The sequence below is a fragment of the Adiantum capillus-veneris genome, chromosome 18, assembly GCF_014529385.1.
Source record: "Adiantum capillus-veneris isolate H3 chromosome 18, ASM1452938v2, whole genome shotgun sequence".
Lineage (NCBI taxonomy): Eukaryota > Viridiplantae > Streptophyta > Polypodiopsida > Polypodiales > Pteridaceae > Adiantum > Adiantum capillus-veneris.
Genome location: NC_140948.1, coordinates 156,549,546 through 156,621,634, shown reverse-complemented (window position 1 = coordinate 156,621,634; position 72,089 = coordinate 156,549,546). Strand labels below are relative to the sequence as shown.

Below are 72,089 nucleotides of genomic sequence, written 5' to 3'. Positions count from 1 at the left end.
TACAAAGAGCTTGATCAGCACAGGTTTACTTGATGATGCTGGCTACGTCACCACTTTTGGATAGAACATGTAGAAGATATCCAAGGGTTCTATGACAGTAGCACATGGAGTAAAGTATGGAGGACTTTACATAATTTATGTATCAAATGTCTCTAAAAATGTAATCAATGTAACCGAGCAGCCGAACGTTTCTTTGTGGCATAGCCAGTTAGGACATATGTCCAAGAAGGGAATGGAAATCTTGTCTCGTTCTGGTTATTTTCCTGGCTTTTCATTTAATGATTTTGAATTCTGTGAACATTGTCTGTATGGTAAGCAAACACAGCAGCCACATAAGCATGGAAGCAGTAGAAGAGATACACAGTTGGCACTTGTTCATAGTGATTTGTGTGGACCTATGCCTAACCTATCTCTAGGGGGAGCTTCTTACTTTATGACATTTATAGATGATTACTCGAGGAAAGTATGGGTTTACTTTCTCAAGCACAAGGATGAAGCGTTTAGTGTTTTCAAAACGTTTATGACACTTGTGGAGAATCAGAGTGGCATGAAGCTTAAATGCTTACGCACTGACAATGGTGGAGAGTATGTTTCAAAGGCCTTTCAGGACTTTTGTGAGTCAAAAGGTATAAAACGTGAACTTAGTGCTCCTTACATTCCTCCTCAAAATGGTGTTGCTGAGAGGATGAATAGGACCATACAAGAGAAGGTCAGAAGTATGTTGTCTAATGCACAGCTGCCAAATGGGTTTTGGGCTGAAGCTGTATCAATAGCTATTCATCTTATAAATAGATCTCCCAGCAAGGTTTTGCAGAAGGATTCAGTGGGTAGAGATGGTATGGTCAGGCAAAATGCCCTCATACAAGCATCTCAGAGTCTTTGGCTGGGAGGCATATACTCATGTTCCAAAGGAATTTAGGAACAAACTTGAGCCAAAGAGTAGAAAGTGCATCTTTCTAGGCTATGGTAATTCTGGTGAGATGGGGTACAGACTTTGGGATCCCGAATCCAAAAAGGTTATCCGCAGTAATGATGTTCACTTTAATGAATCCAAATATCATTCTAAACCAGAGAGGGTTGCGGAGATTAGAAGAGTTGTCTTCCAAGAAGATGGACCTACACGTGCAAGACAAAATGTCAGGGCTCAAGAGGAGCAAGGACAGGATAGTGTGGAACCACAGGTTGTGGCTGAGCCTCAGCCACCTTTTAGCATAAATCGGGACGTATCTCACGACCTCCTTATCAGTTTGTTCCATCTATGAACTATGTCACGTTGACTGATTGCAATGAGCCTTCATGTTACAAGGAAGCAGTGCAAATGAAGGACTCCGGGAATTGGCAATTGGCCATGCAGTCCGAGATGATAGCTCTGCATAAAAACTAGACATGGAAGCTAGTTAAATTACCACAGGGCAAAAAGGCTCTACCTTGTAAATGGGTTTACAGGTATAAGATCCCCACTCATGATAGTCGGCCAAAGTACAAAGCAAGGCTTGTTGCCAAGGGCTTTAAGCAAGAACAAGGCATTGACTTTGATGAAGTCTTCTCTCCGGTGGTCAAGATGACTACATTGAGATGCTTTCTTGCATGGTTTCCATATTAGATTTGGTGTTGCACCAAATGGATGTCAAGACAGCGTTCTTGCATGGTGATTTAGATGTGGAAATTTACATGCAGCAACCAAAAGGGTTTGTTGAGAAAGGCAAGGAAGATTTGGTATGCCAGTTGTTAAAGAGTCTTTATGGCTTAAAACAATCACCGAGGGCATGGTACCATAAGTTCCACAATTTTATGCTTTCACAAGGCTACAAACTTAGTGAGTTCGATCACTATCTATATACAAAGAAGGCTAAGGATGGCAGTTGGCTGATCCTTATTTTGTATGTGGATGACATGTTGATTGTTGGCAAGCACTTGGAAGAAATTTCAGCTTTGAAGTCAAAGATGGCAAAATCGTTTGACATGAAAGACATGGGTGAGGCAAGTCATATTCTTGGTATGTGCATTGAGAGAGACAGATTAAAGAAGTTGATTTGGTTATCTCAAACAAAGTATATTGACAAGGTTTTGCAACGTTTCAATATGGAGAAGGGAAAGGCATTGAGTGTTCCACTGCCACCATATGTGAAACTTAGCAAACAAGATTGTCCTGTGTCTGAGGAAGAACGGGCTGAAATGGATAAGATTCCATATGCGTCTGCAGTGGGTAGTTTGATGTATGCAATGACTGCTACTCGCCCAGACATTGCATTTGCAGTGGGAGTAGCAAGTCGATACATGTCAAACCCAGGCAAGAAACATTGGGAGGCAGTGAAAGGAATATTGAGATACCTGAAAGCTACAAAGAGTATGTGTATATGCTATGGGAGTCAGGAGCTAAGTGTAAAGGGTTTTATAGACTCATATTATGCAGGTGACTTAGACAACCGAAGGTCTACGTCAGGGTATGTCTTTACATTGGCTGGTGGAGCAGTATCATGGAGTTCTAGATTACAAGATTGTGTTACTCAGTCTACTACAGAGGCTGAATATGTTGTAGCATCAGAGACATGCAAAGAATCAATTTGGCTTAATTGACTAGTAACAGATTTGGGAATCAAAGAAGAGATGCCTGTGTTATATTGTGATAGTCAGAGTGCTATACGATTAGCTCGCAATCCAGTTTATCACTCAAAGACAAAGCATGTGGATGTGAAATATCATTTCATCAGGGAAATGATCGAGGATAAGCAAATTCAGCTTGTCAAAGTTCACACCACAGGAAATCCTGTTGATCTACTTACAAAAGGACTTCCCTCAAAGAGCTTTGCACATTTTCGCAAGCAGTTAGGTGTAGGGTAGTACATCACTTCTCTACATCTCTTGTATATTAGCTTGTATAGTAGCTTCTCTCACACTTAAAGTGCCACATTGGACTTTAAGTGGGAGGTTGTTGGGGTATAAATCCCAATGTGGTCGCCCAGGTAAGTGGGCGGGCCGCCAGGTATGTACACATATTCTTTTGTTAAAACCTAATAAGAACTCACTATGCTCTACACATTACAGTAGAGCGAGTTCACCATATCGTCTTGCTCTTCTTCTCGCACTCTCTCTCGCGTCGCACTTCCGCTCGTACTCCTTCAAAAACTAAGTTTTTTCCTCCAATCGTTGTGGGTGTCCTAATATTCAAATTAAATCTCGTGTGAGTACGTTGCTCGATCGTGTGAGTACGTTTACTGGAACCACAGGTGTACTTTGTGATGTCTCCTCGGTAACTTCAATCAAGTTTAATGGCGTGATCTTCGGTGCATTTGGATTATTTGGACATTGGACTATCAAACGATCTATGCCACATCGATTACACATGAGTATCGACATTGTAGACGTGCTCGCTTGATTGGTTTGCATTAGTGTGACGTTCTTTTGTAGCCTAATAGGACACTCGGCTACACGATGTGGACCTCCACACTCATAGCATTGAAGAGGTGGTATCTTAGAAGTGTAATTGATATTTTGGCCTCTTGCCCCAAAACTTCCTATGCATAAAAATCTCAAACTTAGGGGAATTCTAAAAGAGCACATGGGACACATGTCAGACTCTCACTAAGCTTAACCACATGGTGTGCTTGAATGCTATCGGTTGGGCTAAAGAGGGGTCCAATGAGATTCTACTTCCATCTAGCAAATATCTAGATATTTTTAAGCTCTCTCTCTCTAAGGGGTAAGGAGGACACTTGTCAAAAGACTACCCATATGCTTGACTGCATGCTGGATGTGATTGACTAAGGGGAGAGGGGTCCAATGAGCTTGTAGCAAGTAGAATTTTTGCCCAAAGCAAGAAAGGGGGTGTTAGGGGGATATACACCATCACACACACTCATTTGGGACACCATTCTCACTTTGTGAAAGTTGAGGAACACCACCTCCGTTGATTTTGTTAATTATATTAGGGTAACTGGAACTCGGATCTATTATCGGTTTTGTTGAGCCCACTATGTGGGATATGGTGCACACCTCGGGAGATTTGAACATAATAATGGAGTCTTTTTAGACTTGCCTACGGCTTTACCATTATTGAGCCATAAGAAGTCCGAAAGGAGCTATCCCTCGACAACTTCGCTATGTTAGACTCACTCCACTGCTCTCTATAATTAACCAATTCGAGCCGTGGGTGTAGATACTTAAGTGCCTATTTTCAAAGGCTAAGAGGATTAGCAACTAAGGTTTTGCATTTCCAAAGCATACACTAAGTAAACACATAAGTTCAATTAATATGGCTGACAATAACCAAGAGAGTAGAATGAACATTGATTGCTTTGATTTTGCACATGAAGGTTTTAATGATGATGCCCCCATGTTTGTTAATTATATTGTTACTAGGTTGCAACAAGCTATGGGCAACCCCTCTTTGCAAGCCGAAGTCACTCAAAAACTTCGTGCTTATAGGATTTCCTTTCCTCTCAAAGAGGAGAGAGAGCTTAGGAGGCCTCTTGGTGAGACCCCCAAAAGAAGACTCTCTCCCAAACAAGAGGAGGAATCCAAAGAATGAGAAAGTAATGACTCCCTAGGTTCCTCAAAAGATGTGGTTCCATGAAGATAGTGGTTTAGACGATCGCCAACTCCTCCCAAGAGGAAACGGTTAACCCATAGTCCTTCTCCTCGTCACTCCAAAAAGGGAAGAGAGGAAACAAAGGAAGAAAAGGGCAAGAAAAAGATCACCCTCTTCTCCTTCTTCTTCACCTTCCTCCTCTACCGATGAAAGCTATGGCTATTCTCCTAGAGAATACAATTGGGGAGGACATCGCAAATCTTACCCTGCATGGCGAAGGTCACAAAAGCTCAAGAAGTTCAAAGAGGGAGGAAAGAGTATCTCTTTCCTCACATATGATGGCACCTTTGGTGCTACCGACAAAGTATTGGCCTTCATCCAACAATTTGATGCGGCCTTTGGAGACAAGGGCTTCATGGAGTCCTCCAAGCTACGCCATGTAGCTATGCACTTTCAAAAATCGGCTCGTCAATGGTGGGCTAGCCTTCAAGGCAATGGCGAAGCCCCAAAGACATGGAAAAATCTACGAGTTTCCATCATGAAGCAATTCTTTGCAAGTGATGCAAAGGACAAAATGCTTACCAAATGGTGAAGTTTAAAGCTTCTCTCTCATGAGTCTATCCACAAATATGTGGACAAGTTTTGGGATTTACATCTCAAGGCTATTGTCTTTTAAAAGATAGACTTTGTCGTGCAAATAGAAACAATTATGTGCGAGATTACCCAAAGAGATGGCCGAGTATGTCAACTCTCAACGGCCTAGTTCTATCACCGAAGTAATCCACCACACCATGGTTGCTTCGCGCATCAATTTCCAACAAGGGACTAGACAAAATGTCAAGCCCATGGAAAATAAAGACAAAGTGATACCAAGAGGAAAGCCAATGCCCAAAATTTTTACCAAGGCTATTCCAACAACAACAACAATCGGTCCAAGGAGAAGGGAGTTTACAAAGGTAAATATAAACTCTCTCCTAAAGAGCTAGAAGTTTTTTTTAAAAGGACCACAAATGTTTTAAGTGTGGGGAGAAAGACCATGGTTATCGTCCTTGGCCCAAGAGAATTGACCGCAATGAGACTCCTAGAGCCTCTATGTTTGAAGCTCCAAAAGAGGATGCTCATTGCCAAGGATTTCTCCTTTCCTATGCTTGGGGAAAGATGGAAGAGCATGATGCTTTTATTTTGATCGACCCTGGTTTAACTCACAATTTCATATCCATGGAGTTGACCACTTTGCTAGGCATACAAGCCCATGAGATGGGAGATGCATTGAAAGCCAATGGAGCTATAAAGGGACAAGACGTCTCAATTACTTCCTTAATTGGAAAATTAAGGCTTCATGTCCAAATCTATGTGGACAAAAAGGATTTCTTCATCTCCCCTCTCAAACATGAGAATGTTATCGTTGGGGCACCATGGTTTAACTGCATGGCTTCCAACATGAATTTCCTTGAAAGAAGAATCTACTTCACCTACAAGGAAAAGAGCACATACATACATGTCCATGAGTCAGGGAACACCATATCCCTGCAATAAAGGGAATCAAGAGGAATTAAAGTTGTCTAATTTCCTAGATGGATTCCAAGATGTTTTCATTGATGAAATCCCTCGTGAGCTACCTCTAAAATGAGGGATGATGACCATGCAATTGAGCTCCTACCAAGAAGCTCACCGCCTAACGAGCCTCCTTATCGAGTTTTACAAACTCAACAAGAGGAGATCATGAGGCAAGTGCATGGGATGGTGAGGCCTAGCTCCTCTCCATTTTGTTCACCATTATTTTTAGAGCAAAAGAAAGATGACACATATCACATATGTGTCGACTATAGATCACTAAATAATATCACTATCAAAAATAGATTTTCCGTGCCACGAGAAGAAGATCTATTTGATAAGTTACAAGTTTTGGCCTGACAAATGCTCCAGACGCATTCAAACTCGTGATGGACAAAAACCTTCAGGCCATCTAAATTCTCTTGAAGAGTACAAGCAACACCTCCAGGTAACCTTTCAAATTGTGAGAGAGAATAAGCTTTTCATTAATCAAAAGAAAAGTGAATTTTTCCTACAAGAGATTCAATATTTAGGTCACATTATCTCTAATGATGGCACCCGTATGGATCCAACAAAGTTAGAGATAATAAAAGGATGGCCTAATCCAAGGAATCTACACGAGGTATGAAGCTTCATAGGTATGGTGCATACTATTGATGCTTCATAGAAAAAAAATTCTTGCTAATAGCAGGCCCATTACATGACTTAACAAAAAGAAAGGTTAAGTATTCATGGACTGCAAAAGTGCAAGAAGCTTTTGAGAAGCTTAAGGAGAATCTTATCTCTCAACATGTGCTCACACTATTAGATCTCTCAAAACAATTTGAGGTCCAATGTGATGCTTGTGGTAATTGCCTTGGAGCTATTTTGCTTCAAGAAGGGCATGCCATACCATATGAGAGTCAAAGACTCAACTTTGATAAGTGAGTATTGGGCAAATACAAAAAAGAGCTACTAGCTATTCTATATATGCCCTAAACAAGTGGAAACACTGTCTCTTGGGGACTCCATTCATCCTACAAATGGATCACAAAGCCTCAAGAACTTCATGACGCAAACCAAGCTGTCCGGCAAACAAATGAGGTAGGCAAAATTTCTTTTGCAATTTAAATTTCATATTGCTCACATTGTTGGCAAGCACAATCAAGTGGTCGATGCACTTTCACAATGACCAAGGGTAAATGTGGTGTCTACGGCAACTCACAATGATCTATCTTTTATGATAGATGAGTCTGCATACTGATCGAGACTTTAAGTACGTAATTACAGCCTTTGCAATAGAGAAGTAACAAGAACCATTCACCTAGAAGAATGGATATCTTCCAAATGGCAATAGGCTATGTGTTAATCACCCATACAATAAGAACGTCATGTATGAATCCCATACATCTCCTTATGCGGGGCAAAGAGGAAGTACTAATCTACTCTTCAAGGAGTAGAAATGTATTTCCGCTGGTCTACCATGAAAAGTAAACATACAAGAGTATGTTTCAAAATGCGTGGTATACCAAAAGTTGAAATTTGATCGAGGGAAGCAACTTGGATTGTTTCAGTCGACAAGCTTAACAAGAAAACACACTCTATGCTAGTCAAAAAGACTATTGAGGCACATCAAATGGCAACCCTCTTCATATCTCAAATTTCAAGCATCATGGATTTCCAACACCCATAGTATCGGACAAAGATCCTAGAATGACTAGTAATTTGTAGAAGGGTCTCTTTGAGAATCTAGGAAGTAGATTAAATTTCTCTTTCGGCCTATCATCCACAAACGGATGACCAAAGTGAAATAACTAATCTAACGATTCTTGATCTACTAAAAGCCTATGTCATGGAAGTAGATCAACGTTCTCAATGATAGAAGTACCTACCTCTTATAGAGTATGCGTACAATGACATTGTACATACTTCTATGGGGAAAGCACCTTTTGAGGTTAAAGAGGGAAGATCCAAAAGTCCCTTACTAAAAGTATATGGGAAGATCTTCGCTAATGATGAATATAACCAAGATCTACAAGAAAATGGTTATATGGCATCTCACAGCAAAGGCAAAAAGGGTTGCTGCTAATAAGCACAAACGAGCCTTAGCCTTTAAGTAAAATGATTGGGTCTTGCTAAAGTTTCTCAAGGCTCATCTGAGGCATACTACGGGCAAGAGTCCTATGTACCACCAAGAATATGATGCTAAACTAGCAAAAAGATATTATGGTCCTTTTTAAATTCTTAAGCTAATCAATGAGATAGCTTATCAATTAAGGTTGCCCAACCATTGGCTCATGCACAATGTTTTCCATGAGAACCTACATAAGCCTTACAAAGGAGCGCCACCAAAAGAAACAATAGTTGTAGACCCTCCAAAAATTGAAGATCAAGAAGAAGTACTTCAACCTGAGTCCATCCTATGACATGAAGACAAGGTATTAAGAAACGGTAAGATTATCTAACGATATCTTATTAAGTTTAAGAATTATTCTTTTAAAGATGCTAGATGAATGCAAAGAACTTAGCTTAAGGATAATCCAAACCTTGTCAATGCTTACAATGCTGCACTAGAGTAAGCATATGAAAATGCATTTTAAATGAAAAATGTTTTTGTCTTATAAGACTAGTTCTCTTTTTATTGTGCACAAATTTAAAAGTATGCATGCTTAGAATCATGTTTGTGGTGACGACGTCTCTCAAACACCAATTAGTAGAGCTTGTCACGCTACTTTGGAAGTATGATATGGACTAAAGAGCAGACATGCTTGCAGCAGCTATGTCTCCCGAGCACCAAATGGATTAGTCATCCATCTTGGAATGATGTCGAAGGGTAAAAAGGGATCCTCTACCCGCTAAGTAACATGGACTAATGACTAGGCTTTATCTTCTCTACCTCATAGTCGAGGACGACTATGATTTCAAGAGAGAGGTAATGTCATAAAATACAATATCTAACTTTACCAAATGATTTTCTCATATTAAACTGATCATTTAATGTGGAAGAATAAACTGGAACAAGAGTTAGAATAGAGACATGTGCTTCTAGACCTATCTCAACACGGGACCAAAAAGGAGAGATGGTTACATCTCAATAAGGGTCCAAAAGGAGGTAGTCTATCAAAGAGCAATGTGCAACTAATGAAGCTTAAAATAGCTTAGGGTTAGCTTCATTAAAGACCTCCAATGGTTAGTGTTAAAAGTCCTTTGACCTTAAGAAAGCTAGGGCTGAACTTGAGGTGGGAACTCGACCTAAACTTAAGCAAGCTAGGGCTGTGCTTGAGGTGGGAACCTTAAGCAAGCTAGGGCTGTGCTTGAGGTGGGAACTCGATCTAAACTTAAGCAAGCTAGGGTTGTGCTTGATGTGGGAACTTGATCTAAACTTAAGCGAGCTAAGGCTGTGCTTGAGGTGGGAACCCCACCTAAGGTGCTTGTCATGCTTGATGATTAAGGTACTTGAGGTACTTGTCACATTTAATGAGGAAGTTGCTTGAGAAGCTTCCTATGCATGGGGGGTAAGATGCTTGAGTCAAAAAGAGAACCTACTCACTTAATGAGGAAGTTGCTTGAAAAACTTCCTATGCATAAAACTCTCAAAGTTAGAGGAATTCTAAAAGAGCACATTGGACACATGTCAGACTCTCACTAAGCTTAACCACACGGTGTGCTTGAATGCTATTGGTTGGGCTAAAGAGGGGTCCAATGAGATTCTACTTCTATCTAGAAAATATCTAGATATTTTTAAGCTCTCTCTCTCTAAGGGGTAAGGAGGACACTTGTCAAAAGACTACCCATATGCTTGACTGCATGCTGGTTGTGATTGGCTAAGGGGAGAGGGGTCCAATGAGCTTGTAGCAAGTAGAATTTTTGCCCAAAGCAAGAAAGGGGGGTGCTAGGGGGATATACACCATCATGCACACTCATTTGGGACACCATTCTCACTTGGTGAAAGTTGAGGACCTCCTTCTCCAAGCTTGTGAGAGTGAAAGCCTACACCAACACTCTCGGCTATGGAATGCAAATCCAACCAAGAGTCATGCTTCAATGCTTAAGCTTGCCATCTTCTCCATCTCCATTACTATGCTATTATGTATGCTAGCAAGAAGAGTAATGATAAGTGAGGAACTATTTCTTTCTCCTATGGAATGTTTCTTCTTCCTCTTCCCTATCCTCATTCCCCGCTAGCTCTCTCCACCTTCGAAGGCGTTTGAGGCCTTGGGACTGAGGCTTGGGATAGTTAATGCTTTCTACAAGTTTATGTTATGCTTGTGATGCATGAAGCTTTCCATCTTCATTGCATCACGTAGGTCACAAGGAACACAAAGATTGTATTGTACCAAGTCTCTCCTGATGGGAGAAACTACAATACAAATGCCTATTGGAGGGGGGACCGGCTCCACATGAATCCGGTCCTCAACTATTGTCATGTTCTCTAAACTCTCTCTCTTGAAAAAGTATTGTTCATGCCAAGTTAATTAAGTACCATGTTTATGTTGCTACCATCAATTAAGTTCACCCGCTATGCTCACAAAGTAATCTCTCAGCGCTTCACCTAATTTCCTAATTCCGCTACTCTCAAAGTTCATAGGCCATTTCCATTACACATGAAAAGCTACAAAAATATCGTTTGCAGGTGCAGACGGTTGCAAGAGTAGAAATGCACGCCACACTAGGGGCTTCAACTATCCAACAATGGTGAACGGGGAGGTCCATGGTTGACTGCAATTTTGGGGGGGGGGGGGAGGTTCACTACGGTTGTCATATTGTGCGTTGTAACATCGTGATGACAACAACACACCTACTACCTGTGTACACGCTCCTCTAGACTGAGGATGCCATGCATAGAGAGAGAGAGAGAGAGAGAGAGAGAGAGAGAGAGAGAGAGAGAGAGAGAGAGAGAGAGAGAGAGAGAGAGAGAGAGAGAGAGAGAGAGAGAGAGAAGCATTGGATACACACACAGAGAGAGAGAGAGAGAGAGAGAGAGAGAGAGAGAGAGAGAGAGAGAGAGAGAGAGAGAGAGAGAGAAGCATTGGATACAATCATCCCCCCATGCCTAGAGCGAGTTGGCTTCCTCTAGGCATGTATTTATATTAATTCCAAAAAGGGACATCTCAAAAAATGAGGCTATTTACATTCTACTGGGTATAAAAACTTTATTGAACTAACTAAAAACCCTTATTCTTATTGGCTTATTCCATGTCGTGCTATCTGTTGTCAGCCACCTGCCCATGACTCAACTACCTTGACCTGCTACATTACGCACACATGACCATAAGTGTTAGTGTCCAACTTGTTAGAATCCATTCCATAACACTCTAGGCGGCAAGAAGGAGTAAGGATGCAACCAAAAAATTGGCGGGCTCTATCTTGTTTTTGGCCAATTGGAGGCACAACCGAGGGTGCCCACCCTAAGCTAGTTGCACAACCATTCTCACACTATAAACGGCTTGAGTCTCGACCACATTATTCGCTTTTAGAATTGCATACAAGGGAATAACACTTACAATGATCTAACCACTTTGAAGTTTGTAGTTTTTTAACGTTGAAAAATGCCTCCGGCCCTTCGACCACCTCTTTAGAAATCGTGTGTAAAAAGCTCACATTTTTGCCCATCATTTAGTATACTCCTTCGGCCAGCTAGCTTCATCTCGCATACTAGGATGCTGTTGTGGTGTTCCTTAACCTCGATGCCCCCCCACCCCTCCCCCCCTCGCAACACTATCTAACACAGGGTCTTAATGACCCCAAGGTAGTGGGATCGATGGTTGCAGGGTCTCTGTGGGAATCTCGAGGAGGACAAACAATTGGAAAAAAGTCAACGTGTTGACCCACATCACCCTCTGTTGGAGTCTCGAACCAGGGACCTCATGTTTGGTAGCTCGACGCTCTAACCACATATCCACATGGGATTGCTTGTTCCCAAGGCCAAGCCACTCTTTGATAAAGTGAACTTAGACAGGAGGAAAAATAAACACGGACAAAAAAAGTAAACAAGGACAAATTGTACGGCGTCCGAGATTTATGGGAAACATGCTTCACTTCAGTGCTGTCGATCGCACCACTTGCACTTCATTCAATATCACGTGTCAAATAGTGCGGGGGGGAGGGGTGCCACAAATTCCACTTTGGCAAGCTTATCAAAACTCTCAACGTAGAGATTGAACCTAAGCGCATTATCAAATGCCTGTATATTTGTTGAGCTATCCAACTCGCCCTAAGAGCCTTCGTGTGTTCGATGGGTGTGCGCTACCAATAAGAAAAAAGGCATAGCCTATGCCTTACTCACATTGCTACTTGCTCGCTAGCTACACTCGCCATTTTCCTTCAGCTTTTCTTCCTTTCCCTTATCCACATCTCATCTATTATAGATACTCCCTCATAAACACATTCGAAGAATGACACCCACATACCCTCCGCGGCCACGACACCCCATGATCCGACCAGTGTCGCCTGAGCGAAACAATAACACAGACGCAATGAAGAGAGAGAGAGAGAGAGAGAGAGAGAGAGAGAGAGAGAGAAGGCCGTCGCCCAACTAGTCTACATTAATAGGGTTTTGTTGAATTGACAAAGTGTTTTAATGAGTATTGAGAAGCATAGGCTTCCCCTCGTACCTCTTTCCTTATTCTAATCAAGCCTCGTGATTTAATCACTTGTTGTTACTTAAGTGTGGTAGAATGGTTATCCCAAGTCTTTGTTGAGAGAGAGGTCTTCGTTTTAAGACTCGTTGAATAGATCTTTTGAGGTCTTTGGGGATCGTTCCTACGATGTTTAACATTCTCTTCTCTACTTTATGGCAAGAATGGCACATAACATAGCAATAGGGGCATTCTCAAAAGTTGGGGTACCTTACTAGCCCCCCAACCTCGAAGACAAGACGTCGCTGAACGAACACAGTGCTTTGCACATATGTAGACCTCACGATCAGTGTTGAGGTTTCTAGCATTGACCTGACAAAGTTGCACAACTTGAAAAGCTACGAGAAGATCGTTTGCAGCTGCAAAAGGTTGCAAGATTAGAAATGTAGGCCACGGCAGGGGCTTCAACTAACCCGCCAGGTTGAACGGGGAGGTCCATGGCTGACCGCAATTGGGGCGTTCCACTACGATCAGTTCCACTACGATCACTGGGTGGCAAGAAGGCGATGATACATCCAAGAAATTGGCGGGCCTTGTCTAATTGGAGGCACGACCGAGGGTGCCCAAGTTGCACAACCATTCTCACCCTACCTATAAACCAACATTCTAGAATTGGGTACGTGATCTGACGACTTTTAAGTTTGTAGTTTTTGAACGTTGAAAAATGCCCGGCCCTTCGGCCGCCTCTTTAGAAATTGTGTGCTCACGTTTGTGCCCATCAATTTAGTATTCTGCTTCGGCCAGCTGGCTTCGTTTCGGTACTAGGACGCTGGTTGTGTAGTTCCTTAACCTCGACGCACCCCCCCCCCCCCCCCCCCGGCCCAACCCCTTCGCCCGGCACCTTCTGTCTCTGTCTCTCTCTGTGCGTTTTCTCGAAGGGAGGATGGGGCAGCAATCGTTGATCTACAGCTTTGTTGCGCGGGGGACCGTGGTTGTGGCTGAATACTCTCAGTTCACGGGAAATTTCAGCACCATCGCCGTCCAGTGCCTGCAGAAGCTTCCCACCAACAATACCAAATTCACTTACACCTGCGACCAGCACACCTTCAATTATCTTGTTGATGAGGGATTCAGTAAGTGTTTCCCTTCTTTTGCGATGTTCTTGAGATTTAGTGTTCCGGGATTTGTCTTTTTTCTGCATAGGTCTCTGGGTTGTTGATCTGCGTTAAGGATACATTTATTTCAGTTGCACAGGTACGACCAAGTTGAGCTGTGCACCTGGTGCAAGCTACTGCATATTGCAAAAGTATACTTGATTCTATGCATAGCCTTTGCGTTTCTAGTGCCAACAGACTTTCAAATAATGCCAGGCTTTGAATGAGGAGGTCAAGCTTAGACTTTTTCTTCACGCTTCCAGTGAGGCAATCAAGCACAGCTTTAGACCAGACAGATTTTCAATGAAATTGATGTGATTGTTTAAAGACAAATTTTACACTGCACACATCCTCTTGCATGGTGCTCTTTTGATGATATTCTATTCATAGATACTAAGTGAAGCACACTCATTTCCAACTGGTCAATTATAAAATTGAAGAAATTTTCGTAACAGAATTTATCATACCTAGTCAGATACATGGGCTGTAGTAGTAGAAGTTTTGCTGATGAAGACCGTAGAAGTACAGAAAAGAAGATGCAGATAGTTTGATGCCTCTATGAGAAGGTGTGAATATACTGGTTATGATCAGGTCTTAGTTGATGCTTTTACAGCAATGTTCTCCCTTTCTGCTGGTGGTGTGACCGGTGCTGAAAGTTCTTCGTAAAATTTTACCTCACCTTTGTCTGCCAGGTGTGGAATCCCACACCATTGAACTTATAGAATTGGTTTTGCTTCATAATGTGTGAGGGGGAAGACTTATCTTTGGGCAGCATAAAATTCCTTTTACAACTACAAAATGAGTAGGTCATGACCATTGTGGACAATGATAAGGACATACATAATAATGTACGCACTTTGAGGGATAATGAAAGTGAGTCAAGTCCTTTTTTTAGTTTTGTTTTCAATGTTGTACCTACACAACGATTATTCTACCGTTCACTTCATCTATTCACAAATAGAAGGATTAGCGTGCTCCCTGGGGCCATTGTTAATGGGCATAATTGACTAAATAATAGGATGATTAGTGGGGATGCTTTATGCTTGAACTCATTGTCACGTCGCTCAAATCAATACTGGCTAAACAAGATAAAAATCATTAAAAAATGTCAGAAATGTTTACTAAAAAATGAGGACCTAATCGTTGGGTAGATTTACACAGGTGAGATTTTGTTGTGTGCTTTAGATTTTTTCTAGAAGGTTTTGTGATGTTAAGGAGAGGGCTTGGCCCAAAGCATAGATAGAAAATGGTGGCACTAAGTGCCCACTTGTCTGGTGGGGAAGTTTTTGGTTAATCAAGAAAAGTCAGGTTGTTGAGTTGTTAATTGAGCTAAAGAGCATGAGCGAGGGTGCCCTAGGTTTGTGAACTATTATAATGTCGACGTCTTGGATTGGAAAAGCTTGTCTAGCATGTTGTTGACGGCTTGATTGGAAAAGTGAGAATGCCCTAGGTTTGGGAAAAGTTATATTGTTGACGGTGGTACTACCAAAGTCGGTATTTACTATGAAGGCTTTAGAAGTAGGAGTTTTGGAAGCCTAAATTGACCATTGATATACGGTTGATTTTCCAAGTAATCGGCATTATTTTAGAACATGCACTAGCACATTTCCTAGTCCACTTTGGATTCTGGATAACGTTCGTCATGTTGCACTCGTAGTGCATGCGGGGAGAGTGTGAGAGAGGGGAGTGACACATGGAGATAGCGGGGCAGGTCTTCACATCTGTTATGAGTATAACTAGGCTTCATTGTGTGCTTCTTACTCGTTAGTGTAGAGACTAGAATAATAGAATGGTTAGTGAGGTAAATAATGATAATGTCCGGCTGCACAGTGGCCCTTTAGCCATTAATCTCCCATTAAAGGCCAATGTGCCTTTAAGCAAGCTATGGACATATAAACAAATGCACATAAACACTCGTGAGTATGCAAACTTCTGGGAGGGTAGACCTTTAGATCAACAAGATTATCATCTCTATGATCTTGACAAGGCCGATGTGACTTTAAGCAAGCTATGGACATATGTACAAGGTATGTATAGTCTAAATCTTTACCGAACGCATAGAAGCACTCGAGAGTACGCAAACTTTTCGGAGAGTAGACCTTTGGTTAGTAGATGAGCAGGATTATCATCTCTGCATATCTTGACAAGCTCATGCTCTTTCCTCGAGCACCTCATGAACGAAGTGATACCTCACATGAATGTGCTTTGTCTTCAAATGAAACGCTGTATTTCGTGTTAGTTGGATAGCACTCTGACTATCCCAATGCAAAACTCGAACTTTTGGATTGATGCCTAAGTCTCCTATGAGACGAGTAAGCAATGATATTCCTTTTTGGCATTTGATGCCAGAACTTACTCTTCTTTCGTGGCAGATATAATCTTGCAAACAAGTTCGTCATGAAACCATACCATGTCACAAGACGGGCGCCACGTGCCAATAGAAAAGAAAAGACTGAACAGACTTTTAGCACTTCAATAACAATTGAACCTAGTACAAGCCGGTACTCCAGACTCTGCACCTTTTCCAGGAAGCATGCCAAAGAATGAGCCCTAGCCTCATATTTAAAGGCCCTTGGCCTAAAAAGCAATTACAGCGAAAAGCCTTCAAACTCAAAAGCATCTGGTCCAAAAGCAAAGCCAAAAAGCTGCCAGCGTAAATCACGGAAATCTGTATAGCCTGCGGCGTACATTAGAGAATCAACCGTAGGTGCATAAGGATTTCCATTCTAGCCCTTTTCTTATTAGATTTGGGACAATTCTCTTGGCTCTGTTTCACATTCTGTAAGGTGCAGCGGAATGAATGTTTGAACTTTGCTCAAGATGAGTGCTCCGAACTGTGCTCAAGGTTCCTTTTGTTCTTATGGAAGGGAGAGCCTTCCGTTCTTAATGAGAGAGTGCAATGATTACAAACAAAGTGAATGGACACTGTGCGTGCAAGTGTATGAGACTGAGAGATAGAGAGAGAAGAGAATACGACACTAGAGATGTAAAACCCTCCTCCGAAGGCCCCACTCGTCGGCGAGAGTGGTCTACTATTGATTGCACAAACTGGTACAAAGTGGATGCATGTGACTGATGCAAGTCTAGGCTAGATCGATGACGATGACGGAGATGGCGAGACCGATCTAAGGGCTGAAATCTGCTGCTCCTTATCTGCTGGTCCAAAAACGCTAATGGGCTGAAATCTGCTGCGGCTGAAAACTGATGTTCTTTAGGGCTGAAATTGAGGGTCTTTTAGGGCTGAACCTGCAAGTCTTCATTGCTGAAATTGCAGGTCTTCATTGCTGAAAATCGCCAAGGCTGAAATCTGTCCAAAAACGCTACTGTAGCAAAAACGCTAATGGCTGAAAGTTGATGGTGCTTGTTTTGCTGGAAACACTATGCAAATGGTTGCGACTTGGGGACAACGCCAGGCTGAGGTGGTATGGCGATGAGGATCTTGCATGGAAACGCTAGGGGATCTGAGTGGCTATGGCAATGGGTGCTTGATGCAAAAACGCCAAGGCTGTGGGGGGTCTCGCTTGAGAAGTTGCCTGTTGAGCCAAGCTCCTGTTGCCTCTTCTGCCATTTAGTGCTAGCTTTTGTTTGCTTATATACAAACTTACTCAATTTGTCCTACCTACTTTCCAACAAAAGTCACTTAAAAATAATAAGTGAAAAATGTCAAAAATAGGGAAAATAGGCTAAATGCACTGGAAAATTCCCCTGAAGGATTCTGGCGGATTCTGATAGGAATGCTTATGATCATGCTGTGTGCAACTAGAGGATATGCATCTACACTAAGTGTCTGGGCATGCACGGCCTGTGAACAGACTCACAAAAGTGCCAGATCACTTTCTATTCTAGACTGACTGAACCCTGGTCATGTTGTAGCTTGTCCACGGACACATAGGGTTGGATGTGTCATGTGACATCCCCTCCTTTTCAAAGTGAGGTACTGGTACCAAACTGTATGGCGTCGAGGGAGATCGCCAATAGCATCTGGAATCTTGGAAGGGACTCTTCGCCGGCCCACTCTGATGTGTGGGTCGTGCGGTACTTCAACTTCATAAAGGTCTGCAATGCTTCTTCTTTGGGCCGCGCCGAAAGCGACACAAAGTCTTCTGAGGTTCCTTCGATGCTTCAACTTCGTCTAGAGGCCTGCTTCTTCCTTCTTCAAGAATCTCCATGGTTGAAAATTCCTGAAACCACTTCCAACACAATAACATGAACATACCTATTCCATGTAAGGTGACTGGAAAAAATCTTGTCTTCTCTAAAGACTGTGTATGCAATGTAGATGAACATAGAGACGGAGTGACAAACCGTTCATCAAACACATGCAACCAATGAGATCGAATCTTTTCTTTTTGATCTAAATCAATCAACTGTGGCAATTCACAACGGAAATGCCCATGCTTGGTGCTCATACTCATGTGCTCGTTCTACGAATGTGTCATGCCAAGGAAGAGACATGGAATGTGACTTCCTTGAATGCATACTTTTCAGCTTTTCATGAACAATCCGCATACATTCGTGCTCATTCATGAGTGAAACGTGCTCAACATACAATATGTCACGCTTAGGAAAAGGGATCACATAAAGACGCTGACTAAAATACAAGAAACGATCACGAATGAAATACTCGAAACAATGCGTGTGTATCAATCATGTGAACTCATAATACTTCCTGTGAGGGTTCTTTGGACCTAGGCTTGAGAGCCAAGATCGGTTCGTCCTGAGGGGGTTCTTTGGACCTAGGCTCGAGACCAAGATCGGGTCTTCGTGACTGATTGTCTCTACAATGAGGTTAGCTTCACTAGAGAAAGTATCAACTAACACATCATCCTTGTGAACAATCACATCATCTTCATGCCTATCATCATGCTTGTGAGAAATTACATCTTGATCATGCAAATCATCATGCTTGTCATTGTCATCCAAATCATCATGCTTATCATTATCATTTAATTCATCATGCTTCTGCAAATCTTGTGTGTCATGCTTTGGAGAAGAAGAGACCGAGAGAGTCTCCTTCTCCTGAATCTGTTCAATCTTGTCCTGCACATTAGCAATGAGAGAGGGAGAATGAACAACTTCCTCTCCACGAATGACAATGGGAGAGTCATTTTTGGCATTGAGAGTGAAAGTGTTAGCCTCCCAATCAATGAGAGGGTTATGCTCACGAAACCATCGAATGCCCAAAATCATCACATCCTGAGAGAGGAGAGACTAAAATTTTTCTAGGGAAAGCAGGTTGTTGAGTTGTAAACAACACACCAAGACACTCTTGCGTGATGAGAGAGTCCATACCGGGAACAAAGCTAGAGACCTCGAGAGGAGATTTTTGACTAACCTCTAGGCGGACTCTCTCAACAAGAGAGAGACTGATCACATCATGCATACTACCTGGGTCAAACAATATGACAAAATGTGCCGTGTCATATGACTATAACATTTAATGAGAATCATCAATGGGAGGGTCAGGTGAAAAACTTGGGGCACACTCTTGTTATCATTAATTGCGTTGACAGAGGAAGTGGGTTCTGTGGATTCTTTAGATTCATTAGAGTCAAGCTTAGGACATGTTCTTTTTATGTGACCCTTAATGTGACAATGAAAACAACGACCTTCCTTAAAATAAGTGCTTTGCTCTTCCGACGTGATGTATCCTCCTAAAATACCTTGTGCTACCTTTTCATTTGGAGTGAGCTTAGGTTTAGCAATTGTGTTAGCCTTACCCTTAGGTTCATTTTGAGAGTTCTTTTCTGAGAGACTGTAGGAAGATTGGTTAGAAGAGTTACCGTTGTCAGGAGTTTTTTGGAGCAAGGGATTGCGTATATGTACATACACATGCATGGTGCATCGAATAAAGGATTGCCCATTTTCCAGAGCCAGGTGGTTACGTGGGGCCCACATGTGTACAGGTAGGACAACGTGTACATAGTGCATCGATTTTCATCGTTACCAGTACCAGTGTGTTTTTTCTACAATAATGAGGAGTTGGTAGCGCGTAAAATGTCTCGAGGAAGCTATCCGCGGGCCGACGACATGAGGTAAGCAGGTGCGTCAGATGGCATCTAGTGGCGTCAGGAGGGCGAATGGGGTCAATATTTGCACGCGGATGAGTACGGACACAACGTGGGTTTTTCTTGTGATACTTATGCACAAAGTTCATCATGAGAAACACTTTTTGGGGCCACTCCACGTGGTGGCGGGATGCATTATTGAAAAGAAATGAGTGCCAGGTGTGCGGATGATGCAAAAAGGTGACAACTATGCACTGCGAGGTCAGTTTTTGGCCTGTTCGGGGTCCATTTGAGGTCATCTTAAAGGCCAAGGGTGCCCAACTAATAAAGCTAAGTGTGGGAAGTGAAAAAACAGAGAGAAGACCATATAAAACGTGGAGAAGAGAGGAGGAACAGCTGCAGGTGTGTTTTTGGGATTTTTGGAGCCTGTTTTGGTCATAAACTGCTTATCCGAGGTCAGATTTGAGCACTTTGACATTGTAGACTGGGGTTTTGGGACGTTCCGAACGCGATGGCGCTGTCCATTTTGCCAAATTCCTCACTCTTTTTCTGCTGTTTTTGCTGTGTAAGTTTCTCCTATGAGCGAAGCTTCTGCTCCAGTTTGTGATTGTATCTGGTATATTTTACCCATTTTGTGTGAGCTATTTGCCCATTGGTGTTGGCCCAAGCTCATTTCTATCTAAACATCAGAAGTTCTCCTCTTTTGAGCTGAGTTTTTTGGGTGTGTGTGTGTGTGTCTCTGTGTGGAGTGGGCAAGTGGGTATTCTCTCTCCCCCCATTCCATAGGTGTGTTCCCTGTCTCGGCCAGGCGTGTTGTGTAAGCCGAGTGGTGCCCCATAGTGTGTGTGTATCTTCCCAAGAGTGTGTGTCGGGTCGTTATAGAGGCGTTCTGTGTGTTTCCATTCGGCTCACACCGTTCTTACCATTCTTACCGTTCTTACCGTTCTGAGGGTTTTGAGAAGTCTGCGAGGTACTTGTGGAAGTCTCTTCTCCTTAGGCTTTCCCTTGTTGTGCTTCATCTCCTGTGCGAGAGCAATCGCTACCTCCTTGTTGAGATCGATTTAACAAAGAAATTGCCGAAAAACAGGTCCCAAAACAGGTGTTTTCAGCAAATTTTAGATTTACGCAAGTCTTTGCAAGTGTATTTTCGATGCGTCTACATTGGGGAAAGTGCAAATTGATGCAATCTACGCACATTTGACAAGTTTTGGCCATGTATGACCATTTGTGGCTCAATTTTGTGCAATTTGATGCTACAAATTGGGGCTTTTGCTCATACATGCTTCTAAAGGCTGTGCATTAGCCTTATGTATGTTCTGTGAGGATAAAAACAACTAAAATTGTTGTTTTTGAGCACAAATTCACTCGCTGAAATTTTCTGCGCATAAATTTTAGAAATTGTTTTTTGTGCCTAAATCGATCCATTTTGCCCCAAATTGCTCATGTGACCATTTGGAGCTATAGTGCACACTTCTGTGAGGTTATACTTCAGTTTTTGTGCATTTTGCCCAAAAATTCAGCATATTAGCCCTCTTATTCGTGCAACTATGACCTCATCTTCTTCGGATGTGAAGAATCTCTTCGAGATTAGGAGGTTCGATGGAACAGGTTTCGACCTTTGGAAAGACAGGATCCAGGGAATCCTATTTCTTAAGGATTGTGAAGGGGCACTTTAACAAGTAAAGCCACAGAATATAACGGATGAAGCATGGGTTAGCCTGAACAGGAAGGCAGTTACATACATTAAAATGGCCATGACCGATGAGACAGTCATTGATTTGAAAAGTCTCACAAGTGCTTTTGATGTGTGGGAGAAGTTAAAGGGGATGTATGAGAATACAACGCCTGTCAACCAAGTGCATTTGATGCGAAAACTTGTTGGCATGCAACTAGATGAGTCCAAGAGCGCTGCAGAGCACTTGTCGTTGTTCGCAGGGACTTTGTCGCAGTTACAGGATTCAGGTTTGCCTCTTTTTGATGATAAGCTGAAAGCTATCTTCTTGCTTATGACCTTACCTGATTCATGGGAAACATTGGTGGTTTCATTGTCGAATAACTCCAATTTGACCTTTGATGGTGTTAGGGGTTCTATCTTGAATAAGGAAATCAGGAGGAAAGCAAGTGGAGAGGGAGGCAACTGTGCCAACATGGTTAGAGGCAGGACAGAGAAGAAGAATGTCTATGCACAAAGGAGTAAGAGTAAGAGTAAGGAAAGGGGAAATGCGAGCAAAGGCAAGGTTGATGTGTCACCAGGAGGTGTATTTTTCCTGTTGCCTTTCGTAAATAAGTACTAGATATTTTTATTTGTTTTATTTTTACTTGTTTTCCTCGGAACCCTTGAAAAGGTGCAAGTGGACATTGCATGGCCAGGGTGAAACGGCTGCAGCCAAATGGGTTTCTCACATCGGGGATCTAGGTCGGTCAGACAAGGACTACCCGGGCCAGTTAGCACTGAATTCTGATGAGTATGGAAGCTCGTGTGCGCCAAACTGGAATTTGGGCCACTCGTCAAGTCACTGCAACTTTATAAGTTGAAAGGGGCGAGTAAATTAACCCACATTGTAGATGTTGGTCAAATGGTAGAATTCAATGATGGTCAGGAGACCGATAGGGACGCCATGGAAGCATCTCCTAAAATTTAGGGAACTGCTATTTTTGACGGGAAAATGTGTTCGCGTCATTAGCTCTGGAATGACAAGGAGAACATTTTATTGCTCTGCTGCCAAGTCAACTGACGCACCAGTTGAGATATTTTTAGCAGGGAAAACCCAAACTCGGAAACTGGGCGACGTGTCAGCCTGTGAGCGATTCTACCACTCTGGGAGGCAAAAACGAGCTGCATATCAACAAAGGGGGTGCCATTTTCAGCCTCAGGTGGATTGTAGCAGGTACAGAAGCTATGGAATGCTTACCTTGCCCTCTATGCACAGTATGGTGACGGGAGTAATGCCCCGCACGCTACATACTGCTCTCTTTCTCCCCTACGTACAATATGTTATGCCCCACTAGTGGGCTTCTCATTTGACCTATGTACAGTTCTGGGGGTTTATGCGCGTTTGCCAAGGCAAGAGCCTTCTGAACAGGAACCGGATTAGCTAATTGCTAATCTCCCACAGGTACGCACAGCTCCATCACGTGAAAACTCGTCCAATTCACAAGGGAACTGTCCCATTGCGTGCGGGAGCCCTTGGGACACGCGTAGGCGTGTTCACTCCGCTAAAAACGATCCGAAACAGGGAATTACAGCCTGCTGTGTTTTTCTGCAGGTTTAGGGTTTCGCACCTAAACTGCAAGGGAACATAGGGGGAGCCTCGTGAGAGCCTTGGGATGTTTTGGGCTCCCGGCAGTGAAAAACAGAGAATTACAGCCCGCTGAATTTCTGTGACAGCTCACTAGAAAGCTTCCAGATATCGAGGGAATCCGTCCTAGACGGGTGTTTTTGACCTCCAGGGGTTTTTGCGTCGTTATGCTGTCGAAATCCGGTCGAAAACCTGCGTTTTCAGCCCTCGCCAGGTTTGGACAGCTTTGTGAAAGCTTGTGCTAAGTGGTCGGATCATCTACCTTAATTTGAATAAAGAAATACCGAAAGGGGCGCCAGTCTTTGGGGCCTACAGGGTGTCAGTCTCGTGTGCAGAGTGACATTCTAGTCGCTGGACGCAACTGTGTTCTCTTCCCTTCTTAGTGCTCTGTGTAAAGTTAACAGGTAATTGAAATAGTACCGCCCTCTACGTTGTACGGGCCGGTTATATGATGTGACTTGCTATTAGTGTGGCAAGAAAGGTCACAAGAAACCCGATTGCAGGTACTATAAAGCGAGTTAGAATGGAAAAAGAATGGCGGAGACAAAAAGAAAGAGAAGAAGGAAGTCAAGACAGATGCACATGATAGCTCAAAGGACAAAGAGAAGGCCAATGTGGCTTCTAGTGTTGTGATTGAGGAGCTGTCAGATGTAGAGGACATCTTGTGTGCCACTTTGTCAGATGATGATGCTTATGACCTTGATGCCTCTCTTAATGTTCATTAACAGGACATGCAGATCACCAAGAGTGATCTTATTGATGCTTTGTTGACAGTCAATGATGCATTATCCCAGACTTGGATTAGTGATTCCGGTGCTTCATTTCATGTGACTCCTATCAAGGAGTGTTTCTCTACTTTTGATGCAGGCAAGCATGGCCATGTATACCTTGGAAAGAATCGTGCATGTTCTATTGAGGGTATTGGCACTGTGCATCTCTCCATAGATGGCACAAATAAGCTTGTCTTGCATGATGTTAGATCTGTGCGGGGAATCAAGAAGAGTCTGCTTTCTGCTGGTCAGATGGATATGCATGGTTACAACATCTTGTTTGAGAGAGGATCATGGAAAATGATTAAAGGCTCGAGGCTGATTGTAAAGGGCACAAAGAAAGGAACACTTTATTGTATGCATGGAAAGGCCGTGTTGGGCAAGTTTATTGCATTGGTTGATATTAACTGTGACATGGAGTTGTGGCACAAGAGGCTTGGCCATATGAGCCAAAAGGGCTTCTCTAATTTGTATTTTGAACAAGCTTGATACTAAGGGCACAAAGCTTGACTTTTGTAATGAATGTCAATATGGTAAGCAAGTAACACGTTCTTATTACTCCGATGTCTCTCGTAAATCTTGTGTGCTTGATCTTGTACATTCTGATGTATGTAGCACCCCTACTAAGTCTATGGGAGGTGCATGCTATTTTGTCTTGTTTGTTGATGATCATTCTAGGAAAATTTGGGTTTATTTGCTTAAATCTAAGGATGAAGCCTTTGCTGTGTTTAAGAAATTTCATGCATTTGTTGTCACATGGCGGGCACCATGTGCCAATAGAAAAGAACAAACTCAACAAACTTTTAGCACTTCAATAACAACTGAACTGAAAGAGAGAGAAACGACACGCGACACGGAGTGGCGGAATTCCACCCCAGAGAGTATTGGCCCCAAACCTTGGCGCCCCTTTCGGTATTTCTTTATATTACTTCCGATTCACAAATTACAATAGCCGAGGAGCACCTGCTCTGCAATCTGCGCGCTAAAAAGTGCCAGAGAGGGCCCCCAAGGCTCATATTTAAAGGCCCAAAGCCTAAAAGCATCAAATATGAAAAGCTGACCCCAAAAAAGCACTTTCCGAAAATTTCGGGATTTCCCTAAAAATCCGCCGTGAATTCCGGGACGTCCGTACAGGTGCCACATCATCATATTTTGATGTGCAAAGTCTTTTGAGTGTGTTATGCCTTTATGTCACTTGGGGCCCCATCGGACGGGGTCCCCACAAGTTGGTAGTACTTTTTCTTCTGTTGCTTCTTCCTCTTAGGGTTTCTAGAATTAGGGTTTGCAGGTTTTAGGGTTAGGGTTTCCAGAATTAGGGTTTGCAGGTTTTAGGGTTAGGGTTTTCAAAATTAGGGTTTGCAGGTTTTAGGGTTAGGGTTTCCAGAATTAGGGTTTCAACAGTTAGGGTTTCTGGCAGAAATTAGGGTTAGGGTTTTTGCTCTCGGGCAGCCACATCATCTGTAAGTTGGCTCCATTCTTTAGGCTTTGACACGTCAGCAGTTTGTTACATCTCCCCTTCTTGAAAGAGAGTAATCGTCCGCGATTACAGCATATCTGCAAAACAACTCAAGTTAGCTCAAAAATTTCCGAGGGTCATTCCGAGGGACAATCAGTTTGCTCTTTTTATTAAGGAGTTAGCTTCTCCTTTCTGCTCTTTTGATCAAGGAGTTAGCTGCTCCTATCGGCTGTTTTGATCAAGGAGTTAGCTTCTCCTTTCTGCTCTTTTGATCAAGGAGTTAGCTTCTCCTTTTGGCTGTTTTGATCAAGGAGTTAGCTTCTCCTTTCTGCTCTTTTGATCAAGGAGTTAGCTTCTCCTTTTGTCCAGATCGGAACTCTTGATATTCCGGCGTAGTAAAATTAGCCATCACAGCCAGACCGTACTGATCTTCCACGGGTGTCTTGATGCACTAAAATTACATACCCAGGCAATCTAATCCAATTAGGAATATTCAGTAATTGGCACATCACAATGCAACACAAATGCTTACATATGCATGTTACAAGACACAACAAACAGCGCCGCTGAGCACTCCCCCGAGACAAATGGTCTGCGGTATGAAGCTACTCAACGACTACCTCGTCACTCCCCCCGCAAATAACCTAAAAAGGTGCGGGCCATGAGCTCAGAGGACTGTACAACCAAACGCTCCCCAGACCGCAGTCTGCATCGCTTGGAGGTTCAAGCATACAACCAAACGCTCCCCAGGCATCGGCCTGCGTCGTTCGGAGGTTTTCAAACATACAACGAAACGCTCCCTAGGCATCGGCTTGCGTCGTTCCGAGGTTCAAACAATACCAAAACAGTATTTCTCACTTCTCCACTTGGGAGTAAAATCACCAATCATTGAAACTAGTATCAAACCAGAGTCAAACAATTCAAATCGGCACCAAAACAGGTTCAAAACAGATACCATCCATTTCAAACAAATTCCAAACAGGATCACCAAACAAGATCAAACAAAACTCAAACTTAAAAAGCAATCTCGACATTAGTCGAGCTCGAAAAGTCGACCGACTTTCCATCTTGAAACCTGCACCAAAAATTAGGGTTAGGTTCCTTCCATGAGGTCGTAGCCGAGCACGGCATGGTCCATCAGCTCTTGGACAGACAGTGTTTCTTTGGTGGCGATGGTAGTCCCAAGAGATAGCAATCACACCAAACCTCCAAAGTCTTCTGCTCGTGAAGAGACATCTACTGAGAGATGTCCAGAAACTTCAAGTTATAATCTGCTAGGGTTTCTATGGCAAGCATTTCATGATACCCCACTCTGCCATAAGTTGCACTCCGAAGGAAGTTGTCAGAAACCATATAACTTCGGGCAAAAATTTTCTTGAAAGCTTACCAAGTACTTGGAGTATGTTGCTTGGTAGCTGTAGACATCAACATCTGCATAGCACTGCTTCTGAGAAAAACAGTGACTTGAAACAAATCTGGATCCTTCTCTTGCAAGGGATCTTAATTGGCTTATACCCTGTAAGACATGAGCGGTGAAGACCGGAGCGCGCCCGATGCGCGATGAAGTAAGGGTGGGAGTGGCTGATACCTCAAATATAATTCAATTCCAATAGCTCTGTCTGCTCTTTTGTAGGACTGGTATGCTTTCAGAAAAGCACACACATGATGCTCTGATATCACTGTCACAAGGCGGGCACCACGTGCCAATAGAAAAGAACAAACTGAACAAACTTTTAGCACTTCAATAACAACTGAACTGAAAGAGAGAGAAATGACACGCGGCACGGAGTGGCGGAATTCCACCCCAGAGAGTATTGGCCCCAAACCTTGGCGCCCCTTTCGGTATTTCTTTATATTACTGCCGATTCACAAAGTACAACAGCCGAGGAGCACCTGCTCTGCAATCTGCACGCTAAAAAGTGCCAGAGAGGGTCCCCATGGCTCATATTTAAAGGCCCAAAGCCTAAAAGCATCAAATATGAAAAGCCACTTTCCTAAAATTTCAGGATTTCCCTAAAAATCCGCTGCGAATTCCGGGACGTCCGTACAGGTGCCACATCATGATATTTTGATGTGCAAAGTCTTTTGAGTGTGTTATGCCTTTATGTCACTTGGGGTCCCATCGGACGGGATCCCCAGAAGTTGGTAGTACTTCTTCTTCTGTTGCTTCTTCTTCTTAGGGTTTCTAGAATTAGGGTTTGCAGGTTTTAGGGTTAGGGTTTCCAAAATTGGGGTTTGCAGGTTTTAGGGTTAGGGTTTGCAAGTTTTAGGGTTAGGGTTTCCAGAATTAGGGTTTCAACAGTTAGGGTCTTTGGCAAAAATTAGGGTTAGGGTTTTTGCTCTCGGGCAACCACATCATCTGTTAGTTGGCTCCATTCTTTAGGCTGACACGTCAGTAGTTTGTTACATTTGTGATCACCCAAACAGGTAGGAAGCTAAAATGCTTGCGTACGGACAATTAGGGGTAGTTCACAAGTGCTGAATTTAACAAATTTTGTGAAAATTTGGGCATTAATAGGGAGCTTACTGTGCCATACAACCCTATATAATAAAATAAGCCAAGCGTGCGAAACTTTCTAAGGAAATAGAGCGGAAAAATTAGGGAAGAGGGATAAATGTACAATTTGAGCGAAGAGATTGCATTCGACATGGCCAACGCGTTTCGACCATTATTGGTCTTATCAGGGCATAAAATACAATCTCTTACTGGGTTTATATAGGAAAGGGGGATGGGGGGTTGGCTTTGGAGTTAACCATGGGTAGGTAGAGCACGGATAAATGTGTAAGGACTTTAGTTATTGAGGGTTTCTTTCAAGAAACTGATATGATGGGTTTCTCAAATTCATAAATTGAAAGTGGAAGTTTGTAGTTTTCAGGGTAAAGATAGTGACTACTACAATCTTTAGAGAGTGAGGTACCATAAATTGAATGTTAGTTTGTAGTTTTTCAAGGTCAAGAGGGTGAGTGCTACCAAAAAAAATTATTGCAAAGGGAGGCTCTTTTAAAAATTGAAGGAAGAATTTTGGCTTCAAATATTGGGGCCATTGTAGGGGGAAGAAATCTAGGTCCATAGGTTAATGACTTAATAAAACCAAAATTTAACAAGATTGAAATTATGGGGGTTGGGGTGCTTGGAAACTATGCTTATAAAAAATCTAGGCATGATTTGGATCTCAGAGGCTCAGTGTAATTGGAAGGGGGTTATATCAAGGGTTGTTTTGGATTGATCTGCTTGTTAAAGGTTTGATGATGAAAATTATGGGGGTTGGGGTGCTTGAGAACTATGCTATAAAAAATTCTAGGCATGATTTGGACCTCAGAGGCTCAGTTTAATTGGAAGGAGGTTATATCAAGGGTTGTTTTGGATTGATCTGCGTGATAAAGGTTTGATGATGATAATTAATTGCAATAGGAAGTTTAAAAATTAAGGATAGAAAATCCAACAATAATGGGATCCTAAAGATGTGGAATCTTGCAAAAGATGTTGACTTTGGGATGGTTTCCATGTTACTAAATTGGCTCAGGTATGGCATGCCCTCATGTGAGAGGGAGAGAGAGAGAGAGACATTCAAATCATCACCAAGTTTTGCAAGGTTCTGAAGGAGCTCCGGGTATCTCGATCTTGACTTTGGTTATATGGAGGAAAATAAAGGGTTAAGTAAATGATGTAGAGCCAGATCTCAATGCATTGGGTTGAGTAGCTTTGTGACATGAGCAAGGGAAAAGGTTGGGTTTTGAGACGAGGTTCAACAAGAGGAATAGGTTCTACAACAATGTTGCAAAGGCAATTAGATGGAGTTCATTAATTTCTGATATGGGATAGGTTGGGGGTTTGGAAAAGAATCTTCAAAATAGATTGTGGCAACTAGGTTTTATGAATAGTATCAAACCTAGTGTTGACAAAAGGTAGTTGAAGAAGACTAAGTATGGGCCATCGACAAGATTTGGGCTACACATCATTACTCAAGCATTGAAGGAGACAAGTGATAGCGGAGTGTGGTCTCAAGGTTTAGCAACAACAGATGCATTGGGCTAGCAACAAGATTTGGGCTACACATCATTACTCAAGCATTGAAGGAGACACGTGATAACTTAATAAGAGAGGAGGGGCAGCAACAGATGCATGTGGTTGCTTCTGCAATCTTAGAGCTCTTCATAGTCCATTTAACCTTGGGACCAAACTGGCGCTAGGGTTGGGGTGTTGTACCTCATTGCAAAAAATCTTAAACAAGAACACATCCTGTGCGCATGCGAGGGGTGCCAAAGTAAGGGCATAGAGATGACTAATCTTGATGCTTCAGCGGTTCAAGCCATTTCTTAGGGAAACAAGAGAGATTGTAGTGGGTTGGGTTATGCGCCATGCAAATTTTCTCTAGAAAAGGTGAAGGTCATGTAGCCGTGTAGCCATGCCTCGTGTTCAAGCCATTTATGCTGTGAAACCCGGGAGATGATAGAGAGTGGGGCTATGTACCATGTAAATGTTCTTTATAAACAAAGACAAAGGTGAAAGCCACCATGCCTTATGTTTACCCAAGAGTTCGACATGTTCAATTGAGTTTTTAATTTGATAGGTGATCTAAGAATGAGGCAATGGAGCATGGGTGGGTGTAGAACCAAAGTAGTAGTGTCAAGGCTATGACAAAAACATTAGTGGAAATGGTTGCAAAACTGTCAGCCAAGATAATGGAATGGGGCAAAGAAAATTGGCACCAAAGGACTATGTATAGGGGCAAAGGCATGGTTGTGTGGAGAAGCCAAGGTATACTGATGAAATCTTCACAACATTTATTATTAAAATAACGGGCACTTACAAAGAGTGTTTTCCAGCGAAGTTGGGTGCGACAACTAGTAGAGAGAAGATAGAGTTGTCGGCACTGACATAAGGAAGGTGAAGGTGTTGAAGGTCTCATAAGTGGCACATGGTGTACAAGGTTTTGAGGAGACTATCTTCATGATTGCAAGGTCGCTCGGTGGTGGCTATGAGATGATGAGGCTTGTATTGGTTTGAAGGCTACATCCGATGAAGATTTGGGTTACCAAGGTCATGCCATTGAGCAACAGGTAAGCAGTACCAATGGTCAGAGATGTAATAGCGAGGGTCATTGATGCTAAAGAAGGTGTCAAGAGATGTTGTAGCATGGGTTGATGATGCTAAGGGAGCTATTAGGACTGGGATCAGGTATTAATTAGTTAAAAGATTGTCGATCATGGTATGGGTCACCAAGGAATTCACATCAGCTGAGAACGAATAGTATTGGCACATGACTAGTAGAATGTGGTGTCACGCTAGGGCAAGATATGCAAGCTTGGGGTAAAGCTTGGAAAGTGCAAGAGATAGGGCTTCCAACCTATCTTCCAAAGCTTGGCGGGGTACAAGATCAAGAGGAGCCACATTCGTTTGCAAGCGATCAAGAATTGTCTTGACCATTCAACATTCAAACCAAGCTACCAACATTTAGAACAATTAGAATAAGCTACCTCGGTTTTCTACATTTATAGCACCCATGCTTGTATTGCTAAACTGACAAACAAAACGTTTGTTGCTTGATGAGCCTTGGAAGTGGTTTACCAAGGGGCTATCCTCATAAACAATCAGTAGGTAGTTATTGGGTGTAATAACATGCCAGTTCTGTGATGATTACATCTGTAGTGGTAGTGCAAGGAGCACAAGGAGGGGAGCACTAGGAAAAGCAGATAAAATTATTGAAGGCCAGTAGGGGGCAACATCAAAAGGTGGGCAAGAGGATGGTATGCATTGGAGTGTGCCAACTGAGGGTGTTTACTTTGACAAAGGAAGGGGGGTACAGGTATTGGTTTTGTGTGGGGGCAGAACTACCGTGTCTTGCCTGGTTTGTCTCTTTTGTTAAGAGGGCAACGATGCTAGAATCATCCAGCCGAGTGTCTTCCATAGATAATGTATTACAATTACATTATCACATAGTCATGTCCCATGAATCTAATGGTTTAGAGTTGGATAATCAAGTCGCATCAATGGAGAGAACAACTTGCATTTCCATCTCATTAGGAAAAATATATTCCATATGTGTAACAACAAGGTACCAACAAGGAAGTATCTGTTGTAGATAGGTTGCGGTAGATATTGGGGACTCTAACAAGTCTGAACAATTGAGTATGACATATAGTGGAATAAAGGGAGCTCACCAGATGAGCTAGTTGTAAACCCTTCAACCTTAAAGATTGGGTATAGTAGGGTGAGTGGTTTTAAGGCCTTGAAGATAAGCCAATGATATTTGAGGAAGAGTAGCAGAAATTGTTCAGGCTTAGGAATTGAGACCAAGTTCAAGTAGAGAGCATGTACAAAGAATTTCAAGGGTAGTCGCTAGAGCAAAGGAGGAATTAGGTGGCCGAAACCTGTAGCATTCCCAAAGATCCAAGGGCAAGGAGGATCTGTCAATGTAGAAACTAGGATGGTGAGTGCCGCATGGAGCAGAGCTACAAGGCAAGAGAGCCAAGCTTGGGTAATATCAAGGAAACATGGGCACATTGCTGAAAGTAACAATGGAGGTTACTCCCAGAAACAAGGAGAGCATATCTGGAGGGCGTCATTGGAGAGCTTTGACAGATGGTAAGGGAACCTTGGCACATGATCAAGTGGGAGATGGCTGAAGTAAACCAAAGTTTGGCATACTAGTGTGGCTTTGACTGATGGCGAAAACAGAGCTAAAGTCGACAGATTTGTGAATGTGGCATAGTGTCGGCTTCCTGGCGAGGTTAAACCATTGGACACGGACCTGGGAGAAGGCCGCCAAGGTAAAGTGTTGCAAAGCACACAAGTTGAAGTGGATGTTGTTGTAGGAGTTGACTCGCTCATTCCCTATTGAATGCGGAATCTGCTGTAACAGACGGGGGCTTGCTGAGAACGCAGAGAGAGAACGTGACCCTGTTGCACCCAAGGGTGCTATCAAGCAGGGCTATGGAGAAGGTACTGAAGGGGATGATTGGCACAATAGGTGTAGGGATTTTGCGAGGGTAGTTGAAAGGGGATCTCAGTCATTCAGAACGCAGAGGGAGGATGATTGGCGCATGAGGCAAAGGGATTCTGCAAAGGCAGCTGGGGTGGTATCTCAGCCATTGAGAACGCAGAGAGAGGGTGATGGTGACGATTTTGCAAAGGTAGGCCTAGAGAGAGTGCAAGGGAGAAAGAGAAGGAAGGCGAAAGAGGATGCTGTTCAGCGCCATGCTCTTGAGCCTCCACCACAGCTAGAGACAGAGCACAATAGAACTGTCGTGGCCTTGTGACCTTTACCCCTTCATCACAAGAAAGGGAAATTGAGACTTAGTCCACCAATTGGAACACGAGGGAAAGGATGAAAGGGAGAGAGTACGGGTGAAAGCTTTGGTATTCTGATGTGGCAATGTAGAAGGGTTCGAGTAAGTAAATGGGCAAGACAAAACGACAAAGGCATTTGAAAGTGCAACGCTTTTAATTTTCATATCAAAACTATATAATAAAATAAGCCAAGCCTGCGAAACTTTCTAAGGAAATAGAGCGGAAAAATTAGGGAAGAGGGATAAATTTACAATTTGACCGAAGAGATTGCATTCGACATGGCCAACGCGTTTCGACCATTATTGGTCTCATCAGGGCATAAAATACAATCTCTTACTGGGTTTATATAGGAAAGGGGGATGGGGGGTTGGCTTTGGAGTTAACCATGGGTAGGTAGAGCACGGATAAATGTGTAAGGACTTTAGTTATTGAGGGTTTCTTTCAAGAAACTGATATGATGGGTTTTTCAAATTCATAAATTGAAAGTGGAAGTTTGTAGTTTTCAGGGTAAAGATAGTGACTACTACAATCTTTAGAGAGTGAGGTACCATAAATTGAAAGTGAGTTTGTAGTTTTTCAAGGTCAAGAGGGTGAGTGCTACCAAAAAAAATTATTGCAAAGGGAGGCTCTTTCAAAAATTGAAGGAAGAATTTTGGCTTCAAATATTGGGGCCATTGTAGGGGGCAGAAATCTAGATCCATAGGTTAATGACTTAATAAAACCAAAATTTAACAAGATTGAAATTATGGGGGTTGGGGTGCTTGGAAACTATGCTTATAAAAAATCTAGGCATGATTTGGATCTCAGAGGCTCAGTGTAATTGGAAGGGGGTTATATCAAGGGTTGTTTTGGATTGATCTACTTGTTAAAGGTTTGATGATGAAAATTATGGGGGTTGGGGTGCTTGAGAACTATGCTATAAAAAATTCTAGGCATGATTTGGACCTCAGAGGCTCAGTTTAATTGGAAGGAGGGACATCTTGTGTGCCACTTTGTCAGATGATGATGCTTATGACCTTGATGCCTCTCTTAATGTTCATTCACAGGACATGCAGATCACCAAGAGTGATCTTATTGATGCTTTGTTGACAGTCAATGATGCATTATCCCAGACTTGGATTAGTGATTCCGGTGCTTCATTTCATGTGACTCCTATCAAGGAGTGTTTCTCTACTTTTGATGCAGGCAAGCATGGCCATGTATACCTTGGAATGAATCGTGCATGTTCTATTGAGGGTATTGGCACTGTGCATCTCTCCATAGATGGCACAAATAAGCTTGTCTTGCATGATGTTAGATCTGTGCGGGGAATCAAGAAGAGTCTGCTTTCTGCTGGTCAGATGGATATGCATGGTTACAGCATCTTGTTTGAGAGAGGATCATGGAAAATGATTAAAGGCTCGAGGCTGATTGTAAAGGGCACAAAGAAAGGAACACTTTACTGTATGCATGGAAAGGCCGTGTTGGGCAAGTTTATTGCATTGGCTAAAATTAACTGTGACATGGAGTTGTGGCACAAGAGGCTTGGCCATATGAGCCAAAAGGGCTTCTCTAAACTTTGTATTTTGAACAAGCTTGATACTAAGGGCACAAAGCTTGACTTTTGTAATGAATGTCAATATGGTAAGCAAGTAACACGTTCTTATTACTCCGGTGTCTCTCGTAAATCTTGTGTGCTTGATCTTGTACATTCTGATGTATGTAGCACCCCTACTAAGTCTATGGGAGGTGCATGCTATTTTGTCTTGTTTGTTGATGATCATTCTAGGAAAATTTGGGTTTATTTGCTTAAATCTAAGGATGAAGCCTTTGCTGTGTTTAAGAAATTTCATGCATTTGTTGTCACATGGCGGGCACCATGTGCCAATAGAAAAGAACAAACTCAACAAACTTTTAGCACTTCAATAACAACTGAACTGAAAGAGAGAGAAACGACACGCGACACGGAGTGGCGGAATTCCACCCCAGAGAGTATTGGCCCCAAACCTTGGCGCCCCTTTCGGTATTTCTTTATATTACTGCCGATTCACAAAGTACAACAGCCGAGGAGCACCTGCTCTGCAATCTGCACGCTAAAAAGTGCCAGAGAGGGTCCCCATGGCTCATATTTAAAGGCCCAAAGCCTAAAAGCATCAAATATGAAAAGCCACTTTCCTAAAATTTCGGGATTTCCCTAAAAATCCGCTGCGAATTCCGGGACGTCCGTACAAGTGCCACATCATGATATTTTGATGTGCAAAGTCTTTTGAGTGTGTTATGCCTTTATGTCACTTGGGGTCCCATCGGACGGGATCCCCAGAAGTTGGTAGTACTTCTTCTTCTGTTGCTTCTTCTTCTTAGGGTTTCTAGAATTAGGGTTTGCAGGTTTTAGGGTTAGGGTTTCCAAAATTGGGGTTTGCAGGTTTTAGGGTTAGGGTTTGCAAGTTTTAGGGTTTGCAGGTTTTAGGGTTAGGGTTTCCAGAATTAGGGTTTCAACAGTTAGGGTTTCTGGCAAAAATTAGGGTTAGGGTTTTTGCTCTCGGGCAACCACATCATCTGTAAGTTGGCTCCATTCTTTAGGCTGACACGTCAGTAGTTTGTTACATTTGTGATCACCCAAACAGGTAGGAAGCTAAAATGCTTGCGTACGGACAATTAGGGGTAGTTCACAAGTGCTGAATTTAACAAATTTTGTGAAAATTTGGGCATTAATAGGGAGCTTACTGTGCCATACAACCCTTCTTCTAATGGTGTGGCTGAAAGATTCAATAGGACACTTTATGAGAGGGTGAGATGCATGCTGTCCACAACTAATCTCTCGCATGGCTTTTGGGGAGAAGCTTTGAAAACTGCAGTCTATATATGCAATCGATCCCCTCCCATGCCTTTGAAAGGTGACATCCCTGAAGAGGTTTGGTCTGGCAAGCCTGCTTCATATGATCACTTAGGCATTTTTGGTTGCGAGGCTTTTGTGCATGTTAAACCTGAGTTGCCAAGTCCATTAAAGGCCTTTTCATGGGATATGGTGAAGAAGGCGAAATGGGTTATAGGATTTGGTTCCCTAGTTCAAAAGGGTTATACGCAGCCGGGATGTTGTTTTTAATGAGGCAAGGCTGCTTCAAAACGATTGTGTCTCAAAGCATGACCATAAAAGGGTGAAATTTCAGCATGACGAGCCACGTGTTAGGCCTATTCTTGACCCTCAGGATGCACCACATATGGCTGAAAATGTAGATGATTCAGTGGTGTTTGAGCCAGAAGATGTTGGGTAGCAAATTGATGATGAGCGCGAAGCGGTGTGTGCAAGTGAAAGAGCACGAGGAAATGTGCAGGGTGTGTACCTTGGAGAGGGGCGAGTGCAAACAGAGTAGTGGGCGCTAGCAGAACGAAGAGGGAGAGAGAGCTGGAGCGCTACACGATATAAGGAGAATAAGTTAGTGAGTAAAAGTTGACTCACATTCCCTTTGTTAAAATGTGTAGGACCAATTTAAAGTTAGTGGCCAAGTTCAATGTGAACTTAGCCAAAGGTTAATAACCTTCAAAACTATACACAAAGGGGGCCATTTGGGCCTTTAACCCAACAACCTCCCACTGAAAGGCATAAATGGTGCCTTTAAGCTACGTGACTCCCACCATCTGTATGCATAGATGATGTTGTGCTTTGGATAAACACTTAGAGAGAGCATCTGCTGGATTTTGTGATGTATGGATCTTTACGAATGTAATAAGGCCATCCTCAAGTACTTCTCAAATGAAGTGATACCGCACATCAATATGCTTTGTGCGTGCATGAAACATGGCATTCTTTGCTAGACATACGGCACTCTGGCTATCACAACCAAGCATAGGTGCCTTGGCAGGCAAACCAAACTCACTGCATACACCTGACAACCAAATGGCTTCTTTGGAAGCCTCAGTGGCTGAAATATATTCAGCCTCTGTCGTAGACAATGCAACGATCTTTTGCAATCTTGAACACCATGAAACAGCACCTCCCGCAAGAGTAAACACAGAGCCACTTGTGGATTTCCGTGTATCCACATCACCAGCCATGCTAGAGTCACAAAATCCCTTCAAATCCAATGGGCCTTTACCATAGCAGAGGCGTTTGTCTTTAGTCCCTTTCAAGTACCTCATAATGGACTTCACTGCATCCCAATGCAACCTGCTTGGATTAGCCATAAACCGTCTCACAACTCCCATTGCATGGGCTATGTTAGGCCTAGTAGCAACCATAGCATACATAAGTGAACCACAAGCTGAAGCATAAGGCACACTTTGCATGTCATTGGCTTCTTCCTTTGATTTGGGACAACCATCCTTGGAGATCTTGACATATGGTTGTAATGGCACGCCAAGGGGCTTTGCTTCAGCCATGTTAAATCTGTCCAGCACCTTTTCAATGTACTTTTCTTGCGACAAATACAATATGCGCTGGTCTCTTTGCCTTCTAACACGCACTCCAAGTATATGTTCAGCTGCCCCAAGGTCTTTCATTGAAAATGCAGATTTTAGCTGCTCTTTAAGAGCATCAACAGTGTTTCTTTACTTTGCATCTATCAACATATCATCTACATAGAGCACAAGAATGATAGGGTTGTCATCCTCATCACGTTTGGTATACAAACAATGGTCTGCACGGCTTCTTTTGTAACCATGTTTAAGCATGAAGCGATCAAACTTCTTGTACCATCGTCTACATGATTGTTTCAGCCCATACAAGCTTCTGTTGAGCATACATACCAAATGTTCCTTGCCAGGAATAACAAAACCCTCGGGTTGCTTCATGTAAAGCTCTTCCTCCACATCACCATGCAAGAAAGCGGTATGTACATCCATTTGGTCCATTTCCAAATCAAGAGTAGCCACTATGGCCAACAATACACGCAAAGTGGTCATCTTCACAACGGGAGAGAACACTTCCTGAAAGTCTATGCCCTTGGTTTGAACATATCCCTTTGCAACTAGCCTTGTCTTATACTTGGGTTTTGCATCAACAGTCTTGATTTTATACACCCATTTGTTAGGAATAGCTTTTCTTCCTTTGGGCAATTCCACCAAATCCCAAGTATGATTAGCATGCAAAGCTTTAATCTGTTCTTACATAGCAAGCTCCCACTTGTCGCTGTGCTCACATGTCTTTGCCTCTTTATACGTAAGAGGCTCTCCCTCATCTGTCAACATAATGTAATGCAAAGAGGGGTTATATGTGCTCACAGGCCGTCTTTGACGAGTAGACCGTCTCACCCAATGATCCACATTATCCGGCAATGGGTTTACTTGAGGTGGCATGATAAAATCATCAACAATGGGCTGCTGTACATCATTTTCAGCACCATTTTCAGCATTGTTTAGTGGCTGCAAATGCCCTTCAGGAGCCTGCTTTTGCTGCCCAACATCATCTGGCTCAAACACCACTGGATCATCTACATTTTCAGCCATATGTGGTGTATCCCGAGGGTAAAAAATAGGCCTAACAGGTGGTTGATCATGCTGAAATTTGACCCTTTTATTGTCATGCTTTAGGCACAATTGTTTTGAAGCAGCCTCGCCTCATTAAAAACAACATCCCGGCTGCGTATAACCTTTTTGAGCTAAGGTAACCAAATCCTGTAACCCATTTCGCCTTCTTCACCATATCCCATGAAAAGGCCTTTAATGGACTTGGCATCTAGTTTACTCCTCAACTCAGGTCTAACTTGCACAAAAGCCTCGCAACCAAAAATGCGTAAGTGATCATATGAAGCAGGCTTGCCATACCAAACCTCTTCAGGGATGTCACCTTTCAAAGACATGTGAGGGGATCGATTGCATATATGAACTGCAGTTTTCAAAGCTTCTCCCATGAGAGAGATTAGCTGTGGACAACATGCATCTCACCCTCTCACAAGTTGTCCTATTGAATCTTTCAGCCACACCATTAGAAGAGGGGCTGTATGGAACAATAAGCTCCCTCTTGATCCCAAATTTTCACAAAATTTGTTAAATTCAGTACTTGTGAACTCCCCCCCCATTGTCCGTACACAAGCATTTTAGCTTTCTACCTGTTTGGGTGGTCACAAATGCATGAAATTTCTTAAACGCAGCAAAGGCTTCATCCTTAGATTTAAGCAAATAAACCCAGATTTACCTAGAATGATCATCAACAAACGAGACAAAATAGCATGCACCTTCCATAGACTTAGTAGGCATGCTACATACATCAGAATGTACAAGATCAAGCACACAAGATTTACGAGAGACACCAAAGTAATAAGAACGCTTTACTTGCTTGCCATATTGACATTCATTACAAAAGTCAAGCTTTGTGCCCTTAGCATCAAGCTTGTTCAAAGTACAAAGTTTAGAGAGGCCCTTTTGGCTCATATGGCCAAGCCTCTTGTGCCACAACTCCATGTGAGTTAATTTCAGCCAATGCAATAAACTTGCCCAACACGGCCTTTCCATGCATACAATAAAGTGTCCCTTTCTTTGTGCCCTTTACAATTAGCCTTGAGCCTTTAGTCATTTTCCATGATCCTCTCTCAAACAAGATGCTGTAACCATGCATATCCATCTGACCAACAGAAAGCAGACTCTTCTTGATTCCCGGCACATATCTAATATCATGCAAGACAAGCTCATTTGTGCCATCTATGGAGAGATGCACAGTGCGAATACCCTCAATGGAACATGCATGATTGTTTCCAAGATATACATGGCCATGCTTGCGTGCATCAAAAGTAGAGAAACACTCCTTGATAGGAGTCACATGAAATGAAGCACCGGAATCAAGTATCCAAGTGTGGGATAATGCATCATTGATAGTCAACAAAGCTCACTCTTGGTGATCTGCTGTTAATGAACATTAAGAGAGGCATCAAGGTCATAAGCATCATCATCTGACAAAGTGGCACACAAGATGTCCTCTACATGTGACAGCTCCTCAATCACAACACTAGAAGCCACATTGGTCTTCTCTTTGTCCTTTGAGCTATCTTGTGCATCTGTCTTGACTTCCTTCTTCTCTTTCTTTTTGTCTCCGCCCGTTCTAACTCGGCTTTATAGTACCTGCAATTGGATTTCTTGTGACCTTTCTTGCCACACTGATAGCAAGTCACATCACCCTTGCCTTTGTTGGCATTTCCCCTTTCCTTACTCTTACTCTTACTCCTTTGTGCATAGACATTCTTCTTCTCTGTCCTGCCTCTAACCATGTTGGCAGAGTTGCCTCCCTCTCCACTTGCTTTCCTCTTGATTTCCTTATTCAAGATAGAACCCCTAACACCATCAAAGGTCAAATTGGGGTTATTGGACAATGAAACCACCAATGTTTCCCATGACTCAGGTAAGGTCATAAGCAAGAAGATAGCTTTCAGCTTATCATCAAAAGGGGGCAAGCCTGAATCGTGTAATTGCGACAAAGTACCTGCGAATAACGATAAGTGCTCTGCAGCGCTCTTGGACTCATCTAGTTGCATGTCAACAAGTTTTCGCATCAAATGCACTTGGTTGACAGGCGTTGTATTCTCATACATTCCCTTTAACTTCTCCCACACATCAAAAGCACTTGTGAGACCTTTCACATCAATGATTGTCTCATCGGTCATGGCCATTTTAATGGATGTAACGGCCTTCCTGTTCAGGCTAACCCAGGCTTCATCCGTCATATTCTGTGGCTTTACCTGTTCAAGTGCCCCTCCATAATTCTTAAGAAATAGGTTTCCGTGGATCCTGTCTTTCCAAAGGTCGAAACCTGTTCCATCGAACCTCCTAATCTCAAAGAGATTCTTCACATCTGAAGAAGATGAGGCCATAGTTGCACGAATAAGAGGGCTAATACGCTGAATTTTTGGGCAAAATGCACAAAAACCGGAGTATAGCCTCACAGAAGTGTGCACTACAACTCCAAATGGTCACAGGAGCAATTTGGGACAAAATAGTCGATTTAGGCAAAAAAAACAATTTCTGAAATTTATGCGCAGGAAATTTCAGCGAGCGAATTTGTGCTCAAAAACAACAATTTTAGTTGTTTTTAGCCTATGGCTAATGCACAGCCTTTAGAAGCATGTATGAGCAAAAGCCCCAATTTGTAGCATCAAATTGCACGAAATTGAGCCACAAATGGTCATACATAGCCAAAACTTGTCAAACGTGCGTAGATTGCATCAATTTGCACTTTCCCCAATGTAGTCGCATCATAAAAACACTTTCAAGTATGAAATTTGCTGAAAACACTTAGTTTGGGACCTGTTTTTCGGCAATTTCAGTGTTGTCGGGTAGCGGGGGACCTAGCAACGTTTCCACACCTCAATACATGATTTGCAAGACCTGTATTTTGCTGTAATAACCTGTAATGCTGATTTTGACCTAATTTCAGCCTGGTTTTAGGTCAATTTGGCTTGCCGGAAGCTCTCTAGTGTCTGGGGAAGAGTCCTTTGGCGATGAAATAGCAAGACTCGCGTGAAAGTTTACCTCCTTGCTGAAAATTAGCGTTTGCAGGTTTGGAAGCAAACCCTAATTGGGCTTTGATACCAGTTGATGAGCGCGAAGCGGTGTGTGCAAGTGAAAGAGCACGAGGAAATGTGCAGGGTGTGTACCTTGGAGAGGGGCGAGTGCAAACAGAGAAGTGGGCGCTAGTAGAACGAAGAGGGAGAGAGAGCAGGAGCGCTACACGATATGAGGGGAATAAGTTAGTGAGTAAAAATTGAGTCACATTCCCTTTATTAAAATGTATATGACCAATTTAAAGTTAGTGGCCAAGTTCACATTGAACTTGGCCAAAGGTTAATAACCTTTAAAACTATACACAAAGGGGGCCATTTGGGCCTTCAACCCAACAACACAGTTGATGAGCGCGAAGCGGTGTGTACAAGTGAAAGAGCACGAGGAAATGTGCAGGGTGTGTACCTTGGAGAGCGGCGAGTGCAAACAGAGGAGTGGGCGCTAGCAGAACGAAGAGGGAGAGAGAGCAGGAGCGCTACACGATATGAGGAGAATAAGTTAGTGAGTAAAAATTGACTCACATTCCCTTTATTAAAATGTATAGGACCAATGTAAAGTTAGTGGCCAAGTTCAATGTAAACTTGGCCAAAGGTTAATAACCTTTAAAACTATACACAAAGGGGGCCATTTGGGCCTTTAACCCAACAATTGAGGCTCCTGAAGGGCATTTGCAGCCACGAAACAATGCTGAAAATGGTGTACAGCAGCCCATTGTTGATGATTTTCTCATGCCACCTGATGTAAACCCATTGCCGGATAATGTGGATCATTGGGTGAGGCGGTCTACTCGTCGAAGACGGCCCGTGAGTAGATATGATCCCTCTTTCCATTACATTACGTTGACAGATGAGGGAGAGCCTCTTACGTATAAAGAGGCAAAGACATGTGAGCACAGCGACAAGCGGGAGCTTGCTATGCAGGAAGAGATTAAAGCTTTGCATGCGAATCATTCTTGGGATTTGGTGGAATTGCCCAAAGGAAGGAAGGCTATTCCTAACAAATGGGTGTATAAAATCAAGACTGTTGATGCAAAACCAAAGTATAAGGCAAGGCTAGTTGCAAAGGGATATGTTCAAACCAAGGGCATAGACTTTTAGGAAGTGTTCTCTCCTGTTGTGAAGATGACCACTTTGCGTGTATTGTTTGCCATAGTGGCTGCTCTTGATTTGGAAATGGACCAAATGAATGTACATACGGCTTTCTTGCATGGTGATGTGGAGGAAGAGCTTTACATGAAGCAATTTGAGGGTTTTGTTATTCCTGGCAGGGAACATTTGGTATGTATGCTCAACAGAAGCTTGTATGGGCTGAAACAATCATGTAGACGATGGTACAAGAAGTTTGACCGCTTCATGCTTAAACATGGTTACAAAAGAAGCCGTGCAGACCATTGTTTGTATACCAAACGTGATGAGGATGGCAGCCCTATCATTCTGGTGCTCTATGTGGATGATATGTTGATAGCTGCAAAGAAAAGAAGCACTGTTGATGCTCTTAAAGGGCAGCTGAAATCTGCATTTTCAATGAAAGACCTTGGGGCAGTTGAACATATACTTGGAGTGCGTGTTACAAGGCAAAGGGACCAGCGCATATTGTATTTGTCGCAAGAAAAGTACATTGAAAAGGTACTGGACAGATTTAACATGGCTGAAGCAAAGTCTCTTAGTGTGCCATTACAACCATATGTCAAAATCTCAAAGGATGATTGCCCCAAGTCAAAGGAAGAAGCCAATGACATGCAAAGTGTGCCTTACGCTTCAGCTTGTGGTTCACTTATGTATGCTATGGTTGCTACTAGGCTTGACATAGCCCATGCAGTGGGAGTTGTGAGCCGGTTTATGGCTAATCGAGGCAGGTTGCATTTGGGATGCAGTGAAGTCCATTATGAGGTACTTGAAAGGGACTAAAAACAAATGCCTCTGCTATGGTAAAGGACCATTGGAGTTGAAGGGATTTTGTGACTTTGACATGGCTGGTGATGTGGATACACGGAAATCCACAAGTGGCTATGTGTTTACTCTTGCAGGAGGTGCTGTTTCATGGTGTTCTAGATTGCAAAAGATCGTTGCATTGTCTACTACAGAGGCTGAATATATTTCAGCCATTGAGGCTTCCAAAGAAGCCATTTGGTTAGCACGTCTATGCAGCGAGTTTGGTTTGCCTGACAAGGCACCTATGCTTGGTTGTGATAGCCAGAGTGCCATATGTCTGGCAAAGAATGCCATGTTTTATGCGCGCACAAAGCATATTGATGTGCGGTACCACTTCATTCGAGAAGTGCTTGAGGATGGCCTTATTACATTGGTGAAGGTCCATACATCACAAAATCCAGCAGATGCTCTCACTAAGTGCTTACCCAAAGCACAACATTAGCTATGCATGCAGATGGTGGGAGTCACGTAGCTTAAAGGTGCCATTTATGCCTTTAAGTGGGAGGTTGTTGGGTTAAAGGTCCAAATGGCCCCCTTTTGTGTATAGTTTTAAAGGTTATTAACCTTTGGCCAAGTTCACATTGAACTTGGCCACTAACTTTAAAATTGGTCCTATACTTTTAATAAAGGGAATGTGAGCACAATTTTGGCTCACTCACTTATTCCCCTCAACTAGCGTGTAGTGCTCTGTCTGCTATCTTCGTTCCCTAGCGCCCCCTTCTCTGCAAGCAGTCGCCCCTCTCCAAGGCACAAGCCGTGCACTTCTCCTCGTGCTCTTTCACTTGTAGACACTGCTTCGCGCTCATGAGGGTTGTTTTTAGCTATGTTTAGCCTTGGGTTTTGGCTGAGTTCTATGGCCATTAGTCTCTTGCAGGCTCGGGATATTTCAATATTTTTCCCTCTGTTTACATATCCTTCGGTGCCCATTTTCCCTATTCTCTCTGATTTTCTAGGTCGTGGGGGCTGGTGTGGATAGCTGGCCGACCTGAATGTGGGTTGGTATATAGGTGTGGGCAAGGCACGAGGAGAGATGAGCAGTGCACATGCCTTGTGGTGCAGGGTGCTCCCTTTGGGAAGCCCTAGGAGGCGGATGGGGAGGCAGCATGCCTAGTGTTTTTGCTGGTTGCTCCCAACTCTAGCGTTTTTTTCCACAGTGAGTAGGACCGCACTGTCAGGCAGGTGATGGGCAACAGGGGCATTTCCCTAGCGTTCCTCCTTCCATAGCATCTATACAGAGAGGATGTGACCACTATGATGCAGAGCACCACAACAGAGGTGCACACACCGGAGAGGAAGTTCCATGCTCTCTACACGAGACATGTTCCCTTCTTCTCCTCAATCAGTTTTCTTACTAGGTGGAGATCCCGCAAGAGCCTCGGTTCCACAGGAGGCTATGGCAACCCATGATGAGACCGCGTCAGTGGTATGTGTGCAGGAGCAATTGGCAGTGTCAGTAGCAGTCGTAGTTGTGTGTGCCTTAGGTCTATCCATAGGCATGTTAGTTCTGTGTCACGTGACACATCCAACCCTATGTGTCCGTGGACAAGCTACAACATGACAAGGGTTCAGTTCAGTGAAGTCAGTCTAGAATAGGAAGTGATCTGACACCTTTGTGAGTCTGTTCGCAGACCGTGCATGTCGAGACACTTACATAAGATGCATATCCTCTGGTTGAACACAGCATGACCATCAGATTCCCATCAGATCTCATCAGGAGCATTTTTACAGTGCATAGACCTATATTCCCTATTTTTGACATTTTTCACTTATTATTTTTAAGTGACTTTTGTTGGGAACTAGGTAGGGCAAACTTACAAAGTTTGTATATAAGAAAACCTAGCGCTAGCACTTTCTGGCAGAAGAGGCAGCGGGAGCTCTTGCTTAACAGGCACCTTCTCAGCAGGACCTCCAACAGCACGGCGTAGCGTTTTGCAACACAACATCAAAGCTAGCGTTTTTGCAAGACAGATCAGCCTTGGCGTTTTTGCATTGCAGAGCAGCTTCGGCATTAGCAGACACAACAGAACCACTTCACGACAGCAGATCAGCCCTAGCGTTAGTAGATTTCCCCCAGCAGTAGAATTCAGCTCTAGCGTTTTTGGAGCAACAGGACATTAAGCGCTTTGCAGTTCCATCGCGACAGGACCCAGCCCATACACCAGCGTTTTCAGTTTTCAGCATAGACTCATCGTAGAACAAGTCCCGAACCTCAGAGATCTCACCTTCCCGCAACAGATCCTCGCCGCACGATTAGATCCTGCGAAGTTTCTAGATTCAGCCGGAAAACGCAGATTTCAGCATCTGCGTTTTCAGTGCGTCGTCGTTGCATCGTCGTCATCGACATCGTCACCGACATAAAGTTAGAATTCAACAGATAAAGATTTGCAGATTTCAGCCATTAGCATTCTCAGATTTCAGTCCGTTTCGTCGTCGTCCTCATCATCATCGACATCCTCGGCAAGTCCAAGCATTGTAGAGATTTGTGCAATCGATAATAGACCCCTCTCGCCATAGAGAGTGGGGCCTTTAGAGGAGGGTTTGACAACATTTTGGTGTCGTATTCTTCTCTCTCTTATCTCTCAGACTCATGCACTTTCATTCACAGTGTCCATTCACTTTGTTTGTGTCCATTGCACTCTCTCACTAAAGGAACGGAAGGCTCTCCGTTCCGTAAGTAAGAGGAACCCTTGAGCACAGTTTGGAGCACTCATCTCGAGCAAAGTTCAACATTCACTTCCGCCGCACCTTACATTGGTATCAGAGCTTTGGCGGTGTCCTATATCACTCAAGGAAAGAACCACAAGGATTGTTTTTGCTTGTTGCGGTGGCACGTAACCCTGAGTCCTCTTGGGCATGTCGATTCCTAATCGTGTTTTTGAAGAGTGATAGGAAACCCAAGAAACAAGGGCTTGTCCAGCCTCTCCTTGTTTCTATTTTCACTCATTGAGAGCGGACTGTGCACTTAGCGGCCGGCCACTCGACGTGAGGTGGGAAAAAGCAACCTTGGTGTGAGCGCAAGGCCGTCAAGGGGTGCGCCTGTGGCAAAGAGCAGAACCCGGGTGAAGAGAAGATCCTTCTCTAGCACAAATTGCAAGCTAAAGAAGAACCTCAAGACCCCCAAGAACCTCAAGACCCTCAAGAACCCAAGATCCACAAGAACCCAAGTTCCTCGTGAACTTAAGAACCCAAGACCACAAGAACCCACAAGAACCCAAGACTTCAGTGGATGGTCATCACTTGAAGCGGAATGGATACTTCGTTTGGAGGTGATGAGCATGAGAGAGGCGAAGAAGAATTTTCCCCACCAGGAGGTTTTTCTGACCCTCCCCCTTCCCCATCTACGACAAGGATTGCACTAACTCCTATGGAGGCTTTCGGCAAGAGGATGATGGACAGGGAGTTAGAACACAAAGCAAGAAAAGTAGAAAGAATGGCAGCTATAGAGCGTGAGCACGAGCAAGCAAGCTTGGAAAGACAATCCAAATTTGATTGTGAGAACAAAGCAAGAGAAGCAGAATTTGATCGCGAGAACAAAGCAAGAGAAGCAATAACGATCGACACATGAAAGAGATGTTGCGACTCTTTTCTCAAGTGCAGGCACAGATGCAAGAGATTCGGGAAAAGGAGGCTCTCTCCGTCTCTTCTTCTCCAAAGCATGACACACAGGATTTGCATGATTATAATAAGCATGGTGATTTGAATGACAATGATAAGCATGATGATTTGAATGATAATGACAAGCATGATGAATTGCATGATAACGACAAGCATGATGATTTGCATGAAGATGATGTGATTGTTCACAAGGATGATGTGTTAGTTGATACTTTCTCTAGTGAAGCTAATCACGAAGCACCGATCTTGGCTCTCGAGTCGAGGTCCAAAGAACCCCCTCAGGAAGAACTGATCTTGGCTCTCGAGTCTAGGTCCAAAGAACCTCCATAAGAAGATCCAATCAATCAGGAAGAAACGATCTTAGCTCTCGAGCCTAGGTCCAAAGAACCCCCAGAGAAAGTATTATGTGTTCGAGTGATTAGTCAGTACGCATTGTACGAGTGTTTCATTCGTGATGCTTTCCTGTATTTTAGTCACCGTCATTATGTGATCCCTTTTCTTAGGCATGACATATTGTACGTTGAGCACGATTCTCTCATGAATGAGCACGGATGTATGCAGATTACTCATGAAAAGCTAAATTGTTTGCATTCAAGGAAGTCACATTCCATGTCTCTTCCTTGGCATGACACAGTTTCCGAAAGAGCACAAGAAGGATTGAGCATCAAGCATTGGCATTTCCATTATGATTTGCCACAGTTGATTGATTTAGATAAAAAAGTCAAGATTCGATCCCATTGTTTGCATGTGTTCGATGAACGGTTTGATACTCCGTCGCTTTGTTCAGCATGCACAGTTTTTTCGAAGGAATAGTATTTCTCTACTCACTTTACATGGAATGGGTAGGTTCATTTTTTTGTGTTAGAAGTGGTTTCAGGATTTTTCAGCCATGGAGATTCTTGAAGAAGGAAGAAGCATGGCTCTAGACGAAGTTGAAGCATTGAAGAAGCCACAACAGACTTTGTGTCGCTTTCGGCGCGGCCCAAAGAAGCAAGCGTTGTAGACCTTTATGAAGTTCAAGTACCGCACGACCCACACATCAGAGTGGGCTGGCGAAGAGGCCTTTCCAGGATTCCTTATGCTATTGGCGATCTCCCTCGACGCCATACAGTTCGGTACTAGTACCTCAATTTGAAAAGGAGGAGATGTCACGTGACACATTCAACCCTATGTGTCCGTGGACAAGCTACCGCACGACCCACACATCAGAGTGGGCTGGCGAAGAGTCCTTTCCAGGATTCCTTATGCTATTGGCTATCTCCCTCGACGCCATACAGTTCGGTACTAGTACCTCACTTTGAAAAGGAGGAGATATCACGTGATACATCCAACCCTATGTGTTCGTGGACAAGCTACAGCATGACAAGGGTTCAGTTCAGTCAAGTCAGTCTAGAATAGGAAGTGATTTGGCACCTTTGTGAGTCTGTTCGCAGGCCGTGCATGTCCAGACACTTAGATTAGATGCATATCCTCTTGTTGCACACAGCATGACCATCAGATTCCTATCAGATCTCATCAGGAGCATTTTTATAGTGCATAGACCTATTTTCTCTATTTTTGATATTTTTCACTTATTATTTTTAAGTGACTTTTGTTGGGAACTAGGTAGGGTAAATTTACTAAGTTGTATATAAGAAAACCTAGCGCTAGCATTTTCTGGCAGAAGAGGCAGCCGGAGCTCTTGCTCAACAGGCACCTTCTCAGCAGGACCTCCAACAGCATGGCCTAGCGTTTTGCAACACAGCATCAAAGCTAGCGTTTTTGCAAGACAGATCAGCCTTGGCGTTTTTGCATTGCAGAGCATCTTCAGCATTAGTAGACATAGCAGAACCACTTCACGACCGCAGATCAGCCCTAGCGTTAGTAGATTTCCCCCAGCAGCAGAATTCAGCTCTAGCGTTTTTGGAGCAACAGGACATCCAGCGCTTTGCAGTTCCATCGCGACAGGACCCAGCCCATACACCAACGTTTTCAGTTTTCAGCATAGACTCATCGTAGAACAAGTCCCGAACCTCGGAGATCTCACCTTCCCGCAACAAATCCTCGCCGCACGGTTAGATCCCCCGAAGTTTGTAGATTCAGCCGGAAAACGCAGATTTCAGCATCTGCGTTCTCAACGCGTCATCGTCTCATCGTCGTCATCGACATCATCACCGACATAGAGTCAGAATTCAGTAGATAAAGATTTGCAGATTTCAGCCATTAGCATTCTCAGATTTCAGCCCGTCTCGTGGTCATCCTCATCGTCGTTGACATCGTCGGCAAGTTCAAGCATTGTAGAGATCTGCTCTCGCCATAGAGAGTGGGGTCTTCGGAGGAGGGTTTGACAACATTCTGGTGTCGTATTCTTCTCTCTATCTCTCAGACTCATGGACTTTCATTCACAGTGTCCATTCACTTTGTTTGTGTCCAGTGCACTCTCTCACTAAAGGAACGAAAGGCTCTCCCTTCCGTAAGTAAAAGGAACCCTTGAGCACAGTTCGGAGCACTCATCTTGAGCAAAGTTCAACATTCACTTCTGCTGCACCTTACATTTTGTGCCGGACCACCCTTGGTCACTTGTATGAATATATTGTTATCAGCATGGAGAGCCTTTCCCAGATCTCTCTCTCTCTCTCTCTCTCTCTCTCTCTCTCTGTCTCTTTCAAAGATGTCCTGTCTCATTCTACCTCAGCGATCTCTCTTCTCCACAGTTGTGCCTTGTTCATGTGTTTGCCATTGCAAGTGTTCTAGACCGGAGTCGAGGTACCAACTGGATCACGAGCAAGTTCTTGTCTTCATTGCATTTACTGCTGCCACCTTTGACACACACACACATACACACACACACACATAGCATAGTAGAAGCATGGAGATGTGTAAATGGATGGAGGAGGAGGACCTAGCAGATACTTGTCGGATTCTAGAGCTTTACCTTAAAACTTTTGGTCTAGCACCGACTATTCCAAGAGTTATCGATGATCAGTAGGATGAATTTGGTGCGGTGTGGATTGCACAAGAGGGGAGTTACTCTGCTCCTTTGTCATAAATTACGTAGACAGAATAAAGTCACTGAGGGATACTGAGAGGCTGACAATATTCTGCTGTATGGTTTTATGAAAAGAAGCACTTTGAAATGGGAATTCCTAACATGAATCTGTTATATGTGCTCTCTCATGTGTGAAGTGTTTGAGAACATGTTTGAAAGACGAAATGACTGTAGCATTTCAGGCTTGTTCACATAAGGGGTGATGTGGATATGATAGTAACAAGATTTACTGAATCAAGATATATGCTAGAGATTTGTGCGGTCTGGATGTGATTGCTAAATATGTTACAGTGATCATGATTTTCATCTAAGATCTCGACGGGGATAGTGATGTTAATGTGATGTGAATGTTTAGTGATTGTCGTCTTTGTGCAAGTACTGGATATGTGTCATCTAGTACGTCGGTACTTAGAGTTAGTGTCTACTGAACTAGTTTTTGTCCTATGTTTGTTTTTGCAGGCGTAATTGGGGGCAATCACAATTCTTTCAAGGGGGGTATGTCAGAAAGTGATGATATGGCATGACCTAAAGGACGGACTATGGACAGAGGGGTCAAATCCGTAGGAAAAGATGCAGAAGAAGTTTTACCAACTTTCAAGTCTTAGCGAGTGGCCTATTTTTAAAGTTCAGATCCTACCAACTTATGGGACCCTATCTGATGGGGCCTAGGAGACAAGGATAAAAAAATTGCGTGACGACGACGTGGCATTGTCGTACGGACCTCCACAATTTGTGTTGTTGATGTGGTAGCTGTACGGATTTCCGCAAATCGCGCTCACAGCTCTGGCGCTAGCTTTTGGGGCCAAGATGCTTTTAGACTTTAAGCTTTTTGTGTACGTTGCTTTTGGAAGGCCTAGGGCCTATAAATTCATTGCCATGGCCTCAGTCTCAGGCAGATTAGCTTGGTAGCACTTGAGAAGAGGATCCTCGAACGTTGTACTTTTTGAAGCATTAATAATAAAGAAATACCGAAAGGGGTGCTAGTCTTTGGGGCTAGTCTCTTTGGGCGCGGAACTTCGCCGTGTCGTGTCATCTCTCCTTTTTTGTTTTCTCATGTGTGTTGTGGTAGATTTTCGGCTTGGAGTGTCCAAGTCTATTACGCTTGGAGTTGAGCCGAGCGTATCACCTCTTGTAATGTCTTTGGATCATCAACCCCACATTAAACTTGGTTGAGTGGTCTAAAGGTATTGCATCTCTTTACATTCTACTTGCACAATTTGAAGGAAAAACCACATCGGTAATATCATGGAGGGCCCTTGCGATGGTTGGTTTGGACCCCCACCAGTGCATCTTCTTCTTCTTCTGTCTCTCTCTCTACATCTCTACCTCATCTCTCTGACTAGTATCTTAAAGGAACCATCAATAACGCAAGGAGAGAACAAAGGGTTATGAAAGTGTAATTACTCAATTCTACCCTCTTCAAAATTCCGTTGCATATGAACAAATGCACTCATCCTTGCAAGATATTCTAAATGAAATGGGTAGCAAATTGTCTAGTATCAAAAACATACCATTGGCTTGTTTAAGGAGCTTCTAGATTGTTCTATAAACTAGAAAGTGTTACACATCTTTGCACGGGTATTCATAGAATGTGTACAATTTCCCTTGTAGTTCATCCTTGTATGTACACCATACTTTATTAGTATTGCTTTATTAGGTTCTTGACAACTTACCTCATGATATTGTGCCTTAGATTGTCATTTGTAAAGGCTGGTATAGTTAGGATGCAAACCACATAACATGGATATAGGTAGGTTATGCAAAATATTGTATACATAAATAGTCACTGTCACGTGCACATGGCTCTGTGTGCCATGTGGACATGCTTCAACTTCTAGAGCCAGTTTTTCCCTTCTTCCTAGATAGGAGTGTCTAGAATCCTAGGAGGATTAGTACCGACAATTTTGTGAGCTTGGTCGCAAGACTTGCATGTCCGCACAAGTCCATTAGATTAGGTTTTCCAGTTTTGGAACCCTCTTGCATAAATGGTTTGTATACGCGTTTTGACAGATGTTATTACATTACGGTGAGCATTTGGCATGACGTGCATGTAGTTCTATGTTAGAGTAGAGGAATCCAAGGAGCCATTCCTTGCGTTGGTCAGATTCATGGGTGGGCAGACATGCGATAGTTTCACCCAAACTCCTCGACTCAATTTCTAATAAATCAATTTATTGATTTATTTTGTTGGGTCTGGTGGACAGCATCTAAGCCTTAATAAGTTTATAACTTGCAAATCTCACTTATAAAGGGATTCAGAAGGCTAGCGTTTCCATATATTCACCAAGCGCTAGCATAAGACTGCAGATCAGTCCAGCGTTTTCTGCAACAAATCAGGCCAGCGTTTTAAGACTTGGCATTTTGCAGTTCCAAGCCGGATCAGCCCTAGCGCTAGCAGTTTGCAGTAGATCAGGCCAGCGTTTTCAGTTTTCAGCCTGGTGCCGTCGCGGTGGTGTAAGATATGCTAACGTTACCCCTTGTGAGTGCTCCATTGCTGTCCATCATCGGCATTGTCGAGATCTGCATTTTCAGCCCTTCATTTCTCTCATAGCGGGAGTGGAAATCAGCCCCTTGGTGGCCATCCGCAATCCCACGTCGAGAAGGAGCCAAAGGTGCATCAAATCAGCCCCGGAGGTGCCTCGTCTTGAGGAGTTACCAAAGTGATTGTCATCATTCAAGTCAACAGAGTCTGCACTTGAGGTATTTCATTGTGTGTACATTCCATTTACGCAATCTAAAGCAAATACCACATCGGCAACGGTGTGGAGGCCCCTTGAGAGGGTTGGTTGGGACCCCATCAGGTGTCGTTCTCCTCTTCTCTCTCTTCCTCTTTCCCTCTACATATGTCCCGTGACACATGCAACCCTATGTGTCCGTGGACAAGCTACAGCATGACAAGGGTTCAGTTCAGTCAAGTCAATCTAGAATAATAGGAAGTGATATGGCACTTTAATGAGTTTGTTCGCAGACCGTGCATGTCGAGACACTTAGAGTAGATGCATATCCTCTGGTTGCACACAACATGATCATCAGATTTCCATCAGAACCCATTAGGAGCATTTTTACAGTGCATAGGCCTATTTTTCCTATTTTTGACATTTTTTACTTATTATTTTTAAGTGACTTTTTTTGGGAAGTAGGTAGGGCAAATTTTGTAAGTTTGTATATATAGAAACCTAGCGCTAGCACTTTCTGGCAGAAGAGGCAGCAGGAGCACTTGCTCAACAGACACCTTCTCAGCAGGACCCCCACCAGCATGGCCTAGCGTTTTTGCAACACAGCATCAAAGCTAGCTTTTTTGCAAGACAAATCAGCCTTGGCGTTTTTGCATTGCAAAGCAGCTTCGGCATTAGGAGACACAACACAACCACTTCACGACAGCAGATCAGCCCTAGCGTTAGCAAATTTTCCACAGAAAGACCAAATCAGCCCTAGCGTTTTTGGAGCTGCAGGCACCTCAGTGTTTTTGCAGATTTTCGCGACAGAACCAACAAGAAGACCAGCGTTTTCAGTTTTCAGCATAGACACTCCACAGAACAAACCCCAAATCTCGCAAATCTCACCTTCCCTCAGCAGATCCTTGTCGCACGGTCAAATCCATCGAAGTTTGCAGTTTCAGCCCGGAAAACGCAGATTTCAGCATCTACGTTCTGAGCGCGTCGTCGTCGTCGCATCGTCGTCATCAACATAGAGTCAGATTTCAGCAGATAAAGATTTGCAGATTTCAGCCAGTAGCGTTTTCAGTTTTAAGTCCCCGTCTCGTCGTCGTCGACATCATCAGCAAGTCCAAAGCATTGTAGAGATTTGTGCAATCTTTGGCGTAGACGGGGAAGGGTCGGAAAAACCTCCTGGTGAGGAAAACTCTTCTTTGCCACTCCTAACATGATGATTTGCAAGAAGATGATGTGATTGTTCACCAGTATGATGGTTTAGTTGATACTTTGTCTAGTGCAGCTAACCTCATTGCAGATTTAATTGATCATGAAGACCCGATCTTGGCTCTCGAGTTTAGCTCTGAAGAACCCTCACAGGAAGTATTATGTGTTCGAATGATTAGTCAACACGCATTGTACGAGTGTTTCATCCGTGATCGTTTTGTGTATTTCAGTCAGCGTCTTTATGTGATCCCTTTTCCTAGGCATGACATATTGTACGTTGAGCACGTTTCACTCATGGATGAGCACGGCTGATTCATGAAAAGATGAAATGTTTGCATTCAAGGAATTCACATTGCATGTCTCTTCCTTGGCTCGACACAGTCTTAGAAAGAGCACAAGAAGGATTGAGCATCAAGCATAGGCATTTCCATTGCGTTTTGCCACAGTTGATTGATTTAGATTAGAAACATAAGATTCGATCTCATTGTTTGCGTGTGTGTGGTGAACGGATTGGCACTCCGTCTCTTTGTTCATCTACATTGCATGCACAGTTTTTTCGAAGGAATAGTATTTTTCCACTCACTTTACATGGAATGGGTATGTTTATGTTTTTGTGTTGGAAGTGGTTTCAAGAATTTTCAGCCTTGGAGATTCTTGAAGAAGGTGGACCTACGTCCATAGACCAAGTTGAAGCATTAAAGGAGCTACAGAAGACTGTGTCGCTTTCGGCGCGGCCCAAAGAAGCAAGCATTGCAGACCTTTATGAAGTTCAAGTATCGCATGATCCATGCATTAGAGTGGGCCGGTGAAGAGTCCTTTCCAGAATTCCGGATGTTATTGGTGATCTCCCTTGACGCCATATAGTTTGGTACCAATACCTCGCTTTGAAAAGGAGGGGATGTCACGTGACACATCCAACCCTATGTGTCCGTGGACAAGCTACAACATGACAAGGGTTCAGTTCAGTCAAGTCAGTCTAGAATAGGAAGTGATCTCGCACTTTTGTGAGTCTATTCGCAGACCGTGCATGTCCAGACACTTAGAGTAGATGCATATCCTCTGGTTGCACACATCATGATCATCAGATTTCCATCAGAACCCATCAGGAACATTTTTACAGTGCATAGACCTATTTTCCCTATTTTTGACATTTCTCACTTATTATTTTTAAGTGACTTTTGTTGGGAAGTAGGTAGGGGAAATTTCAAAAGTTTATATATATAGAAACCTAGCGCTAGCACTTTCTGGCAGAAGAGGTAGCAGGAGCACTTGCTCAACAGACACCTTCTCAGTAGGACCCCCAACAACATGGCCTAGCATTTTTGCAATACAGCATCAAAGCTAGCGTTTTTGCAAGACAGATCAGCCTTGGAGTTTTTGCATTGCAGAGCAGCTTCGGCATTAGCAAACACAGCAGAATCACTTTACGATAGTAGATCAGCCCTAGCGTTAGTAGATTTCCCCCAGCAGCAGAATTCAGCCCTAGCGTTTTTGGAGCAGCTGGACATCCAGCGCTTTGCAGTTCCATCGCGATAGAACCAGCCCATACTTCAACGTTTTTTCTTCAGCACCATTTTCAACAGAAGATAGAGTCAGGTTGGCCCCGTCGACTTCATCCTAATCGCACATTGCGTCATAGTTCTCAAGATTGCGTCAAAGTCTTGTACCGGTTGTGCAATCAATAGTAGACCACTCTCGCCATCGAGAGTGGGGCCTTCGGAGGAGGGTTTTACAACATCCCGGTGTCGTATTCTCTTCTCTCTCTATCTCTTAGTCTCAGCACCTTCACGCACAATGTCTATTCACTTTGTTTGTGATCACTTGCACTCTCTCATTAAAGCACGGAAGGCTCTCCCTTCTCTAAGAAAAAGGAACCTTGAGCACAGTTCGGAGCACTCATCTTGAGCAAAGTTCATCATTCAATCCGTTGCACCTTACAACATATCTCTATTGCATTCTCTCATTCCATCTCTCCAAGGAAAGGTAAAAGGAACCACCATTCAAGCTAAAAGGAATCACTAACGCAAGGAAAGAAAGGAAAGGATTTGTGGAAGTGTAAAACCTAGATCTTCACCTTTTCAATTCCGCTGCATCTGACAGTCACTTATTGTCATACAAAATGTGTAGAACGGGTCTTGGGACATCATCTCGTTCGGCATAACCGTCAAACGGGTCCTTGGATGTCATCCTACTGTTAAAGAGGGTTGAAAGTGGGATTGCCAAAAGAGCTCCTCGGATGGCATCCAATTGTCAAAACTGTGACTTCTGACCATTAAGCCGAGACTAAAATGTCACCATCATAAGGGTTCTTGGGACGGCATTCATCCGTCCCGCGATGACTTTTGACTAAGTTGAGACTAAAATGTCACCATTATAAGGGGTCTTGGGATGGCATCCAACCATTGAAACGGGTCCTAGGATGACACGAACAGCTCAGCCAAACCTACACCACTCAACCACAATTGCATCTCAGTTGGGTCGAAAAAAGACTGATTTCACAAAGCATTTAGGACAGTTCAATAAACTGTGTAACACGGGTCTAAATCGCTCAAAGCATGTCTCAACAAGCTCAACACGTCCAAACAATTTCAAACAAAGTCTAACACATTCAAACGGTTTCTTGCGAGTTCAAACAAATTCAAATAGGATCAAACGAGTGTAGACAAGTTCAATCAATGATCCAAACAAATCATCAAATAGGTGTTCAATCCGATTCAAGCACATATTGCTCCACTTATCCATAGTGATGGATGTCAATCTCCCTATCGTGGTGCATATCATCCAAGAGCAATGCAAGACATAGTCTTGAACATGTTGATGGATCTTTGGGCACATACAGGTACGACTGGTGCTAGTATAATGTATGAGTTTGGTGATCTGCAGTAAAAATTTGAGTTACGCAAAGGAGAGGCGCTTCTCGTTTCGTAGAGGACGATCAACAAATTTTTCATTGTGGCTACAAGAGTCAACAGTATGTATTGTTTCCAAGGATCAAGGCTGCATAAGTTCCGCGGATTTATCGATCCATACGTTAAGTTTGATCCGCACCACGTTGGTCATCCATTACTAGCGTACTTGTTTTTACTTCAATTGCTTGACTTCTAAATGTTGCAAGAAACTTGCGGCTTCTAAATTGAATGCTATAAAAGCTTGACAATCGTATTGGAATCTCTGATTAGTAAGCGTGCATTATACACACACACAAATTCACAAAGATACACATACCTGTTAAACATAAATCTTGTTCAGTACTTAACATATTTTTTGGTTCAAAGTTGTTCTATACCGTACAAAGCTTTGATTCGTACTTTATGTATCGTATTTAAGGTATCTACCTACCTTACCTTGGATAGCACCCATGGATGCTTAGGCATGGGGCAAAGAATCAGTGAGCTACTTTTTCTCTGAACTGCAATGGGCCTCTGCGTGCCTTTTGGGTGAAAAGGAGGGGGTGGGGGTGGGGCTGGGGGCCTATCAATGCGTGTCTGGGGGTTGCAAAATTCTATGCATCTCCTTGATCTTGCCTCAGTTTTGCTCAAATCCATTGTTCCATCTTGTTTGCCTTTTTGTCCACCCAAGATGAGGGAATATTTGTGAATTACAGTGTATTGTTGATACCTAGGCTTAAGCATAAATTAGACACTTTTGTGAAATTCCATTGTTGTTATGTCATCGTGTTGTAATCACAAGGTTTTGAGAGCTTGAATCTTTTGCTGGATATTGTATTTGGAAGGTTCCCCTGCTCGTTCTCACTTTTTCTGCTTATGTATTCTTATGTAGCTTACATGGTTGTTGCTGATGAGGCCATTGGGAGACAGTTACCTTTTGCTTTTCTGGAACGTGTCAAGGAGGACTTCAAGCGCAGATTTGGTGGTGGGAAGGCAGACACCGCAGTCGCACATAGTCTGGATAGAGAATTTGGGTGTGTAAGTCCTTGTAATTTATTCTCAGAAAACCTGGGATTGTTTTCAACAGCTTAGCTGTATGTTGATTTGGTGTCTTGTTTTAGACCCAAGTTGAAGGACCACATGCAATATTGTGTTGATCACCCTGACGAGATGAACAAGCTTGCTAAAGTTAAGGCCCAAGTCTCAGAAGTGAAGGGCATCATGATGGAGAATATTGAGAAGGTTAGTTGAAGATAAGATTCTTCAAAGTTCAGCTTTTGAATTAATGCAAATCTGGACATTGTATGCGTCTGGCTTACTATCTTCAACAAACATGTCTTGTTGAATCTGTTTGTTGCAGGTTCTGGACAGGGGAGAAAAAATTGAGCTGCTGGTCGACAAGTCGGAGAATCTTCGTTTCCAGGTCAGTCTTGCAAGTGAGGGGGATTTGAGGTGAAATACACACGTGTTTCTTTTTTCTTGCTTGTGTAGCATAACAATGCAATGTAGCTTAAAAATTCAATTCCATATTAGAGAAATCCTCTGTCAATCTTGTTAGTCTCAATGGTCGTTGTCATGTGATGGTTATGTTCATAGTGTTCCTTTCTATATTGCAGCTAAACTTCGCTTTAGAATCACGTTTATTTTGATAAATAGGAATGCTTTTGCCATGTATGCTTAGTTTCTTTCTTGTCTGGTTTCAACCCTTTTGAACTTAACCCTCATTGGCAAAGCGGTTTGTATTGATAGCAGTTTCCTAGTATCAGACTAATACTTTGTGTTTTCAGGCGGATAACTTTCAGAAGCAGGGCAAGCAGCTTAGAAGAAATATGTGGCTACAGAACATGAAAGTGAAACTGGTAGTCCTCGGCATTATTGTTCTCCTCATCCTCATCATCTGGCTTTCCATCTGCCATGGCTTTAAATGTTAGTTGGGAGGCCATAGCCCTTCGGCTGTCTCTATTGTATACAGTTCTTGTCAGGATAGCCATAGTAAGCAAACTTGTTCCATGTTTACTTTAGGTCAATTTTTTCGATCTCACAAAGTTTAGTGATTAATTTATTGTATGAAGAGAGTATATACTCGGACATGTGTTCTTTAATAACCACAAGCACAACAGTTACTTGGGTTTTAAGTTTTGGCTTCAACATGTTTCAGTTTTGTTGGCTTTGCTCCTCCATAGATTCTGTTTGTTCCAGCTTTGTGGTTAGGTCGTATGTTTTAGCCTATTCTTGTCTGAAAATGATGCGCTTTCTTTAGCCATTTGCACAAATTTCAATCTTTAATGGATGTTCTGTGCGCGTTTCTGGACCTGTTTTATTGGTATTAGGCCAACAGAGTGAATCCAGGTGGAAAGGGTGGTAGGATTTTGAGTTGTGAGGGATGACACAGGCATTGGTGGAGGGTGGTGGGATATCAGAATTGTCAAAGAGGAGGGGGGCCATCCTGTTTGTTAATTTGAATCGACTTTTCGTGTATATATATTATTTCAGATAAAGATAGGACGGGGGTGTTGATTACTCTCTAGTTGTCATTTTAATTAAGTGTCTGGATGGTGTGTAATTTGCCTTACCAAGTGCGACAAGCTCTCGGGTCGTCTTTAATGTCAAGGGAGGTATGCATGTATAGGTTTTTTTGGTTTTTCTCTTGGAGAGAGAGAGAGAGAGAATTATCGTCCACGGAGGTCACATATGATCTATTGGACCAAAAAACAAAACATTACGACGCTGCTTTTAAGTGGAGGTAGTAGGTACATGTTGGTTAAGGATTGAGGGTCCATTGGCTAGGAAGAAAGAAAAGAACAAAAACTAAAACTAAGAGGGGTGGGATGCGGGGGAGGCCGGTTTGGGAGTTTGAAACTCTTGGATGACGGCTTTACCGCCTCGATAGATTGCCCATTTTCCTTGTTTGCGGGCTTCACACATCTTCTTGAGCTCGCCTGTTTTAGCCTTCAGTTGATTGGTAGTTAATTCTTCGGTGATCCAAAGATTTTGTCCCTTGAGAAGGCGCGATCGACGTAGCAACGACATCCGCTTGTCTTTGTCCTTGAAGGCGAGGATACAGTGCTTAGGTGGCACCTGTCTATGTCGTTGTCCACGAGATAGTTTCGGGCTTTATGTTAACTGGTTGACGAATATTGTTGAGCTTGGAGATGGCTTCTTCAAGGGTGTCCTCATCGGTGCGCCATGGTGAGGGAAGTATCCTAATCTTGACATTGAGGCCAAGGGATTCTTGTAGCCGACATCCTTGTAAGATGGCAAGTATCTTAGTGTCAATCTCCTTGGTGATGTGTGTGGCCGAGTGCACCTTTGCTTCAACTTGCTTCCCCTTTTCGGTGGTGGGATCTACCATCGAGTAAATCGTGCCTCAAGTTTAAGGCGAGCCTTGAGGGCACAATTTTCTTCCAAAGGGTAGTCCTACCATTATTATGAAGAGTTGAAAGTGCTAGGCTTGATCGCCCTTGAAATCCAAGACATTGCAAATCTCCTCATGAATCTTTAGCCATTTTACATATGACATGATCTATCATGGTGGTCTATATTGTCGGCCTCTATATGGTAAATGTAAGTGCGATTTCAAGGTGTCAAACAAACACAACTTACGTGGCTTTTTAACCATCCCTTTTTTCTATGGAAGCTATATATTTTGCTTCTCATGCTCCCATCTCTTGTGGGAAAATAGGACCAATAGAAGTGTGCATGAATAAGGCCCTTGTCCAGAATCAAAACATAAAGTGAGCTCCTCGTCCTCTCGGAACTAATTTGGAAGATCATCTTGGAAAGCATTTGCCATCTTATCAATGTGAAGTAAAAAGGAGGGAGGGTGAAACCACATTCATGATAGCAATTGCATGATTTTATGGTAGTAGCATGTGTATACACAATAACCCATTGATAATAAAGGCAATTGTAAGGATACAGGTCCTATAGGCAAGGCCATTGGGACGGTCGGACATTGTGTACGTCAAGGGGGAGATTATAAGATAGCATGGTTGGGTGGACACTTTCACACGCATTACTCGCGTTCTTTCACTGATATCCAAGCTATTCTTGGGAAAGGAAAAAAGCAGGTTGCATGTGCATGCGACGCGCATCCTCTCTCCCACGATCTGCAGGTAGGGACGACGACGCCCCCGTAGTGCAACAGAAAGAAGGTAGGCACAGAGTCCTGTGCGCATCACGCGGAGATAATCAAGGACAACGACTGCAGCCGCCCCACCTATGCCCTCCATAGTGCACGACTAAGGTGGGCATCGAGGCTCCATTGGCTGCGCGCGTAGGAACATGCTCTAAACCCTTGCATGACGGAGGGTTGAACCCACCCCATGAGGGTAAGAGGCCTACAATCTACCATCCAAGCTATTGAGCTTTGTTGTGCATAAGTAGAAAAGATAGCATAACAAGGAAAGATAACATACTTAAGTTGACAAAGAAAGTTAGAAGGAAAGGAAAGCTACAAACTTCAAGGAAGTAGTTTCACCCTTTCTTTTTACCTCTTAGAGAAAGACTAGTTTTCTTCCAAAAATTCTTTTTTTATCAAGGAGGAAGCTTTAAAGTGAACAACCTTCACAAAAACTCATCGTTTTTGTGAAGAATCAACAAGGTGTTCTCACGACGAACGACACGTGAAGCGTTACAATTTTCGCAGGGCGAGGTTCGTATGCAACGCTAAAGTCACCAAGCATAAAAAACACAAAGACCAAGCTTTACAAGGTACAAATTGACATTTCTCTCTCTCTCTCTCTCTCTAGATTAGTGTGTTTACCATGGCCAATGAGGATGTTCCACCTACACACACTTTTGATTTTGAGCACGTACATCAGGAGTGCTACCGACCTTAATATGCATGATGATGATGATCTAGAAGATCATGGCCTTGTAGATATGGCGGATTTCAAGACTTTGAAAAATCGCTAAAGTGTACTTGAACGCAACCTCTCTGTACTAAATGCAAATGTTACAAATCTTACTGAGCTACTTGTGAAATTTATGAACTCACAGACGGCTCAAGGAGCTCCAGTTGGCATGGATCAAGGAACCCAAGTTTGCACGACTCAAGGAGTCCAAGAGACAAGTGCTTCAGAAGATGCAGAAGGTAGCATTGCATTGCTTAAGAATATCACCATTCCCGAGTTTCACGGTGAAAAGCGTAATCGCAACAAGGATGCGGTTAATACGTTCTTACACAAATGGAGTGATATTTATAAGTTGAGACACACCCTGGATATAAAGATAGGTGTGAAAGGATAACAAGAAGGATATAAACCGCGGATCACTCCATGACAGGTTTGGCCCCCATGAGTTGATTCGCATGCATGGCATGATTAACGGACAACATGTTCGTATTTTAGTGGATGATGGTGCAACTTATAACTTCCTGAACTATAAGCTAGTCAAAATTGGAGCTTACACAGACTCTCTTCTCTCACAAGTATGTGGTAGAACACATGTCTGAAAATGATAAAGAAGTATTGGATGCGGTAGTTCAAGAGGTTGAGCTTATTGTTCATGATCATACGATGACCCTTGACTTTCAAGTTATGAATATGGACCGTATTGATGTAGTTTTAGGACGAGAGTGGCTGCATGGTTTAGGAATTACATTGCATACTAATTATGAACACAACTCCCTGTCCTTTAAGGCCAATGGTAAACATGTGCTTTTGCTTGGTAAGAAAAATATACCATCTGCACCTCTTATATGTACAACGGAACTAAGACTATGGTTAAGACACCGGAATTAGCATGGCTATTTGCTTAGCATATATATAGACTCTACGGTCTTCCAACTAGTATTATTAGTGACATAGATCGAAAGTTTGATAATCACTTCTGGAGAGCTGTGTTTCAAAAGTTGGAAACTACACTTAATCTTAGTTCGGCTGATCATCCAAAAACAGATGGTCAAACCGAACGAGTTAATTAAGTGCTAGAGGATATGCTTACGCTAGCAAGAAGGAAACCAATTGGGAAGACTACTTGCCTATATTGAAATTTTCTTATAATAGTTCAAAGCATGTGACTACAGGCTTTAGTCCATTTATGCTTTTATATAGCTTTCAACCTAGATCACCCATTACAGTGGGGTTGGCTAAGGAGAAGATACAACAAGCAAAGGATTTTCTCAAAGACCATATTGATATGCTTCGAGTTGCTCGACAGAATGTTAAGCAAGCTCAAGATCGATATAAGAAGTACGCAGATGAGCATCGTCATCTTGCTACTTTCGAAGAAGGAGACAATGTTTTCCTCAAAGTTCCGGAGCATTCAGAAAGTTTGAAGACGGGAAAAGTTGCTATACTTTCACCACGTTATTGTGGACCGTTTTTCATTCTTAAACATATAGGTCAAGTGGCCTATAAGTTAGCTCTTCCCGAGCACTCACGAGCTCATCCTGTTTTTCATGTTAGCCGTTTACTAAAACAGTTAGGACAAAATGATAATGTCATTGACACAGGTGTGTTAGTTGACCTTATCAAACTGCCAAGCATCTCTCATGAACTCGAAAAGATTTTGGATTGTCACGAGCTTCGCACCAGACATCATGTCAGACGACAGGTGTTGGTAAAATGGCTAGATAGACCTAAAGAAGGTTCTACATGGGAAAATGTCTCCGCACTTAAGAAACGTTTTCCTACGTTCGTTTTCGAGGACGAAAACGATTCTCCAAGGGAAAAGGGGGGGTAATGTAAGGACACGGGTCCTACGGGCAAGGCCACCGGTACGACGGGACAATGTGTACATTAGGGGAAGGCTATAAGATAGCATGGTTGGGTGGAGATTAGCATGCACATTACTCTCGTCCTTTCAACAATCCTTTCAAAGGAAATTATATGTTAACGACAAGTAATGTGGACACTGTAGAGACAATGGCTAGATGTCAATCATGAACGGCAAAACAAAGACATCATAATGAAGTCCCTAACAACCAAACTTGCATGTTGGAACCCTTAGAATGCAAGAAATCCTTCTATTTATGATTGTTCTGATTGTATCCAAGGCTTGCATTTAAAGTTATTTTTCCCTACGTTTTACTGGAAAAATAATAAAATAAATTGAGGTTTGATAACATTAACTCATATGAAACGAGCTTAAGTCGTCCTTAACTATGCAAGTGGCAAGTGCTAAGTGAAAGGAAGCCCATCATGTTGTCGTTAGTGGGTGCTATAGCAAGATCTGTTTTAGTAAAACGATATTCATGCACTCGAGAAGTAAAGATCATTGAGACTAAGGCTATAATGGGTATAGAGAGAGAGTGAGAGATGGAGAGCATAGAGAGAGAATAGGGTTGCACGACTTGCAAATTGCAAATAGAACACATGAAGCCTTTAATAGGAAAATACATGGAGAGGGAAATACTTTATTCATTTAGAATGAAGCCTTTAATAGAAGAATACATGGAGACAAAATCTAAGGAGATGATGAACTACTTTTTAAGCTCAATCGACTCTTTCACCTAAGATATCATAGATGATGGCATTATGCCTATGCATAGCTTAGAGGTGATTTCTACTAAGAATAAGTCGAAGACCTTCCTTAAGATCTAACTTATGATTGTGTCTATTCTTTGTGGATCTACAATTGTTAATCTCAAATTCCAACTAGGCTCTTCCACTACTAGGGTTCCTAAAGGGGTGTAGAATGATTAGCTTATAGACTGAAAATGAGAGGTTTATACACCGGTCCTCAATTGGTTGTATCGAGATCAAGTTTTTGCAGTCTTCAATAGGGTAGAGGGCCATTTGTGTTACGCCCCCCCAGAGAAAGGACAAACGAACCCCTTATTATATTACATTCAACAACCTGTAGGAGCACAAAAAAGTGGCGTTGAAACTGTTAGCTCATTCGAATTAACGCCTGCCCATTGGTCAAGCATGGGCTCTAAGACTTCGTGGCTGCATTTTACCTCTTTTGGCCTTGGTTGGTGTCCTTATTCATGCTGATTTTTAATACACGTGATTTCAAAAACGGTGTCGTAACTATTGGCTCTCAAACCCAACCGACCCCAAATTAATTATGTTGAAAGCTTATGATAAGGCGATTAAAATGAGCTGCTGAGCGCGACAAAATTGAGCTAGGAGGAGATTGAAGCTCCCCAATTTAGACGTACCCTTACTGGCCCCTCTACCATAGTATACAACCAATCTGCCCATCTATGCATCCTTAAGCATGTTGCCAAACCAAACCTAGTCTCTATGCCTTTGCACCAAGCTCAAACAACCCTCACATGCACACAAAGGATATGTAGGCTTAGCAAAGGTAGAGAGTGAAGCTTCTTTTTTTTCTCTCAATCTTTGAGACAAGGGAGAAGACACCAATGCTGGAATTACGGTGGCACGGACGTAGACACAACTTGGAGACGATGAAGAAGCTCTAGGCACACAATAGAGAACATATGGCTTAGTGCAAAAATAGAAAGATAAGATAGCCCTAGAATGGACCTATATACAATATATAGGTAAAAAACCTATTAGTGAGGGAAAAAGTGGCCCGATAGTCCTTAAGTGCCATGCCATAAGGACATGATCAATTTACAAAGGGAAGAAAGCCCAAATCTTTGTGGAAAGCTTTGAACTTCTCATGACGCATTGCCTTTGTGAATAGATTTGCAAGGTTATCCTGTGTTGGCACATAAGCCAAGTTGATCTCTCCTACTGAGAGTCTTTCCTGACATAATGCACCTTAATGTGCTTCGTGTGAGCATGAAAAATTGGATTTCCCGCAATTGCCAATGTGCTATGACTATCAATGTAGATGATGGTGGAAATGTCTTGTCCAACACACGAATCAGCCATAAGGTGTCTGAGTCATACACACTCAACCAAGTTGTGAAGACTATCATGTACTTAGTGCACAATTGGAAGTGGGCATAGTAGGTTGCATCTTGCTCAACCATGATATGCACGAACATCCAAGCATGAAACATAAACCACTTGTGGACACTGTGTCATAACAACCAGCCGAATCTGATTCCGAAAAAGCACACAAATCTGGTGACAATGATTCCCCCTTGGAATAAAAAACAACCCAAGTACCACTGAGACTGCAACTAACAAAAATGCATTTGAGAGCTTTACCATCCATTTTTGCACTTGTTTTTTGGTACCAAAGCATAAGCGAAAGAACCCAAAACATGCATGTGATCAATAGATGTCTTCTTATCATGCCATGCTTTATAAGGAGTCTTATAATGCAAAGCTTTAGTAGGACACGTGTTAAGTACATAGTAGGTAGCACACATGATAGTCTCAAGCCAAAATGAATGTGGTAAAGCTTGACGCTTAACCATACATCGTGCCATCTCCGTAAGTGACATGTTTTTTCTCTCAGCAACACTATTTTGCTGAGGTGTATACTGTCTTGTTGTTTTACCCAACAACTAGCCAAAAATGCATTAAACTCATGAGACATGTACTCCCTGCCTTGATCTGAGTGGAGAGTGTCCATAGTACATTTTGAGACATTTGCAATCATAACTAGAAATTTCTTGAAGCACATGAACACCTTGGACTCAACTGTTAGTAGATACACCCATGCATGCTTGGATTGATAATCAATGAAAGTCACAAAATATAGGTAATTACCCAAGGATGGAGTTTGCATAGGCCCACAAACATCACCATGCACAAGTAGCCCTTACCTTTGGAAACTTTGAACACTTCAACTTACCCAAGATACAACCTTCACAAACATATGTAGAATATGCTTCGAGAGGCGTGAAAGAAGTAACCATATCGGATTTCTACAAACGCATAAAATTGGAAAAATTCAAATGCCCAAAACGTGCATGCCAAAATTTTACATTTGAAATAGCCTTTGAATCCACAAGTGCATTTGCAAAATTCTACCCACACGTATCATTTGAAGTGAGATTATATGACCCACGATACAAAGTGCCAAATCTATTGATTTTATCACCAAAATTAAGATCATCAACTATACATCTGTCACCCACAAATTTGACAAAAAGACCAAGTCTTGCAAGTGCGGATACAAAAAAAAAGGTTCTTTTGATTCCCTCGTATATAAAGTGCATCAACAACTGTGAAAGAATTTGTTATTCGCATCAGTTAACACAGTTTTTGCAACTCCTTGATCGGATAAGAGGCATTGTTGACACAAGTGACCGTATTCTTGTGAGGGAGAGCTTCAAGAGATGTAAACAAGTCATGATGCCAAGTAATGGGCTTTGTAGTACTACTATCAAAGTACCAAACATGTAACTCTACAACAATTGACATACATGCCTCATGGACAAAAGGATCATAAGGAAACTGCACTAAATGTCCATTTTGTATCTACATCAACATCACAATCTCCATTTACAAAAGATTCTGGAATAGCTGCATGGTAGAAGATCTTGTCTCTTGGTCTTCAACTTAGGACATTTCTTGATCAGGTGATCATTAGCCTTGCAATAATGACAACATATCTTCTTTTTGACTTTTTCACCAGAATTCCTAGACGAATTGCTGCCACCACAAGCACTCGATACAAGTGACATGCTAATCATAGAAGAACATTATGGTTACCACTTTCTCTTTGAGCAACAACAAAAGCGTGTCCAAGTGCATGCTGTTTAGCTCTGTTCTTTCTTGAAAGTGACTCCTATAACAACAATGCACACAATGTATCAAGCTTGATAGCTTGAGGGTTTCCTTGGATTATAAGTCTCTAAGTACTAGCAAAAGTCTAGTAAGATTCTGGTAATGCATCGAGAACAATTTATACAATTGAACTATTAGATATAATTTCACTTGTAGAAATGAGTTTCTCATTGACATCCTTGATACTAGAAAGGAAAGCATCCATGTCATCTTCCTCTTGCATAATCTTCAACTCCAGCTCTTTATGCAACAATGTAATTTTTGCCTCATTGCGACTTGCATAAAGACTAGCTAGAGTATCACAAAGTACTAATTTTTTTGAGTGAATGTGAGGAGTAATAGTGCGCTTCACATATAATGAAATCAGTACATAAGCCTACGCATCTCTTACATTCCAATGAGATTGCTCTGCCATAGGCAAAATGACTCTAATAACAACCTTGCAACAAAAAATCTTTTAGAACTTGCAACATCCTCAATAGAGCTTGTATCCATAGAAGGTGGAACTACATCAATTCCTACAAAACATTCTAGACGCCCTTTGACACGAGAACATTCTTCAACATGTAAGCTCACATTGGGTAGTTATCCCCATCCAGTTTTTCCTGATAGCAAACATCTTGAAAACATTTGTGTTGTTATAGCTGTGGCAAGTGACTCCACTTGATGTGAAAACTACCTTGAAAGAGGGGGAAAAACGAAATAGAACTAACACGTTCTATATAGAACAACCCGAATAGAAATATAAGATAGCCCTAGAATGATGGGCATATATAGAATGCACGGGGAAAAAGTCTCTTAGTGAAGGAAAAAGTACCCCGGTGATCCTAAGTGTATTCATACACATCACTGCCATATATATGGTAGCAACCAAGAGCACTTAAAAGCATCTCGCATAGAGGGGTTTCAAAGGCAATGTGGTCAGGAGGGGAGAAGCATTAGAGCATCTTTCTCTTTTCGTGTTTGAATCCAAAATTTCTTTTCATTATGGTGTATATAACAACTTTTCCCACACTTAGTGGGTGTCATTGCCAATGTTCTCATCTTTTGAAGCATCAATTAAAAGAACGTGAGGCCTTCTCTCAATAGAATGAGAGGGGGGCTGATTTCCTATTGCGGATAATCAATGGAAAGAGTACACATGCGTGTTGGGCTTGGAGCATTTTTTGAAACGGACTCGTAGCCTAGTGTTGTTACAGGGATCCACAACTTTGTTAATCTTATTGTAGTAATAGTGAGAACGTCAGACAAAATTATCAATGTGAAGTACCTAACTGATTGACTAGTGCATGGAGGCTATGAGATGGTGTAAGGCTTTTGAAAAGTTGACTCACAAGTTACTCTCCTATCTTAAGCGAACACAACTCACCAGAAGCTACTTTACAATTGTAATCCAAATACAAACATTTTATTGTGTTAAAATGCTTTGATTGGAATCAAACTTGCCAGAATGATAGACAAGACCTACTCCATTCTATCTAGGGTCTCAAATCCACTATCGTCGAATAACTTGATTAAAATGATGATTTTTAACAAATGACCTAATTTTGGCAGCTCGGTTGCTACAACTAGCACACCCTATAGCTCCATGATGGTGGGCTCTATCCATTGTTACTCTTAGAATTCAAAATAAATGCAAAAAACACAAATTATGAATAAAAATAGAAAGAGGATGGCTATGCCCAGAATTGAAAATATTGCAAGAAATGAGCTTTTACCTAAAAGCACAATGCCGCTCTCAGAATAAAAATTATCTCTTTGTCTAATTGGAGATTGAACAATGGACTTTTTGATAAATGGCTAGAACTTTTGCTTTTGCTGTCTTACAACCTTGTTTCTTGAAGCTTAGTTTTAACATTTTGATTATTTGTGGATAAAGAAGTGTTGGTCAATGAGCACTATAGTTGATGTGTGAGAGACCAACAAGAAAACCTATTGAGTAGATAGTTTTGAATGCTCCTTTTGCAAGTGCTAAGTTCCCCAGTTGAGTCTCTTATTGGGTCTTTAAGTGTTTCATCCTCCACGTTTCTTAGTCCTAAGTCAAAGATGAAAAATAATTCACCCCACAAATTCATCAAAAAAGCTCTTTTATCTTGTTGTTGCCAGTTTGTTGGTTTTCAATAGACTCTTGTAGGTAGGTCAAGTGGCCGATGGTGTTGTGATAGACATTTTGGCAGAATAAGAAAAATTCTTGGGCATGCACTTGATTGGGATGACAAGTTGTGGAGGTTTGTATGAAGTCAGAATCTTTTGCTAACATAATTTAGCTCCCATCTTGATTTAGTAAAAGCCTTGATGTCTTTTCTTATATTTGAGAAGTCTGAGACCAAGTATGGGACATACAAGGTCAAGAAGTCCAACCTGACTGATAATTTGTCTACTCATATTATTACTTTTGTTGTCACTTAAAGGTACACTTCTCATTGTATTGAGCTCTTCAAAATTAATAATTTTCTACGCATAGAGGGTGCATCAATTAAACAGAAGAAGTGGTAATGATGGTGGAGCTTCACCATTTGCTATGCATGTTGATGCTACCAACTCAACTGTAAAAGCAAAACGTTGCCATTGTGTGTTGTCATTGAGCTCTTCAAAGTCAACAATTTTCTACGCATAGAGGGTGCATCAATTAGGAGAAGTGGTTATGATGGTGGAACTTCACCATTTGCTGTTAAGTATGGAGCCTGATTTACCCCTTGTAATTTTTTGTGTTAAAAACGCACATTTGTAAGGCCCCCGTTATGAGGAGAAGTTATCGTGCGTGAAGAAAAATTAATGGCCAGCGGTCGAAAGTCAATGGCTGGTGGCCAATTGCAAAGGAGGACTTGTCTTCTCAAGGGTGACCACACATGGGCGGATTGGGGGGTTCAATTTGGACTTGTCTACACAAGGGTGGCTACACATGGCTGCCTCTCATGAGAGAGGGCAGCCCTTTTGGCCTATAAAAGGAGGCCTTTTCTACACACAAAAATGAATTGTGAAGCATTGTGAAGTTGATGTGAGGTGGTGAGAGTGAAGCAAGGTGGGAGCTACAAAATGGTATAATCCCTTTGTAATCTACTCTTTGTTTTGAAGTACTGAAGCCATTGAGTGGCTGCTTTTCGTGGACGTAGCCCACATTGGGTGAACCATGTATATCATGTGTAATCTCTCTCTCTCTCTACTCTATATTCTCTTGCGTGTGAAAATTATCTCTCTCCATTAAGTAATCTACTCAATTATCTACTTAGCTATGTCATATTTCCTAACAATTGGTATTAGAGCAAGGCTTGCTTGTAGCTAAAGTATCTCAAGGAAAGGATTCCTTGAATTGAGTGGGAGTAATGACAGAGGAAGAGAAGCTCAAGATCTAGAAGTTCAACGACAAAAACTATAAACATTGGAAGATGCAGATTGAAGATTATCTCTACCAGAAAGGACCTCTATTTTCGACTAGGCGGTCTTGCAAAGAAACCCGCAATGACGGCAGATGAAGCATGGATTGTCCTTGATCAAAAGGCACTAAGAACAATCTGGTTAAGCTTGGCGTCAACGGTGGCCTTCAATGTTTTGGCGATGAAGACCACGGAGGACTTGATGAAGTCACTTGATGGCCTCTACGAGAAACCATCAGCATCCAATAAGGTATTTCTCATGAAGCGCTTGTTCAATCTAAAGATGACAGAGAATGGTTCAGTTGCAAAACACCTAAATGACTTTAACACCAACATAAGTCAACTTCGATCGGTGAAAATCAATTTCAATGACAAAGTGCGAGCTCTCCTTATACTATCATCTCTACCGGATAGTTGGGACAACCTTATGATGGCTATAAGTAATTCTATCTCTGGCACAAATACTCTTAAGTTTGATGATGTTGTGGGTGTTCTCCTAAGCGAGGAAATGCAAAGGAGAAGCACATGAGAATCATCAAGTGCTGCACTGTCAGTAGAAACAAGAGGAAGGCCTAAGGAGAGGTACAAAAATCAAAAGGGTCGTGATCGCTCAAGGCGGAGCAAGTCACACACAAAGTCAGTTCTTGAATGTTGGAACTGCGGTAAGAAGGGCCACTACAAAAAGGATTGCTGGTCCAAGAAGAAGAAGGAGTCGGAGTCTCAAGACAACAAGCCAACATCGGAGGCCAATGTGGCAGGTAAAGTAGAGCAAGATGCTCTAATTCTCTCATTAGACAATGTGTCTAATTCCTGGATAGTAGATTCCGGGGCTTCATTCCATGTGACACCACACAAGGAACATTTCCAAATTTACACCAAAGGTAATTTTGGATATGTATATTTGGGAGATGATGAAGCTTGTGAAATTGTCGGCAAAGGTACAATTTGTGTCAAAACCTCTAACAGAAATGAATGGGAGCTTAAAGACGTTAGGCTTGTTCCTTCTCTTCACAAAACTTTGATCTCTACAGGACAATTGGACAATGAAGGTCACAACACTGTATTTGGAAACAAACGATGGAAAAGATCAAAGGGATCTTTGGTGGTTTCCAAGGGAGAAAAGGTCGGTACACTTTAGTTGTATACTGTCAGCACACAGTCTTCAACTTGTGCAATAGCTACAAAAGTCAACAGTGCGGTGTGGCACTATTTGCTTGGGCATATGAGTGCTAAAGGAATGCAAATTCTTCAAACAAAGAAGCTTCTACCAGGTTTGAAGAAGTGGACTTAGAATTTTGTGAAGATTGTGTTTATGGTAAACAAAAGAGGGTAGAATTTAAAACATCAGAAAATGAAAGAGAAAATTAAAAACTTGGTTTATTATGATGTTTGGGGTCCTACAAGTACATCATCACTTGGTGGCTCATTGTATTATGTAACATCCATAGACGATGCGACTAGGAAAACATGGATTTATGTAATGAAGAATAAATTCGATGTGTTTTTCATATTTCAAAGGTGGAAAGCCTTTGTGGAGAATGAAACAGGTACTAAGGTTAAATACCTCAGATCAGACAATGGAGGTGAATATTGCAGCCAAGCTTTTGAAAGAGTTTGTGATAGCAATGGCATTCGGAGGCAAAAGACAACCCCAAGGACACCTCAATAAAATGGAATTTTAGAAAGGA

General features: G+C 42.5%; 1 protein-coding gene across 1 annotated transcript; it reads left to right on the top strand.

Annotated features, from left to right (window-relative positions):
• The first annotated feature begins 13,502 nt into the window (after positions 1-13,502).
• LOC147436691 (vesicle-associated membrane protein 721-like) lies at positions 13,503-58,555 on the top strand. The gene is made up of 5 exons (XM_086489509.1): positions 13,503-13,772; positions 57,313-57,454; positions 57,542-57,662; positions 57,781-57,843; positions 58,208-58,555. Exons 1-5 carry the CDS (start codon positions 13,583-13,585, stop codon positions 58,349-58,351), a joined length of 660 nt encoding a protein of 219 aa, XP_086345635.1. The 5' UTR covers positions 13,503-13,582; the 3' UTR covers positions 58,352-58,555.
• The last annotated feature ends 13,534 nt before the right edge of the window (positions 58,556-72,089 follow it).

Excerpts from the sequence above, each read along its gene's own strand:
- LOC147436691 (XM_086489509.1), top strand. The coding sequence starts at position 13,583 with ATGGGGCAGCAATCGTTGATCTACAGCTTTGTTGCGCGGGGGACCGTG. Across the intron at positions 57,455-57,541 it reads AGTCTGGATAGAGAATTTGG|ACCCAAGTTGAAGGACCACA; the intron begins GTGTGTAAGTCC and ends GTCTTGTTTTAG. Across the intron at positions 57,663-57,780 it reads TGATGGAGAATATTGAGAAG|GTTCTGGACAGGGGAGAAAA; the intron begins GTTAGTTGAAGA and ends TGTTTGTTGCAG.